A 72,089-nucleotide genomic window follows, 5' to 3' on the forward strand; every position below is an offset into this window, starting at 1 on the left:
CCACAATCTGCATCTGCAAGCTGGAAATCCAGGAAAGGTGGTGGTATAATTCAGTCCGAGTCCAAAGGCCAAAGATTCAGGCTGCTGTTCTAAGCCCTGGGCTGAGTCTGAATGCCCAAGGGAGTCCAAGGGCAGGAGAAGATGGATGTCTCAGTTCAAGCACAGAAAGAAGTTGCCCTTCCCCTGCCTTTTTGTTCTGTTCAGGCCCTCAACAGATTGGATGATGACCACCTGTAATCTTCTTTTCTCCTCCTATCAGAAATGTCTTCTGGAGAAATCCTCAAAAACACAGGCAGAAATAATATTGTGCTAGTGTCTGGACATCCTTTAGCCTTGTCATGATGACACATAAAATGAACCATCACACATACTGAAGGGATCTTCCTAAGCAAACTCTATTTTATGACAGAAAATAATTATTTGCCAAAACTTCTATGAAAAATGTAAAAGATAATAGATTGGGAAAAGTATTTATTCTGAATGAATATGACCAACAAAAAGGTAGTACTTTTTAAAGATTATATGTATTTATTTTAGATATGAGGAGGGGCAGAGAGAGATGGAGAGAAAGAATCTCAAACAGACTCACCACTGAACTGTGTGCCCCACAATGGGCTTGATCCCACAACCATGACATCATGACATGGCACTTAACTGAAGGAGCCATCTAGTTGCCCCCCAAAATAATATTTTTAATATATACAAGTTCTTCTAATTAATAAGAGTAAACTAAAAAATAAAAAGCAATAGAAAATTTAGTGAAGGATATTAACAGACAAGCCACAAAGGACATATAATGGTCCTTATAATTACATTATATAGTTTTATAATTCAACATATAAGCATATGTTTAAACAGAAAAAGATTTTCAGCATCACTAGACATCCAAATTATGCATCATGAGGGCACCTGGGTGCCTTAATTGTTAAGTGTCTGCCTTTGGCTCAAGTCATGATTCCAGAGTCCTGGGATCAAGCCCTGCCTGAGGGTCATAGCTTGGTGGGGAGCCTGATTCTCCCCCTTCCTCTACCCCTGCTTGTGTTCCCTCTCTCACTGTGTCACTCTCTGTCAAATAAATAAATAAAATCTTTTAAAATTTTTGCATCATAAATGACATACAGTTTTTCACTCAACAGATTAGCCAAAGTTTAAAAACTTTATGGTATCCCGTGATTTTGAGGAGAAAAGGCATGTCCACCATTGATTTGCAAGTATGAATTGCAAAACTGTTTTGAAAAATAATCAACCTCTGTAAATTTAAAAGGCACCTCTTATTTAAACAAGTTATCCTATACTTTGGATGTCAATTCCCTCCTCTGTCACTCATGAATAAACAAAATCGTTTTTAAAAAGTCTAAAAAAATAAAAATGAAAGAATAAAAAATAGAAAAAAGAAAAACATGTGAGGACAAAGAAAAGAATACTTGCATATTCCTCAAATTATCAAGAGACCTGGGGGAGGGTAAGGGAATACTGCAAAGGTGATTATTACATTTATTTTTAAACACTTCTACTTTTTTCTCTAAGCATTTCTATTTACAACTATGAATTTGTACTTTTTTCTTTGTGATAAAAAAGTATTATATATATAAACCTAAACATAAGTATATCTTGTATAAATCATATATATCACTATATCATATAAATATATTGTATATACCATGCATATTATACATGAACTTTGTGCTAAATCTCTGTCATTCATTTATTAATTATAGTTCTTAATCACTGAAATAAACAGTCACAAAAAACTTACAATAAAATGTTCCTTGGACTCAACTAAAGATTTGGGAAGTATGAAGATGCCTTGATGTATCCTTTCTTGACTGCTGACAAGGCAACTTCCCACTCTGTCCCATGCGAGATGAGACATAACGAAACTGCCTCTTCTAGTGATCTGCCTCTTGATCTTGATTTAAAACAGTTTCCCCAAAATTATACTATCTAAGCGAGGATCGTTTGGATTATTTCTACAACCCAAAGATCAACTGTTTTAAAAGGACCCAGAATTTACATAATGCACTTTACCAGGAATAATACAGTTAATAATAAGGCATGTGCTTGCAATTTGTTTAAAGGAGCATAGATAGTAAAGGAACCAGGATTTATGGTCAGACCTGAATCTGGGTCAGGTTGGGCCCCTAAAGTAAGTGACAGCACCTCTGTCAACTGCCAAACTTAGAGAATAACAGTAATTCCCCTGTTGGTTGCACAAATGCTTCACATTGTTGGTTTCATGTACACATTAGGGGAAAAAAATCTAAGTAAAATCCCTAGTCCAGGATTTTGTGGTTGCTCAATGACTCAATACATGGTGGTTACTTGATTATTATTAGGTCGTGACTGTACAGCTATGGGGTGATACCTAATAATGTCATCTCATCGAGGTAAAAACTGATTATATTTTATTTCAGTTTTATGGTATTTTCACTTTTATTTAAAGAAATGTTGGGCAGAAGGAAGATTAGACATGTCCTATGATGGCTATGTTGGGTAGAATTAGGAATCTTGCTGACAGTCACCAACCTGATTTCTAACTCAGTAAAAAGAAAACTTGGATTCACCTAAGAATGTAATGAGTGATTCTAGAACTCAAGGATTTTCTTTAATGGAAGGTACAGAACCAGATGAGGTACTAGTGTCTTTCTCTTCCTGAGATTCTGATTCTATGTCTTACTCTCTCCCAGCATCTAGTCAGGGAGGCAGCTCAGACAGAAGGTATAACATAAAGGCAAGACTGGTATAACACAATGTTCCTAAACGAAAAGATTATAGTCTCAGAGAAAATGTGAACGACAATTAAATATAGCTGGCTACTAGTTACCATATATTGGTGTTTGGATCTCATTAAATCTCATAGTCCCATTTGAAACTTAATCTTTTATAGACTTCTGTTTACACTTTCTTCAGCACTTTTAGCACTTTCAATAGGATTTCCTTTTTAAAAAAATTATTTTTATTTATTTGACAGAGAGAGAGAGAGAAAGATCACAAGTAGTCAGAAAGGCAGGCAGAGAGAAAGAGGGGGAAGTGGGCTTTCTGTAGCCAGCCCAGTGAAGGGCTCGATCCCAGGACCCTGAGATCATGACTTGAGCTGAAGGCAGAGGCTTAACCCTCTGAGCCACCCAGGAACCCCTCAATGGGATTTCCTAAAAGCAGCTCACTCATTTGTTTCTCTAAATCCCTTTGTGTTAGTCTAGACTTTTGTGAACATTCATAACACAACCATAAAAGCTAAAGTTATGGTTTATTCCCCATCTCAAGAAATGAATTTACCTACATTTTTAAAATTTCTTTTCAGAGTAACAGAATTCATTGTTTTTGCACCACACACAGTGCTCCATGCAATACCTGCCCTCCCCAATACCCACCACCTGGTTCCCCTAACCTCCCAACCCCCACCCCTTCAAAACCATCAGGTGGTTTTTCAGAGTCCATAGTCTCTCATGGTTCACCTCCCCTTCCAATTTCCCTGACCTCCCTTCTCCTCTCCATCTCCCCATGTCCTCCATGTTATTTGTTATGCTCCACAAATAAGTGAAACCATATGATACTTGACTCTCTCTGCTTGACTTATTTCAGTCAGCATAATCTCTTCCAGTCCCGTCCATGTTGCTACAAAAGTTGGGTATTCATCCTTTCTGATGGAGGCATAATGCTCCATAGTATCTTTTCTTTCACATTTTCAAAAATTCCAAGTCTGCTTTGTTGATTCTTCCCACAAGACACAAGACACTTGTGTTTTAATAGAAAATACAAACAGCAAGAATGAGAATGGAATGCTCATTGTTCTTCATAATGAGTTTCATTATCATAAAGCTTGTTCATGCTGTGTCCTCTCAGTAAAGGCAAGTCAAGGCTATCATCTTTTCTTAACTCACGCTGTGTCAGAACTGAGTATCATGAGACTCTAGTAACTAGACGCTAAGAAATGGGAAATCAGAATAATCATAATGACTTGTTAACTTAGAAATTTTCTATGTGGGGACACCTGGGTAGCTCAGTCTATTAAGCATATGACTCTTGATTTCAGCATCTGACTCATAATTTCAGCGTTCTGAGATTGAGCCCCATGCCAGACTCCACAGTAGACCTGCTTATATTCTCTCTCCCTCTCCCCTCATCTTACACTCTCCCTCTCATTGATTAATTAATTAATTAATTAAAACACAATAAAATAAAATACATAAAAGTTCTCTATGTGAAGTAGCAAACTGAATGGGACATGGATACAGTATAATCAATAAACTAGAACAAAATTAGGACTTCTAATTCAAGGAAGCAAGTCTACTATCAAAATCGCTCCTTAACTTCTTTGAAGTTAGAATAATTCTTAATTTCAATACTAAGAAGCCAAAAACTCCTTACTGAGACCTTTATCTTGGTTCTAAATTTTATAGGAAATGTTCATCTAGGACCTAAAGGTATTGGAGAACAATTAACACTCCTGACAATATCTTCAATGGCAGATCTATAAAAAACATTTAAATTTTTAAAATTTATTTATTTATTTTTTCAGGGTAACAATATTCATTGTTTTTGCACAGCACCCAGTGCTCCATGCAATATGTGCCCTCCCTATTACCCACCGCCTGGTTCCCCCAACTTCCCACCCCCACGCCTTCAAAGCCCTCAGGTTGTTTTTCAGAGTCCATAGTCTCTTATGGTTCACCTCCCCTTCCAATTTCCCTCAACTTCCTTCTCCTCTCCATCTCCCAATGTCCTCCATGTCATTTATTATGCTCCACAAATAAGTGAAACCATATGATACTTGACTCTCTCTGCTTGACTTATTTCACTCAGCATAATCTTTTCCAGTCCCGTCCATGTTGCTACAAAAGTTGGGTATTCATCCTTTCTTTTCTTTTTTTTTTTAATAAACATATAATGTATTTTTATCCCCACGGGTACAGGTCTGTGAATCACCAGGTTTGCACACTTCACAGCACTCATGATAGCACATACCTTCCCCAGTGTCCATAAACCACTCCCCCTCTCCCAACCCCACCTCCGCCCAGCAACCCTCAATTTGTTTTGTGAGATTAAGAGTCATTTATGGTTTGTGTCCCTCCCAATCCCATCTTATTTCATTTATTCTTCTCCTATCCCCCTAACCCCCCATGTTGCATCTCCATGTCCTCATATCAGGGAGATCATATGATAGTTGTCTTTCTCCGATTGACTTATTTCACTAAGCATGATACCCTCTAGTTCCATCCACGTTGTCGCAAATGGCAAGATTTCATTTCTTATGATGGCTGCATAGTATTCCATTATGTATATATACCACATCTTCTTTAGCCATTCATCTCTTGATGGACATCTAGGTTCTTTCCATAGTTTGGCTATTGTAGACATTGCTGCTATAAACATTCAGGTACACGTGCCCCTTCGGATCACTACGTTTGTATCTTTAGGGTAAATACCCAGTAGTGCAATTGCTGGGTCATAGGGTAGTTCTATTTTCAACATTTTGAGGAACCTCCATGCTGTTTTCCAGAGTGGTGCACCAGCTTGCATTCCCACCAACAGTGGAGGAGGGTTCCCCTTTCTCCGCATCCTCGTCAGCATCTGTCATTTCCTGACTTGTTAATTTTAGCCATTCTGACTGGTGTGAGGTGATATCTCATTGTGGTTTTGATTTGTATTTCCCTGATGCCGAGTGATGTGGAGCACTTTTTCATGTGTCTGTTGGCCATCTGGATGTCTTCTTTGCAGAAATGTCTGTTCATGTCCTCTGCCCATTTCTTGATTGGATTGTTTGTTCTTTGGGTGTTGAGTTTGCTAAGTTCCTTATAGATTTTGGATACTAGCCCTTTATCTGACATGTCGTTTGCAAATATCTTCTCCCATTCTGTCAGTTGTCTCTTGGTTTTGTTAACTGTTTCCTTTGCTGTGCAAAAGCTTTGATCTTGATGAAATCCCAATAGTTCATTTTTGCCCTTGCTTCCCTTGCCTTTGCCGATGTTCCTAGGAAGATGTTGCTGTGGCTGAGGTCGAAGAGGTTGCTGCCTGTGTTCTCCTCAAGGATTTGGATGGATTTCTTTCTCACATTGAGGTCCTTCATCCATTTTGAGTCTATTTTCGTGTGTGCTGTAAGGAAGTGGTCCAATTTCATTTTTCTGCATGTGGCTGTCCAATTTTCCCAGAACCATTTATTGAAGAGGCTGTCTTTTTTCCATTGGACATTCTTTCCTGCTTTGTCGAACATTAGTTGTCCATAGAGTTGAGGTTCAAAAACATTTAAATTTTAAAAATTATGTTTCTTTATTTTAACTTCTGTTCATTTACTTTTTATTTGAGTTCCAACAGTTTTGTTTCTCTGTCGGCTCAAAAAATCTATGAATATGCTTTAGTAGAGCCAGTTTTTCAACAACAGAACACACAGTATATAAAATGCAGTGATTATGCATCTATAACTTACAAGGAGGGAAAATCTCATTTGTGTTTTTGTTTATAACCTTATGCAAGAGTCATTACACTTTTTGCAAAAGTATCCTTTAGTAAGTATCAGAATGGAAGAATGAAACAGTGGCTTTTAAGGATCATTGGTCTCAAGGTTATAATTTATAATGAATCACATAAAACCCCACCATCACTAAAATAACAATCCTGTGATCAGGAAAAGGAGATAGGGGATTGCTATCATAATTGGAGCTTAGATTTTGAATTCCACTAGTTTCTCACTAATGATACAACAAATTCCAAACTCACTATATATAAAAAAAGCCTCATTCTATCATAGGCATATCTGTTCCTCCAAATACATTAATCTTGCTGTAGCCAACTTTATGTTACTGTGACATGCACAGAGAAACCTCCCATCATATCAATTATCTTTATTAAGAACTTATATGGATTTGTGCTTCTTTTACTCAATATCTGACTCACCAATAGGCAGTAATAGCTACATCTATTTTTTTGCCCATTGTAGTAGCCACAATACCTGATTTCTTGTAGGTACCTCGTGTATATTTAAAACAAATCAGTGAATTAATAAATCTTGTGTTTTCACCACCTTCTTTCAGTTACCATTTTTATTTCCTTCATAATTTTTCATGTTGCAAAAGCTCCAGTAATCTTTAGTTTCACATTCCTCAAATCGTCCTAAACTCTGCTGATGGACAGTTAAATTTACCCCAAACATAGCTTTATCACGTCACACTTAAAATCACATGTTTTCCACGGCTCCTCATTACCTAGAATCTAGACTAGACTTTCTCACTTGAGGTTCTCAGAAGGAATTAAATTAAATCCAACCACCCCAGGCACCCATTATATGTAATGAATTAACTTCTCTCCTATGCCTCTAAATTGATGGTAGCTATGCAGTAATTTTCAGAGAGTTGAGAAAATAATTGCTCAATTTAATTTATGTAAGGCTTTATTGTCTTGTGGAACCTCAGTTGAGAAGGACTTGCTCCAGGAAAACAATGTACACCTGCCTTAATTTTCTGATCTACTCTCCCATAACTACTCCTCACATTCCCTTGGCGTTATTCAAGTTGAACTCTTCCACAGTCATCAGGCATTTCTGTCTCCACCAGTTAGTGTTCTGCAGTCCTCACATATCCACTGTGCATCTCTTTGGATGAAATCTTGACCAGTCTTTAAGATTTCTCACCAACAGCCCATGGAGAGTTCTTTGGCCTTCCAGCATAGTGTTGCACGTATTACCTTTAATTTAACATTATTGATAGTTTTGCATTTTTTAAACGTCTCTTATGAGTTCCTTGGAAGCTGAACTTCTGCCCACAAAAGAGAACATCATGTCTTTTGCAGAGTGAATGCCAGATTTAGAGGGTAGACCATTATGCTGCTGAAGGAAAAGATCTAAGCAAAGCAGCCGAATCAGGAAAAAATATAAGATAAAGAGCAAGTGTCCTCTGATACAAAGTGTCAGTTTTCCACCACTGCCTGACATAAAGAACCAGTCCTGAGAATGAGCACCAGCATGACAAGGAATTAAACACCAGAAGAAAATATCCAAAAGTTATTACTCACTCTTTCTTTGCAAGTGTGTGTTCTTAAATTAAAATACCAGGATCCAGTCAGGATGGCAGAGAAGTAGCAGGCGGAGACTACATCAGGTAGCAGGAGATCAAACATTTCAAACAAGTAAAAATCCAACAGGAGATCGAAGAGAAGAAGAATAGCAATTCTAGAAACAGAAAATAAACCACTTTCTGAAAGGTAGGACTGGCGAAGTGAATCCAAAGCGACAGAAAGATAGACAGCGGGGTGAGGGTCTGGCTCCTGGCAAATGGCAGAGCAATGGAGCACAAAATTGGGACTTTTAAAAGTCTGTCCCACTGAGGGACATTGCTCCAGAGGCTAAATCAGGGTGAAGCCCACGCAGGGTCAGCGTGGTCTCAGGTCCCGCAGGGTCACAGAAGGATCAGGGGTGTCGGAGTGTTGCAGAGCTTGCAAGTATTAAAACAGGGAAGCCGGCTACAGAGACAGAGCTGAGGAGTGAGCTCTCAGCTCGGGGTTACCTTGAACTGGTCGCAGGTTGCTTGAGCATGGAGTGCGGCTGGAGGCTGGGGATATGGGAGTGATTAGGCACTGTTCTCTGGGGGCGCACTGAGGAGTGGGGCCCCAGGCTCTTGCCCCCTCCAGGCCGGAGATGGGAGACTGCCATTTTCAATCCCATCCTCTGGAACTCTACGGAAAGCGTTCAGGGAACAACAGCTCCCAAAGCGAACCCAAGCAGATTATTTAGCCCGGCCTCTGGTAAGTGCGGTTCAATTCCACCTTGGGCAAAGACACTTGAGAATCACTACAACAGGCCCCTCCCCCAGAAGATCAACAAGAAATCCAGCCAGGACCAAGTTCACCAAGGAGAGTAGGTGCAATACCAAGGACAGCAGCGGAATTCCAGAGGAGGAGAATGCAAAGCACGGAACTCATGGCTTTCTCCCCATGATTCTTTAGTCTTGTGGTTAATTTTTTTTTCAATTTTTTTCTTCTTCTACTAAATTTTTTTTAACTTTTACCCTTCTCTTTTTTAACGTTTTAATTAGTTTATCTAATATATCATATATATATATATATATATGTTTTCTTTTTTATATTTTTTATTCGTTTGTTTTCTTTTTTTAATTTTTCCTTTCTTTATTTCTGAACCTCTTTTTATCCCCTTTCTCCAGCCCACGATTTGGGATTGCTTCTGATTTGGTTAAAGTGCATTTTCCTGGGGTCTTTGCTACCCTTTTAGTATTTTACTTGCTCCTTCATATACTCTTATCTGGACAAAATGACAAGGTGGAAAAATTCACCACAAAAAAAAAAAAAGAACAAGAGGCAGTACCGAAGGCTTGGGACCTAATCAATACAGACATTGGTAATATGTCAGATCTAGAGTTCAGAATGACGTTTCTCAAGGTTCTAGCCAGGCTCAAAAAAGGCATGGAAGATATTAGAGAAACCCTCTGTGGAGATATAAAATGCCTTTCTGGAGAAATGAAAGAAGTAAAATCTAACCAAATTGAAATCAAAAAATTTATTAATGAGATGCAATAAAAAATGGAGGCTCTCACTGTTAGGATAAATGAGACAGAAGAAAGAATTAGTTATATAGAAGACCAAATGGCAGAGAATAAAGAAGCTGAGCAAAAGAGGGACAAACAGCAAATGGACCACGAGGGGAGAATTCAAGAGATAAGTGACACCATAAAACGAAACAACATTAGAATAATTGGGATTCCAGAAGAAGAAGAAAGAGAGAGGGGAGCAGAAAATCTATTGGAGAGAGTTATTGGAGAGAATTTCCCAAATATGGCAAAGGGAACAAGCATCAGAATCCAGGGGTACAGAGAACCCCCCTCAAAGTCAACAAGAATAGGCCCACACCCCGTCACCTAATAGTAAAATTTACAAGCCTTAGTGACAAAGAGAAAATTCTGAATGCAGCCTGGGAAAAGAAGTCTATAACATACAATGGTGAAAATATTAGATTGGCAGCAGACTTACCCACAGAGACCTGGCAGGCCAGAAAGAGCTGGCATGATATGTTCAGAGCACTAAATGAGAAAAACATACAGCCAAGAATACTCTATCCAGCTAGGCTATCATTGAAAATAGAAGGAGAGATAAAAAGCTTCCAGGACAAACAAAAACTGAAAGAATTTGCAAACACCAAACCAGCTCTACAGGAAATATTGAAAGGGGTGCTCTAAGCAAAGAGAGAGCCTAAAAGTAGTAGATCAGAAACAAACAGAGACGATATACAGTAATAGTCACCTTACAGGCAATACAATGGCACTAAATTCATATCTCTCAATAGTTACCCAGAATGTTAATGGGCTAAATGCCCCAATCAAAAGACACAGGATATCAGAATGGATAAAAAAAACAAAACCCATATATATGTTGCCTACAAGAAACTCATTTTAGACCCAAAGACACCTCCAGATTTAATGTGAGGGGGTGGAAATCAATTTACCATGCTAATGGACATCAGAAGAAAGCTGGGGTGGAAATCTTTATATCAGATCAATTAGATTTTAAGCCAAATCCTATAATAAGAGAAGAGGAAGGACACTATATGATACTCAAAGGGTCTGTCCAACAAGAAAATCTAACAATTATAAATATCTATGCCTCTCACATGGGAGCAGCCACCTCTATAAACCAATTAATAAGAAAATCAAAGAAACACATCAATAATAATACAATAATAGTAGGGGACTTGAACACTCCCCTCACTTAAATGGACAGATCATCCAAGCAAAAGACCAACAAGGAAATAAAGACTTTAAATGACACACTGGACCAGATGGACATCGCAGATATATTCAGAACATTTCATCCCAAAGTAACAGAATACACATTCTTCTCTAGTGCACATGGAACCTTTTCCAGAATAGATCACATCCTGGGTCATAAAAAAGGTCTCAACCAGTATCAAAAGATTGGGATCATTCCCTGCATATTTTCGAACCACAATGTTCTGAAGCTAGAACTCAATCACAAGAGGAAATTTGGAAAGAACACAAACACATGGAGACTAAAAAACATCCTTCTAAAGAATGAATGGGTCAACCAGGAAATTAAAGAAGAATTGAAAAAATTCATGGAAACAAATGATATTGAAAACACAATGGTTCAAAATCTGCGGGACACAGCAAAGGGAGTCCTGAGAGGAAAATATATAGTGGAAAGGTCCCAAATACACAACCTAACCCTCCAGCTAAAGGAGCTGGAGAAAGAACAAGAAAGAAACCCTAACCCAGCAGGAGAAGAGAAGTCATAAAGATCAGAGCAGAAACCAATGAAATAGAAATGAAAAAAAAAAAAAAAAATAGAACAAATCAACAAAACTAGAAGCTGGTTCTTTGAAAGAATAAGATTGAAAAACCCCTGGCCAGACTTATCCAAAAGAAAAGAGAAAGGACCCAAATAAATAAATTCATGAATGATAGAGGAGAGATCACAACTAACACCAAAAAATACAGACAATTATAAGAACATATTATGAGCAACTCTACGCCAACAAATTTGACAATCTGGAAGAAAGGGATGTATTCCTAGAGACATGTAAACTACCACAACTGAACCAGGAAGAAATAGAAAACCTGAACAGACTCATAACCAGTAAGGAGACTGAAAGAGTCATCGAAAATCTCCAAACAAACAAAAGCCCAGGGCCAGATGGCTTTCCAGGGGAATTATACCAAACAGTTAAAGAAAAACTAATTCCTATTCTCCTGAAACTGTCCCCAAAAAATAGAAATGGAAGGAAAACTTCCAAACTCATTTTATGAGGTCAGCATCACCTTGATCCCAAAACCAGACAAGGATCCCACCAAAAAAGAGAACTACAGATCAATATCCTTGATGAACACAGATGCAAAAATTCTCACCAAAATACTAGCCAATAGAATTCAACAGTATATTAAGGCCTGGTGAGAGAGTATGTATAACTGCATGTCTCAATCCAGACACTGTAAATAATCTTCCTTCACTCTAAATGAATCATATCTTTCCCTGAGAGGCATGAAGCTCCCTCCTCTGTCCTAGGCTCCCCTGCCTGTTCTTAATTCTCCCAGGGAATCTGTTCAATGTTCACTCCTCAAGACTCAGCCCACAACCCAACTCTGTGTCCTCTTCTGGTCAGTCCACAAACCCCTGAGCACTGACTCCTTCACCTGTTGGCATTTTAGCAAAGATTGCCATAGTCTCCAATCCCACTTATTAGTTCCTTGTCACATAATTCTGTTGGTTTGCTTTGCATGCTTTATGTCCTGAAAGCAGTGATACCTCATGTTTTTAGTGGTTGGTCTAGGAAGGTATGAGCATACATAGTAGATCATTTGTTACACAATTGACAATTTTCTTAGGAAAAGTAAAGATAAATTTAAGTGTAACTTAAACCATAATTCACACAAGTATTGCAATGAAATACATAGGTGGTAGGGCTCACCTTGGATTCATGCCATGAACTTAAAAATACACTTATTTCTCCTTAAGGTGAAAATTGAGGCAATTCTTCAATTTTCCTTCATTGTATCTTGACAAGATCCCCTTCTCACCAGTATCCTTCCTTAGAAAACAGATTGAGAGCTCATTGTCAAGGTATAGCAATATTTTCTAGCAACATCTAGTTAACATCACAACCCTCAATAACTATTAGCAACATAAGCTCCCCAATGTACCTTAAATGTGAAAGAAAACACAACAGCAGAGCTTTTTTGTAAATTTAATTTATTTAATTTCAAATATAACGTATTATTACTTTCAGAGGTAGAATTCAGTGAATCAAAATTTGCAAATAACACCCAGTGCTCATTATGTCAAGCTCCCTCCTTAATGCCCATCACACAGTTACCTTTTCCCCAATGACCTCTCCCTCCAGCAACCCTCCGTTTCTTCCCTAATGTTAAGAGTCTCTTATGGTTTGCCTTCCTCTGTGACTTCCTTTTGTATTATTTTTTCCTTTCCTTCCCCTAGATTTCCTTCCCCCCTTTTTTTTCCTAAATAGTGTTTTGAAATACCATATGAGTGAAATAATCAGATATTTCACTTTCCCTTATGGACTTATTTCACCTAACAACACCTCTATTTTCATCCATGTTGTTGCTAATGGCAATGTGTCATTCTTTTTATGGTATAGTAATATTCTATTGTGTATGAACAAATGGCCAACAGACATATGAGAAAATGTTCAACATCACTCAGCATCACGGAAATACAGATCAAACCTCAATGAAATAGCACCTTACACTGGTCAGACTGGCTAAAATTAGTAAGATTGGAAACAACACATGATGGTGAGGATTAAGAGAAAGGAGAACCTTCTTACAGTGTTGGTCTGAATGCCAGTTGGTACAGACACTCTGGAAATGGTATGGAGATTCCTCTAAATGTCAAAAATAGAACTACTCAGGGCTCCCAAGAAGTAATCCTAACAAGTACTCAGTGACTCAGTTAGTTAAAAAACCTCCCTTTGGCTCAGGTCATGATCCCAGATTGAACAATGCCATGGATTTCATGCTCAGCAGTGACTATGCTTCATCCTCTTCCCGCTCATGGTGTCTTTATCAAATAAATAAAGTAAAAGATAAAAAATATAACTACCCTATGGCCCATCAACTGCTCTAATATGTATTTATCCAAAGGATAGAAGGATAGTGATTCAAAGGGGCACTTGTTTCCCCAATGTTTATAGGAGAAATGTCCACAATTATCTAAGTATGTAAAGAACTCTGATGTCCATAATCACATGAATGGAGAACAATGATGTTGTATATACATTTAATAGCGTTTTAAGCTCATCTTTTCTACTTATAAATTACATTCCACTTAGTACAGCAGAATCCAATCCATTTGGATGCCACAGAGATCTTTCCACTTTCAACCCTTTCTCCTGATTATAGGGTTCCAGGAGGACCAAGTGAAGTTTGCATTTTTAGCATCTGGTGAAGGGTCCAAAGTATTCATAGTCTCTATTACCAAGACCCAGGAACAGACTCCAATCACTACCCCCTGTTTGCCACTTTACCCTTTTTTTAAGTTAAGATCGGGATCTAGAGAACACCAGCAGATGCCCCGCTCCACTTATTTCAGATAAGGACTGAAACTGGAGCTTGTCCCCAGCACTTTCTACAATAGCTCCAACCAGAAGATAGTGGCAAACCTATCGGCGACCAAACAACTCTGAAGTATGAGTCCTGCGCATGGAAGTGGCTCTGTCTCCTCCACTCACCAGACTGACTGCATCTGGTTATGACAGGCAGTATTCTCAGCAGTAATAATGACAAGACCTTCGATTTATTCATTTTTTCACCTGAAGTTATATATAGAATTATAATGTCTTCAAGTCGATAAAGGCATAGATGAGGGAAAGCACATTCCATGAACTTTAATCAGTGACTAGGGGCTGTAAAAGGTAGAGGACAACCCTAAGATAGTTCTCCCACCACTAGAAAATGCTTGCACCAATCAGACAGGTAACTGTGGTGCTGGCCCAGGTGTACTGAGTTGCTTTCTCTTCTTGCTCATCCCATCTCCATAGAGGACAGGATTTGATGTTTTTGCTAGTGCATCCCTGGTGCAGATTCTGGTGTGGGGTGTGAGTTATTTTAAGCCCTCAGTTACTAGGGAAATCCACTTTCCCTTTGAGCATTTCCTCTGATCAGGTTTGGGCACTGATGAGAACTTGGGGGTTGGATCATGGAGAAACTGGTGGGTGGGATAATGAATTGCTCCTGGGAGTAGGTCGGATCCCTGTCCTGCTGTGCATGAAGTTTGTCTCCATGGGGAGAAGAGGAAGATGGGAGATACCTGCCCTGATATGAAACAAATCCAAATGTCCACTGCAAGCCATTCTTTCCTGAGGTTCATTTGAGACCCCCCAGAGTTCCTACCTGATCCCTGACCTGTACCTGGGATGACAGGACTCCTATCAGCAGGGGACACCCACCATACCTAAGGAGACAACAATTTGGGCAGCAAAGGCATAGTGAACCTGGTGCACCAGTAGGAAAGAGAGAGAAGGAATGGGTGATGACCCCATTCCCACCATCCCCTTGCCCTGGGGGCCCCTTAAGGCTATGTCCAGAACCCTTGTCCAGCAGTGTCCCAGTCTCTGACATCATTCGTGAATGCTTAGTCCAGTGCACATTCATGTCACCAGCCACGTTGTCCTCCTCACTCCAGCCAAGCCACTCAAGGCCACAGGCCTAGCAGTGTGAGACCTGGCCACGGCAGCTCAGAGGCCCATCCTGGGGAGCCACTGGCCATGGTCCTTGCTGGGGGGCTTAGGGTCTCCTATAATGGGTTCTCAGGAGCCTCCATGACTCTCCCAGGGCTCGTGTCCCTGTGGCACCTGCTGCTCTCCTCCCGCCCCAGAGCTCTTGCTCAGCTGGACTTACTTTGCTACTTGCCAGCAGGACTGTTGAGCTTGCATATGGGAGGGACATCGCTGTTGCTCTTTTTCTAAGTGATCGCTCTCTTTATTTGTTCTATGGGAAGGAATCCCAGGAGTCTTGTCAGCTTCCTGCCAGACCCTTTCCCACTCCCACACTGCTGTCCGAGCTGAGGGGCGACCTTCCAACTGCTTTTCTCTCTCTGCACTCCTCTCTGTCCTGCTTCCTTCTGGTTCTGCAACCCCCCTGTGGTGACCTTTTCTGGCTCTTGACTTTGCTCCTTGCACATCTTTGGGGACAAGTTCAAAATAAAGAAAAATAAATACATAAAATACATATATATGATGCATACACATCCTTTCCCAGCTGGGAGAACTAGTATCTACTGACCTGCTCTACATACTGGAGATTGATTGGGAAGCAGCAGCCGTTGAGCTCCTGCTCTCCTGAATCTCCCAGGCTTCCTGATTCATGCTCGACTTTCACAAAACTTGGTTCCCACATTACAGAACCACTTATGAAGTCACTTACTTTGGTTTACAATTACAAATAGCTGGTAATTGAAGGCAATATATTTTATTTTTTAAATAATATTAATTTCTTGGAGGTGGCTTTTGTATAAACTCAAGTCTGCAAAGAATACCTGGAAGGTACAAAATATCAATGTGCTGTTTCCAGGAAGAAATTCAGTAATTAAACATGGTTAGCAATTATCACTTCCAAAATGATCTTTTTGGTTTGCTATTGAATAACATAAACTAGGAAATGACTTAGTTTTGTTTATTAGGTTACACTGTTTCTTTGGTAGAAACTTATTTTGATGTTACCCTCTGAGTGAGAAATACAAAACACTTTGTTAAAGCAGTTTTTCAGTTAGGTTCCATGACCACACGAAAATATAAAACCAGCACAAACACAATCTGTGTCAGATGCTCCAATCAGATAGGAACAGTGATATGGGGCGAAGGGAAAAAGGAAGGGAAGCAAGAGGCATCTGCATAGAGGAGACATTAAAACACATCTAAGGAAAAGGTGCACTTAGTACCATCCCCTTTTCACATGTTTATGCTCAAAACTTTACAGCCTTGTGGTGTGTTTCTGTGACAACAGCACATTCAAGGGACCCCTTGGCATACCTGTCCATCCCAAATGTAGGAAACTCAAGTGGGACCCAGTGGGTGGATGAGAACTCCCATTTCTGTTCTTCTCTGAGTACAGGCTGCATTTCTGGTGAAGAGCAAGTGCTTCAGTTACTGCCCTGTAACCCCAGTCTTTCCTACTGGTGATCATCATGAAAACTTCTCATTCTCAGGGATCTAAATTTTAAAAGTGTTCTCAGCATGGAAAGAGTGAAGGGCATTTCTGGTTTCAGCGGGTCCTTAGAAAAATCACTCTTAATAAGACTCTAACTCAAATTTCTGGGCTGAAAGCCATATAGAGTAATTTATATGACCTTTTCATCCTTTTCTATATGAAATTATTATAATATTTTTATTGAATATATTTGGCTTACATTTATGAAAATGGGAACAGTGTTTTCCTGGGCTAGGTCTAAATAAAGGAGAAGATGTTCCAATAAAACCGGTGACCAGGCTGGGTAACCTCATCCTGAATTACTGAAATGGACATCTATGGCTTGCTAGCACTGAAAACAACATAGGGTTATATGCAAAGCTGGCATCCCTTTAAAATGATACAGGTTTTTTTTTTTTTTTTTTTTACTATATAAAGAATATAAAAATATGTACACATGTTAGTTTTTATTTATTTATTTATTTACTTTTAGGGGACTAGGGAGAAGGGAAGAGGGAGAGGGAGTGAGTATCTTAATCTCATACCACACAAAACTTGGAGCTCAATATTGCAGTCACATCTCACAAGACCTGAGATGAAATCAAGAGTTGGATGCTTTACCCACTGAGTCACCCAGGGAAACCAATCATTGGTAGACTTATATTAAAAAAATGTTGGAAATGCTGTTGTACTAAATCCCTTTTATGTGTATGGCTGCAGATTACAATGACTTAGCCACATTGGTGAGTATCATAAGGTGACCATTGGTATATTAAGAGCAATGGGCTTTAGAATTCTGATGGCTACTAGTTATTTTCTATTTATAATTCTACTGAATTAACAAACTCTAAGCAGCAATGTTGATGTTGTCCAGACAAATAAGGATGGTTATTATTAGGATAGGAACCACTGGTGGCATGAAGAACAGAGAATAACCCCTTTCTGAAGGTCATCAAAATAGAACAGAACCACCACAGTTCTATAACATGTCCGTCTACTGTAGGTGGAAATGGAAACTCACAAAACCATAGCTATGATAGGGATTAGCTATAATCCAGGAATGCTCCACTTTTAAGAGTGCTAAATTAATCCTTTCAATATGATTCAGTGTTTTGTATTTTATGTTCATATGTTTTATGTTTGTGTGTGTGTGTGTGATTTTTATGGCTATATATGTTCATTTTTCAAAGGAAAGTTAAGCTATATTTCTTTATTAATTGATCAATAGTAGGATTGGTCATTGATCTAGAACTTTTTTCTTAAACCCCTGTTTCCAAGCATAAACAGTGAGAACCAATTGCAACAATTAAATGCAAAATGAACTGCATTATACACTTCAGTGTCATTGAAGGGGGTTATTTTGGAAACATTCTATGCTTGCTAAACAAATTGTCCATTGTAGCTAAAGTTTTGTCATTAGTCACCACTTAACATGTTTTTTTTTAATTTGTTTATTTTCAACATACCAGTGTTCATAGTTTTTGCATCACACCCAGTGCTCCATGCAGTACATGCCCTCCCTATTACCCACCACCTGACATGTTTTTAAGATTTTATTTTAATTCCACTTAGATAATACACAACATAATGCTAGTTGAAGATATATAATATGGTGATTCAACACTTCCATACAACACCTGGTACTCATCACAAGTGTACTTGTTAATCCCTATCCCCTATTTAATACCTTCCCAACACCCTCCCCTAGGTGATCATCTCTTCCTTCGTTGGAGTTATGGGTCTGTTTATCGGTTTGCCTCTCTCTCTTTTTTCCCCTTTGCTCCTTTCTTTTTTGAATTCACATACGAGTAAAAACTTAATGGTATTTGTCTTTCTGTGCTTTATTTCACTTGTCATAATACTCTCTAGATTCATTCATGTCACTGCAAATGGCAAGAATTCATTGTATTTATGGCTTAGTAATATTATATTATATACCTATATCTGATGTCTAATATGTATTACATATCTATATATCTATACATATCTCTATATATGACATATATTATATATCTATAGATTGTTTATCTATATAAATATCTATACACATGTATAGATATAATTTATATACCTATTTATACATATATATATATATATATTTATACATCTGTATAGATTTATATAATGGTATAAACACCTTTTCTTCTTTAGTCATTTATCTGTTGATGGACAACTGGACTCCTTCCATATTTTGGGTACTGTGGTCAAATATACAGTATTGCTTATGTATGCAAACTATTGAGAATGTCTGTGGCTTTTAGACATCAACTTACATTTTATAAGTTACTTATAAGAAAAAAAGAAAAATTACCACAAAAATAGAGTGACTGGTACTATATAATTATTTTGTCAAATCCCTATTATTTATTTTTCTGAATTAATGGAACCTTTGTCTTAAATCCTGAAATAGGATGGAATGGCATTGTTCTTAAAGAGTTCACAAGGTGAAATTAATGGACTCCTAAGAAGCAGGACTAGTGGGAACTTTGTTACATTTCTACAGAGCAGATCCTCTGAATTACTCTTATTATGGTCCCCATCATCTTGTTTCTCAGGCTGTAAATGATGGGGTTGACTACTGGGATCAGGATAGTGCAGGAGACAGCAAGGACCTTAACCTCTCTGGAGTTTGGAAGGATCTTGGGCATAAGTAGGTGTAAACAAAGATCCATGCAGGCCAGAGTCAACATGACTGGAACATCACAAAAGAAATGGTTGATGGTTTTGGATCTATTCTAAGGGATTTGGAAGTCATATGCAGTGTGGGCATAGGAGTTGATTGAGCACAGGATCAAAGATCCTCTTATGGTCACCACACAAACTCTTTTGCTCATACAAACAGCATAGTGGGGAGGAAAGCAAATTTGCTGCATAATGATCATAGGCCACAGACGTCAATAAAAATCCATCTGCATCAGATAAATTAATGAAAAAGAAACTCTGAGTTGCACATTTGTTTCCAGAGAGATAATCAGAAACCATCTTGGGGACATTCCTGGAGATATAGTTCAGGTCCATGAGGGAGTTGACTAAGTAGAAAATACATGGGTGTGTGGAGGTGGGTGTCCAGGATGATCATGGACAGGTTACCAAACAGAGCGACCATTAGGAAAAGGAGAAAACTGAGAATGAAGAAAAACAGGACAATTCTTCATGGTGAGAATAACCCCAATAAGAATAAATCAGTTGATGTTTGGTTAATGTTTTCTGTGTGTCATTAATTTAGTTTCCCCTAAAGGGAGACACATAATAAGTACAGAAAAAACAATCTCTTATTAATTCATTATTTTAGTTCCACTCTGACTTATTCAGGACACATTGCCTCTCTTAAAAAAATTAGCACATATCTTGAAAAAAATCTCCTCATAGTTAAAAATCTTGATGTCATACGAATATCAAACTCCAAAATAGTTCATAGAAATGTGTAAATTTGTAAGGGTAATATATTTCTGTGACTTTATTAAGATACCCATATTTTATTTTTCTGTATAAGTTTAGTTATTATCAATGGCAGTCTTAGTACTTGTTATATATGCATTGTAAGGCAGTGTAAATGCATAAATTATAGACCCGTACATAAATATATTTATGACACACAGGCAGTGATTTTTTTTTCTCTAATTAAGCCCTAAGATTTCTGAAATTATAGTAGTCTATCAGGACACGGTGTAGATATATATCCTTTTGGTTTGTTCATTTGTTTGTTTTGGTGCCAAGACATATTATCTACTTCATTTTCCCCCAGAAATCTACAATGAAGAGTTATTGACAACTATAAGTTATAAGAAGCCGATTTGGTCCTCCTCACTCTATATTCAAATGCTTTAAAGAAACTCCTTTCCTGACAGTTTTCTCTAAAATTTTATTTTAGCTCCTTGGTTCTGCTTACGCTCTCTGAAAATATCTGTATTATTCTTCTGCTTCTCAATAATTATATAACAGTTAGCATTGCTTTATGGCACCTCTTCTTATTCTGTTTGACCTTTTGATTTTGTGTATTTAAAACACTTTCAATTTTTTGATAAGTGTGAGTTTAGCTCCTATATGTATCAATCTCTGTCATAAAAATCAACTAACATAATACAGAAGTAAATCTACATAACTTTAAATGAAGTGGGAAACAGAGTAGAGGGTGGAATCAGAGATAGAAAGGTTACGGACATATTGGGTGAAGAGGTTTTAAGGAACAGACACTTAAAAAGAGTAGGGGAAACGGCATTTTGAGAATATTCTAAGTAGGAAGGAGTGGAGAGAATCTTCTCCAGAAGGAATACCATCAGTGAGTAAAGCCCAGCATGCTGTGCCTACAAAGGATTGTAGTGCTTCACACTCTCATACTTTTCTAGGATCAAAGCCATCAGAATATTGAGGAATTCTTTGTATGAAAGATAGACACACACCCATATAGTTATACTGAATTAAAAATGACCTACATAAATGCCTGGTTGTGGATATTAAGGAGGTACGTATTGCATGGAGCACTTGGTGTGGTGCATAAACAATGAAACTTGGAACACAGAAAAAATAAAATTAAATTTAAAAAAAGATAAAGGCAAGACCCTTTTACAACAAAAATGAGAGAATTTGTTAAATCCATACTAAAAATGTCATGAGTTATTTAAAATGAAGGGTCAAATAATAACCTTTTTTAAAATAAATGATAATAATTAATGTAATAAATGTAATGAAAGTTTGAAAATATAAATTGGTGAAAATCGACCAGAAAGCACAGTAAAACACAAAATTTGACACTTAGGACAGAAAATAGAGTGAGAGGAATAATAAAAGATGACCCAACATATACTTATGGGCATTTCTGTAAATGTGTATGACATTCATTTTTTTTGACACAATATTTATTTATTTTTAATTTAATATTACAAAAAGACCTTTTTTCTTTCTTTTTTTGTATCTATGAAAGAATCATGTTTATTTAAAATTAACACAATTTAACAATTGTCAAATGGGAAGAAAGAAATTACAGAAAAAAAAATATAATCATCTATATATGCCTGGTTTGCTTATTTCTTTCAAAGTGAATGGGAGTCTTAAAATTGGGCTAAAGGTCACTTTACATGTTATTTTCTGTATCTTTTGAAGTACACCATCTATAATCTAATCATTTCTGGAAAGTTTTGTTATTTTTCAGGAAACATTAGAAATATAGTTTCATGAACAATAAAGATATACATCAGGCTCCCTATTCTGTTATTTGGTGTTGTTTTTGTTTTTTTGCGGGTTTTTTTTTTATTTTTTCAAATTTTTAAAATTTTTTTTCAACATAACAGTATTTAGTGTTTTTGCACCACACCCAGTGTTCCATGCAATATGTGCCCTCCCTATTACCCACCACCTGGTTCCCCCAACAACCCAACCCCGACCCCTTCAAAACCCTCAGGTTGTTTTTCAGAGTCCATAGTCTCTCATGGTTCATCTCCCCTTCCAATTTCCCTCAACTTCCTTCTCCTCTCCATCTCCCCATGTCCTTCATGTTTTTTGTTATGCTCCACAAATAAGTGAAACCATATGATACTTGACTCTCTCTGCTTGATTTATTTCACTCAGCATAATCTCTTCCAGTCCTGTCCATGTTGCTACAAAAGTTGGGTATTCATCCTTTCTGATGGAGGCATAGTACTCCATCATGTATATGGACCACATCTTCCTTATCCATTCATCTGTTGAAGGGCATCTTGGTTCTTTCCACAGTTTGACGACCGTGGCCATTGCTGCTATAAACATTGGGGTACAGATGGCGCTTCTTTTCACTACATCTGTACAAAAGAACTTTTTTCTAAACCAATATATGATTTACAATATTGAATGATGATATAAAGAACACAGAAAATTAGCATAAATAATCATTAAATGGTATTTTCTTGAAAATACTCAATATTGGGGTGCTTGGGTGGTTCAGTGGATTAAGCCTCAGCCTTCAGCTCAGGTCATGGTCTCAGGGTCCTCGGATGGAGCCCAGCATCAGGCTCTCTGCTCAGCAGGGAGCCTGCTTCCTCCTCTCTCTCTGCCTGTCTCTGCCTACTTGTGATCTCTGTCAAATAAATACATTAAAAATCTTAAAAAAAAAGAAAATACTCAATATTGTCTTGAAAACAATTTCTTGATAATCCTCAAAATGAGGTAGACTGGTATTCTAAATTCACCTTGAGAGAAATTATGATAATATGAGAAGAAATCTAGACAGCCATGCATATAAAATAACATCACGTTTCAAATACTGTTATATATTTTATATGTGAACAATAAATTCTAGGAGATGGAATAAAGCTCTAGATGCATATCCTCAAACATAACATGGTATGTAGCCACGTTGACAGAATGGGAAGGGGAGGCAAAAACGATGATGTAGGAATGGGATGACTCATCATTCACAGTGGCCTGAGTTACAAATCATGGCCTGGTATTTTGGATATTTAGAAATCAAGTATTAGAGATGAGCATATTGTTTTAAAAACTGAGAAAGTATTGGGAATAATTGTAAATGAATTTGAAGTATTTTCCCTGGGTGTCAAGAGGCACAGGTTATGGGATCATAATTTTATCCTGTCGTTTGCTGATGCCATTCCATACATTCTTGGGATAATACACTAAAGTGATAAAAAAGTTATTTCAGTTAGTAATTTCCACGTACTCAAATTATTGCAGATGTTCATTTCCTAAACTACCTTGAAATACCTACATCATGGTTCTGGGTCTATGTGAAGCAACTGATTTTCAGTTATTGGGTGGTCATGGTCAACTTGTAGAGGAAAAACTGGGAGAGCTGGTTGTGTTCATAAGTTAAATAGATATTGCATTTGACACAGAAGCCGCATTAGATATTGAATATCTGTTTATAAAGTCTGTTCTGTAGAATTATATTTTTATATTAAAATACTTAGATTATTTCCCCATTACTTTAATTTTACTCAACGATGTAAAAAAAACCATTCTATTTACTTTGCAAAAGATTTGCACCTGCTTCAATCTTTTAAATTTCACTAGAACTTTTGGGTCTAGCATTGGCATTACTGACAATAGACAGTGGAGAAAAAGGGAAAGAGATGGTTTCTTAATGCGTTGGAGAACTAAGGCTTGAACCTGAAGGAGGTTCATACATGGCAGAGAAAATAGGACTATACGCTTCCATTGACCATGTCAAGATTGGTGCCAGGAGTTAATTTTATTTAATCCTGACCAAAGTCTCTTGAGGTTGAGACTACATCAATATGAGTGCAGATAGTCGCTGTTGATAAATCAAGTTTCAGAGATTTAAAGGGAATTCTTTGGATTTCTTGTATTAACATAGGTGGTAAATAGATGCAGATATTTATATGTGAAATTTCTATTTAAAAAGAATACTATCATAACACTAAATATTTTAGGCAACAATTAGGAAATAACAAATGCTTATTTTTAACTACTCAGTACTTAATAGAAATTAAAAGAAAATTTAAAAGCTATTAATTAAAAATGCACTATTGATGAAACAGCATGAAGAATACATACACGTTATTTAAGCCTAAGTAGCTTGGTTTAGTGCTTCTATATTGTCATTTCAAGAAATTTCTTGTTTCCTCTCATTTTCAGTCTGAATCACATTTTCTCTTGTTCTTGGCAACCATAAAACTTTAATCAACAGTGTAGAAAATACACACATCACTTCCAGATCCTCTCAGTGAACTCTGACCCATGTCCTGCTCCCATACCAAAGTTGCCCTAGGTGGGTTTGCTTACAAAGATCAATCTTCTCTTTATTACCTCCTCTGTAAATTGCTTTGTAAATGTATATATTCAGTTTATTCCTCCATCATAATGAGAAAGTTCCTCTAAATAATGGTATTTATAAATAATTTGGGTATTACCATTTTTTATTTTAGTTTAAGAATATTTAATAAGCATTATCTATATTACATATGTTATTTTCCTTGTTTTCCATGTTTGTGTTCAATTGCAAATAAAATTTGAAAAACCTCTCACTTTATTGATGCACATATTTACAGAATAAAGCGATTTTTCAAATATAAGATCATTATGATAAAGATTAAATGTGGATTCCAGGTGATGAGACGTAATTTAGTTAAAACTGTATAGTGATCCAGTGTCAGATCTGGAAATGTGTCCTCTAGATACCAGACAATGAGGAATTTTCTTCTGAAGCAGACAAATCTCAAAGAAGGATCATTGGGATCTCTAAATAAGTGTGGTCGCAATCATTTTTGTCGATTGCATAGTTGGAAAAAGAATGTGCATTTAACAAAGAAATTTCTAGTTTTTGCCTAAAATGTTTTAAGAATTCTCAGACTAATCTTTTATAATCATCTGAATGTAAAAAAAAAAAATCGCCAGCAGTTTTCATATAAATTTGGATTGCTTCTTCTCATTTCAAGAACCCTGTCATACTTTTATGTGAACTTTACCAAATTAAGGTTCTTTATGGACCTATAGGGGAAGAGTTCTATAAAAGACCCATCAGATCTTTTTCCCCAGGACTTCCTTAAAAGTACTGGCTGCATGAAGTCCACCTTGGTTCTTTGGAAAATGTGTTCATACTTGTATCTGTATGTCCATAGATAATTATTTTGCATTGCTATTAGTTATCCAGATTTTACAGTATCGTGAAATGACTTTCCTAGAATGAATCAGATTACTGAGAGGAGAATCCACTGGAATCTAGCCCAGCACAGGTCCCTACAGTATCTCTGCAATTTCATATATGGACTTTTTCATGCCTTCTAATATTTTCACAACAGTTTCTATTAAAATGGACAAACAGTACAGAGTTCAAAATGCTTTAGTGACTTAGGAATTAATGTGCTTCTTAAATATTTAAGTAATGTGTATTTTCATTTGTTTAGATAGATATAGAGCTTGTAATCTTAAGAATTTTATTGTACACAGAGATCTAATATGCACAGTATTTGTATGTGCATACATCTGTGTGCTTCTATATATACCTTCATGAAATATCACAATAGCAAATCAGCACTGAAAAATAGGTAGGTAGGTAGACAGATGTATGGAGTTATATCTGATTCACCAGAATATACTTTGACTTTGGATTCAGATCGAAAAGAAGTTTATTTTGCTTTATTGCAAAACAAGCTGCAGATTTTTGGAGCCAAAGCTAAATCTAATGCTAGCTGTCACTTACTAGAAATGTAAACACGGATTAGTGAATCCAACTCTCTGACCTTTACCTCATAAGTATAGCAGATCAAAATCATGAGATATGATCTCACACTTCCTAGAATGCCTGTAATTAATAATTGAAAAAATAATGAGTTTTGGAGAGAATGTGGCGAAAACACAACACTTGAGCACTATTGATTGGACTATATATTACTACAGCCTTTATGGAAATTTGTATAGAAGTTCTTCAAAAAGTTAAAAGTAAAACTCCCATAGTCCCACCTCTGGCTATATACCCAAAGGAAGTAAAATGATATGAAATCAAATTTGAAGCTATACTTTACTCTTGTAATCATTATTGCGGTGTGACTCATAATGGATAAAATATGGAAATTAATTTTACATGTTCATTGACAAATAAATGGAAAAATGAAATAAGAGCAACATTTATGAACCTGGAGGACATTAAAAGGAGTGAAATAAGCCAAACACAGAAAGACAGACACTTACAATAATTACAATTGTATATGAAATCTAGTAGTCCATCTTTAAAAGCAAAGAGTAGAATGGCAATTGTCAGTGACTGAAGGCAGGGAGAAATGGGAAGATGTGGGTGAAATGCTAAGTTTCCAGTGTACATGTTGAATAAGTTCTATTTAGAGCAATTTATATGTAGTTAACAAAATTGTATATTGGAAATTTTCTGTTACTATGGATCTCACCAGTTGGTAGTATTCATACACATACACACACACACACACACAGAAGCTAAGTGAATTTGTGGATATGTGCTTTGTAGTGATTATTGGAAAGTGTAAGTATCTTAAATAAAGCTGTGCACCGTATATATGTGTGTGTGTGTGTGTGTATTATATATATATCTATATATATATATCTATATATATATATATTTGTCTATTATTCCTAAACAAATCTGAAGGAAAAAAAAACAAAAAAAATGACAAGACTGAATTATATAATTTATACTGGATACGTCAAATCTGAGTGGCATGAGGACCCATGCACACTAATTGTGACATTTTTTACTATCTTCACTATTGCCACTAAAATCAACATTGTTACCATCATACATTTTTATCCATACACATATCATCTTTGGATTTCTCAGGGACATTGTTCCCAAAAAGTTTCAAAACACTCATTGATTTTCACAAAGCATCCTACTTTGCTATCACAGATGTAATTATTACTCCACTGGAGACTTAGTGATAGGCAAATAAATTTTTATTTTATGTCTTTATTATTACTTATTTTTTAAGTTAACTTTAAAAAAAGATTGTATTTATTTATTTGACAGAAAGCACAAGCAAAGGGAGCAGGAGAGGGATAAGCAGGCACCCCTCCAACCAGGGAGCCAGATGCAGGGCTCACTCTCAGGGGCCTGGGATCATGAGCAGAGCCTAAGGCAGAAGTTTAACTCACTTAGCCACCCAGGCGCCCCAAAGACAATTTTTTTAATACCATAGTTAAATACAGAAAGCAGTAAAATCGGGCAAAATTTGTGTTAAAAAAATAATCCTATCCCTTTGGGCCCACCCATTTCCTTCATATATGGACCTGCACATAGAAAAAGTTTACATTTTTGAATAAAGATGCAAAGTATGTAAAAAACTTTAAACTGATGCAAACAAAAACAAAAACAAAGGAAAACCAAGGCAGAGGAAGGTGTTTAAACTTTCCTTGACTTGTTGGAATGGTGGTAACAGAGAGCTTTATGAGGGAATCTGTAGGGAAGGAGGGCAAACAAATTCTCCACTTAATAAAAAGTAAAAAAAAACAAACCAAACCAAACCAAAACAAAACAAAGCTTTAAAATCGATCCCTGGTTGTAGACAAGTTCTCCAAAACCAGTAGCTGGCACCCCTGCAACAAACAAAGAGGGAGAAAATTTCCTGGGTTATCTCAACAATCAGGTCCTTTTCCTCTGCTGAGGGTACTGGGGGTTTCCGGACTGTACTCAGTTGGGTCGCCAGTGCAGGGGCTGGGCAGGCTGACCAAGCTGACCAGTCTGCTCCCTTCCTGATGTTGGGCTCCAGTGGGTTGCCCCAGCTGCCCCCTCCTACCCCGCTGCCCCCTCCCGCCTGGCCTGCCACCTGCTCCACCCAGAGGCCAGCCCCATCTCTGTGGCAGCTGAAGCTGTGCCCCTGCCCCTGGAGGCCTGGTCCATCTGGCCTTCAGTGGAGGGTCTCCTGGCCCCCGAGGCCTCTCCCGCTCTCCTGTGGCCTCGCTGCTCTTCCTGAAGGAGAAGCCCCTCCACCAGAAAGACTTCTGAAAGGAAAAGTGCTTCTTCCTATTTCTAGGGCTCTCTCGCTACTGGGTTAGTGCAGGGCTGGTCCCTGGCCTTTGGGGGAGACATCCAGCAGGGGACCAAGGCGGCCTCCCTGTCAAAGGGCGCAGCCTAGCATGTCTTGGCGGCCTCCCCACTCCCAGGGCTCCTCCTTCTCGGCGAGGTAGCCTGACTTCAGGGGTAACCATGGAGGCTCCTACTTCTGGGCCACGGGTGGGACGCCGCCCTGCTCCCAGCAGCCATGGGCTCCTCCAGGTCTGGACTCCAGCACTGCCCTTGGCCCGCAGCTCATCCTTTGGAGCCTGGCTAGGCCGGGATTGGGAGAGGTGGCGCCTTTACCTGCAGGTGATGGGACTGGTGGGGAAATGGAAGGGGTGCATGACAGCGCCAGGAATAATGGGACACTGGAAATAACAGGGGGAGGCTTAGTGTTTTTTGTTGTTGTTGTTGTTGTTGTTGTTTTGTTTTGTTTTGTTTTTGTTTTTGTTTTTTTAATAAACATTCTTAGGATGTATTTTGTGAGGCAGATTTACAACACTACTGTCTTGATTAAGAAGGAAAGGGGAAAAAACACACAGAAAAAAACAATACCCACATTTTCTAAAAGATCATAGTCTTAGGAGTTAATTTAAACCACAGGAACTTTTCACTTATCTCATCTTAGCTGTACCAGTCAGTGATAATATGCCTCTTTCAAATTCAATTATTTTACTAAAAATACCTTGGTTTGGACAAATTCTCACATTTGCAGGTCCATTACCATTCATACATGTGCTGTGTATTTTGTCAGAGAATTATAATTATTTAGTGACCGTATTTATGTGAATATAGTATTAAGTGTAGACCTTAGTTTAATTTACCATAGAGAAAAGAAGTGCATTGATGAATGTAGATGTCAGCCATTGATTAAAATATCAATTCCACTATATTTACTACCATTTTACAGTAGAATACAAGGTACAACAACAATTCTTTCAAGAATTCTATAATGTTTTGTCTAAGGCTTAAAGAGAGTTTCATTTTTTTTAAACACACAAGTATGTAAAAATTTATTTACATTTTTTTTTAAAGATTTTATTTATTTATTTGACAGAGAGAGATCACAAATAGGCAGAGAGGCAGGCAGAGAGAGTGAGAGGGAAGCAGGCTCCCTGCTGAGCAGAGAGCCCGATGCGGGACTCGATCCCAGGACCCTGAGATCATGACCTGAGCCGAAGGCAGCGGCTTAAACCATTGAGCCACCCAGGCGCCCGGCCATTGTTAATTAAATGCTTAAATCTATCCATTGTTGGGGTCGCTGGGTGGCTCAGTGGGTTAGGCCTCTGCCTTCAGCTTGGGTCATAATCTCAGGGTCCTGAGATAGAGCCCTGAATTGGGCTCTCTGCTCAGCGGAGAGCCTGCTTCTCCCTCTCTCTATGCCTGTCTCTCTGTCTATTTGTGATCGCTCTCTGTCAAATAAGAAAAGTTCTTTAAAAAAAATCTATCAATTGTTAATTCTAATATTTTATTAAATAGTTTCTTTATTGATTCTAATCAAAATTATCTTAAGCATTTAAATGATAAGTAACAATAAAAATACCCATAAGACATGTACCCTTTGTTATCATGCATAGTTACAAACATACTGGTTTCTCAAGCTGATATTGGTCCTCCCATCATCCTATCAATGAAGTCATTTTTCTGAATAGAGTATTTTTCAAACCACTGTGTATACTTTGCTCTCATCCCTGCTCTTGCCATTTTAGATAACTCCATAAAGACTCATGATCTGGGGACATCTTTGGAGATTAAGGAGAATACTTGATGTTTTATGAGTGTATTCACTCATAAACTCACGCAGTGTGAGAAGTGAATACAATTCTCATGTCTCATTCACTGAGATATGAGTAACATTAAAATAGCAATTGCTCATCATATCTCTAGGACAAAATTTAGAAACAAGTTCTGATAATTTGTGTAGCTGTTTTAATAGTTGAGTTCAAGTTTATTCAGTGGGTAAACAAATATATTTATTCAGATCTTGAATATTATGTCTCTCATGTATAACTTCTTTCTTTATTGTGGCTATTAATTCCTTATTGAATATATCATTTGCAAATATCTTCTCCCAATCAGAAGTTATGTTGATTGTTCGCTTGGCTGTGCAGAAGCTTTTTATCTTGAGAAACAGTAGTTCATTTTTCTTTTGATTCCCTTGCCTTTAGAGACCTGTGTTGCAGGAAGTTACTGTGGCTGAGGTTGAAGAGGTTGCTGCCTGGGGTTCTCCTCTAGGATTTTGAAGGATTCCTCTCTCCCACTGGGGTTTTTCATCCATTTTGGATTTTTTGTTACATGTGGTAGAAGAGAATGGGCCAGTGTCGTCCTTCTGCATGTGACTGTCCAATTTTCCCAACATCATTTATCAAAGACATTGCCTTTTTTTCCATTGGATATTCTTCCCTGCTTTATTAAAGATCAGTTGGCCTTAGAGTCAAGGGGTTTTTTTCTGGGCTCTCTGTTCTATTCCATTGAGTGATACGTCTGTTTTTGTGTCACTAACATGCTGTCTCGATGATCACAGCTTTGTAAACTTGCTTGCAAACAGAAATTGTGATGCCCCAAGCTTTGGTATTCTTTTTCAACAATCCCCTGGCAATTAGGGGTTTTTCTGGCTACATGCAAATTTTAGGATTGCTTGTTTTAGCTCTGGGAAGAATATCAAGTTTATTTTGATAGGGATTGCATTGAATGTGTAGATTGGTCCGGGCAGCTTAGACTTTTCACAATGTTTTTCTTCCAATCTATGAGCATAGAAGTTGTTCCACCTCTTTGTGTCTTCCTCAGTTTCCTTCGTAAATCTTCTGTAGTTTCTATGGTACAGATCCTTGACCTCTTAGATTAGGTTTATTCATAGGTATCTTATGGTTTTGAATGCTATAGTAAATGGAATTGAAACCTTACTCTTTCTCCATTCAGATTGTTAGTATATAGAAAAGCAACTGATTTCTGTGCATTCGTTTTGAGTCCTTCATGTTGCTGAATTGCTGTTATTTCATGTAATTTAGGGGTGGAGTCTTTTGGGATTTTCTCATAAAGTATATTGTCATATGCAAAGAGAGAGTTTGACTTCTTTGCCAGTTTGAATCCATTATCTTTTTGTTGTACAAATGCTGAGGCTAAGACTTCTAATACTCTGTTGAACAAAAGTGGTGAGAATGGGAATCCCTGTCATGTTCCTGACCCAAAGGGAAAAGCTCTCAGATTTTTCCCATTGAGAATGACATTTGCTGTGCGTTGTTCAGAGATGGCTTTGATGAAACATGTGCCTTCTAACCCTATATTTTGAGGAGTTTTCATCTGGAAAGGATGTTGTATTTTGCCAAATGATTTTTCTGCATCAGTTGAGAGGATGATATAGTTCTTGTCATTCTTTTGTTAATATGATCTATCACATCGATGCACTTGTCTATGTTGAACCTTCCTTGCATCTCAGGAATTGATCTCCCTTCATCATGAATAGCTCTTTTAACATTCCATGGGATCTTGCTGGCTAGTATCTTGCTGAGTATTCTGGCATTCTTGTTCATCAAGACAATTGGTCTGTAATTCTCCTTTCCAGTGGGGTGTCTGCTTTTGGATCAAGCTAATGGTCGCCTCATAAAATGAGTTTGGACACTATCCATCCCTTCCTTCCTTGCTTGCTTTCTTTCTTTTTTTTGAAACAGCTTCAGTAGAAGAGGTATGATTTATTCTTTCAATGTTTGGTAGAATTTCCCTGGGAAGCTATCTCGCCCTGGAATCTAGATTTTTTGGGAGCTTTGTGATCACTGCTTCAATTTCCATGCTGGTTATGGGTCGGCTCAGATTATCTATTCTTTCCTGTTTTGGACTTGGTAGATTACAAGTTTCCATGAATGCATCTATTTCTTCCAGATGGCCTAATTTGTTGCTGTATAGTTGCTGATGATATGTTCTAAGAATTCTCTGTTTCTCTTACATTGGTCATGATCTCTCCCTTTTATTATTACTATGAATCAAACATAATGCCTGTTATTTTCTACACTTATATTTAAGCCGTGATGGATGAGTTGAGAGTAGCATATGCTCTATTGCCACGTGGTCTGAGTTACCCGCAACTGTGACCTTCATGGGGTCTAATGGCCAATGTCTTCATTAATATCCATGTAAGTGTTTTAATTAATGGTGCCTCTAAGTGGCACATTTAGCTTTGCGTTGGTTGAGACTTTCAGCCTCACCATGACCTTCAGTATAAATACAGCTCAAATATTATCTTTTCATCTTGTAAGACAGTTTACTTGTTTTCCTTTAAAACATGGTTTCCAGGTGATAATATCAGTCAGGGGTGAAACTGAGAAAGCCAACAATAACTGATCAGCTGACCTGTGTGTTGCTTGGTCACCAGAATGAGGCTAATCTGAGAAATCCCCAATGATTGGCCAGGGCATAGTGATTACTTTGCATGGTGGTGACATCACAGGAAGAAGGCATTGTGATGTCCTGGGGCAGTTATAAAAGCTTGGCAACAGCACAGGCTGCAGTGTGGAGAGAGATGGCAGTTCAGTCACTGCTCTTCCTGCTCTTCCTTGACTTCTCTGTCCTGTTCCCTGCCCCTGCCCATAGCAAGCCCCTGCTCATTCCTCCTGTCCTGGGCCTCTCTCCGATACTCTACACACCACCTTCATATCAGCACCTATGTCTGTGCCCCTCTGTGGTCCTGAGAGGCCTCAAATCTGTGCATTGTGTTTCCTAGACACATTTATCTTGGCATTGGTTGAGTTATAAATCATGGCATGGTATTTCGGATTTAGGAATCAAGATGAGAGATGAGTGTATTATTTTAAAAAAACTGAGGAAGGGGGCGCTGGGTGGCTCAGTGGTTTAAAGCCTCTGCCTTTGGCTCAGGTCATGATCTCAGGGTCCTGGGATCGAGCCCAACATTGGGCTCTCCGCTCAGTGGGAGCCTGCTTCTCCCTCTTCCTCTGCCTGCCTCTCTGGCTACTTGTGATCTCCGTCTGTCAAATAAATAAATAAAATCTTTAAAAAATGAGGAAGTACTGGTAAAAATTGTAAGTGGGTTTGAAGTATCTGCCTTGGGTGTCAAGAGGCATAGGTTGTGGGACCATCAATTTATCCTATGGTCTGTTGATGCAATGTCCATGCATTCTTGGAATAATATCCTAAAGTCATAAAAAAGTTATTTCACTTAGTAATTTACATGTTCTCAAATTATTGCAGATGTTCATCTCCTAATCTACTGGGAAATACCTACATCAGGGTTCTGGGTTTATGTGAAGGAGTTTATTTTCAATTATTGGGTGGTCACTGTCAACTCGCAGAGGAAAAACTGGGAAAGCTGGTTGTGTTTATAGTTAAAGAGCTACTGCATCTGACACGGAAGTCACTTTAGATATTGAATATCTGGTTCCAAACCCTAATATGAAGAATTATATTTTCATGTAAAAATAATTAGATTATTTCTCCATTATTTTAATTTTACCCAATGGCATTATGGAAGCCAGTCTACTTACTTTGCAAAAGATTTGCATCTGTTTCAAGCATTGAAACTTCACTCGAAGTTCTGGGTCTGGCCTCAGCATTACTGTCAATAGGGAGTGGAGTAAAAGGGAAAGAGATGGTTTCTTAGTCAGGTGGAGAATGAAGGCTTGAACCTGAAGAAGGTCCATACATGGCAGAGAGGATAGGACTATACACTTCTATTGACCATCTCCTCAGGGTGGAACCTACCATATGTGAGATTGATGCCAGGAATTTATTTTATTTATTCCTGACCAAAGTCTCTTCAGTTTGATACAACCATCAATATGAATACAGAGAGTTGCTGATGATAAATCAAGTTTCAGAAATTTAAGGGAATTCATTGGATTTCCTGTCTTAACACAGATAGTAAATAGATGCAGGTATTTATATATTAAATTTGTATTTAAAAAGAATCCTATCTTAGCACTAAATATTTTAGGCAACAATTATGAAATAAAATTGGTCGTTTTTAACTGCTCAAAAGTAAATAGAAATTAAAAGAAAAGTATTAAACCTATTAATTAAACACGTTCCAGAGATGAAACAGAGTCAAGAATTTATACAAGTTATCTATGCCTCAATAAATTGCTTTGTTTCTTCTATATTGTCATTTCAAGATATTTCTTGTTTCCTATCTATTTCAGTCTTAATCTTATTTTCTCTTGTTCCCTGCAATAATACAGCTTTGATCAATAGTGTAGAGAATACACACATCACTTCCAGATCCTCTCAATGAACTCTGATCCATGTCCTGCCCCAATACCAAAGTTGCCCTACGTGGTTGTGCTTACAAAGATCAAACTCCTCTTTATTATCTCCCCTGTAAATTGCTTTGTAAATGTATATATTCAGTTTATTCCTACTTCACAATGAGAAAAGTCCTCGAAATAATGTAACTTATACATAATTTGCATATTACCATTTTGAATTTAGTTCAATATAATTTAATAAGCATTATCAATATTACAGATATTCTTTTTCCTAGGTTTCAAATGTTCCTATTCAATTGCAAATAAGACTTGAAAAACCTCTCACTTTATTGATTCACATATTTACAGAATAAAGTGATTTTTCAAATATAGGATCATTATAAAGATTAAATGTGGATCCCATGTGATGAGAATTAATTTGTTTCAAACTATATATGATCCGTTGGCAAATCTAGAAATGTGTTCTCTAGATACCGGACAATGTAGAATTTTATTCAGAAGCAAACGAATCTCAAAAAAAGATCATTCAGATCACTAAATAAGTCTGGTCACAATCCATTTTGTCTGATTATTGCATAGTTGCAACCAGAATGCGCCTTTAACAAAGAAATTTCTATCATTTTCCCTAAAATTTTATAAGAAATATCAGACTAAATTTTAATAAGCATCTGAATTTAAAAAACAAAAATCAATTTTCATATAAATTTGGGTTATTTCTTCTCTTTTCAAGAACTCTGTCATACTTTTGTGTGAACTTTATCAAAATAAACTTCTTTACCCACCTATGGGGGAAGAGTTCTCTAAAAGACCTAGCAGACTTTTTCCACAGGACTTCCATGAACCTACTGGCTGCTCAAAGCATACCTCCGTTCTTTGAAAACTTTGTTCATACTTGTATCTGCATGCCCATAGATATTAATTATTTTGCATTGCTATCCGTTACCTAGATTTCATGGTATTATGAAATGACTTCCCTAGAATGTATCAGGTTGCCGAGAGGGCAATCCTCTGGAGTCCAGCCAAGCACAGTTCCCTGCAGTATCTCTGCAATGAGTCATACATGAAATTTTTCATGCCTTCTAATGTTTCCACAACAGTTTCTGTTAAAAAGAAAACAACTTATTTGTGAAGCATAACAAATAACATGGAGGACATGGGGAGATGGAGAGAAGGGAGTTGAGGGAAACTGGAAGGGGAGATGAACCATGAGAGACTATGGACTCTGAAAAACAACCTGAGGGCGGGGGGGGGGGTGGGAGGTTTGGGAACCAGGTGGTGGGTAATAGGGAGGGCACATATTGCATGGAGCACTGGGTGTGGTGCAAGAACAATGAATACTGTTACGCTGAAAGGAAATTTTAAAAAAAGTAAAAAAAAAAAAAGCAAGAAGACAAACAGCAGAGTTCAGAAAGCTTTCATGACTTAGGGATTAAGACTCATTTAAAATAGTTAACCAATGTGTATTTTTCATTTGTTTAGATGGTTATAAAGCTTGTGATCGTAAGGATTTCATTGCACACAGAGATCTAAAATGTATAGTATTCGTATGTGCCTATATCTGTGTGTTTCTGTATATATATCGTCATGAAATATCACATCAGAGAAGCAGTACTGATAAATAGGTAAGTAGGTAGAGAGATATATGGAGAGATATCTGATTTATCAGCATATACTTTGTCTTTAGATTCAGACTGAAGAGAAGTTTATTTTGCTTTATTGTAAAACATGCTGCAGATTTTTGGAGCCAATGTTAGATCTAATGCTAGCTGTCACTTACTAGAAATGTAAACATGGATTAATGAATTCAACTCTTTGAGCCTTTAACTCATCAGAAGAGCAGATCAGAATCATGAGATATGATCTCACATTTCTTGGAATGATTGTTATCAATAATTGAACAAAATGATGTCTGTTGGAGTGGATGCAGATAAAAAACAACACTTGAGAACTATTGATGGGAATATAAATTAGTACAGCCATTATGGAAAATAGTATGGAAGTTTTTCAAACAGTTGAAAGTAAAACTATCCTAAGTTCCAACAATCCCACTTCTGGATATCTATGCAAAGGACATAAAATGATACGAAATCAAATTTGAAGCTATACTTTACTCGTGTAATCATTATTGCAGTGTGACTCACAATAGCTAAAATGTGGAAATTAATTTGACATATTCATTGACAAATGAATGGAAAAATGAAATAAAAGTATCATGGATGAACCTGGAGGTCATTGAGAGAAGTGAAATAAGCCAAACATAGAAAGACAAACACTTTATAATTACAATTGTAAATGAAATCTAAAAGTCAATCTTTAGAAGAGTTGAATGGCAATTGTCAGTGACTAAAGGCAGGGAAAATTGGGAAGATGTGGGTCAAATGCTAAGTTTCCAGTATACATGTTGAATAAGTTATATTTACAGCAATTTATATATAGTTAACAACATGGTATATTGGAAATTTCCTGTTACTGGAGATCTCCCCAGTTGGTGGTATTCTTACACACACACACACACACACACACACACACACACACACACACACACACCACATACACAAGCTAAGTGAATTGGTGGATATGCACTTTGTAGTTATTAGGAAGCGTAATTCTTTTTTTTAATATTTTATTTATTTGACAGAGAGAAATCACAACTAGGCAGAGAGGCAGGCAGAGAGAGAGGAGGAAGCAGGCTCCCTGCGGAGTAGAGAGCCTGATGTGAGCCTCGATCCCAGGACTCTGGGATCATGACCTGAGACGAGGGCAGAGGCTTTAACCCACTGAGCCACCCAGGTGCCCCAGGAAGTGTAATTCTTAAATGAAACTGTGGACCTTATATATATGGAATATTTGTCAATTATACCTAAATAAATCTGAAGAAAAGGCAAAAAAAAAATGACAAGACTAAATGGGATAGTTTATACTGGATGTGTCAAATCTGAGTGGCATGAGTGACCCATGCACAGTAGCTGTGATATTTTTTTTACCATCTTCACCATTGCCACTAAAATCAGCATAGTAACCATCATACATTTTTTATCCATACACGTCATCCTTGCATTTCTCAGGGACTTTGTTCCCGAAAAATTTCAGTACACTCATTGGTTTTAATGAAGTATCCAACTTTGCTCTATTATTATTGCTGTCACTATGACTGCACTGGAAAATTAGTGACAGGCAAAGAAAATTATATTTCATTTTCTTATTTTTGCTTATTCTTAAAATTAACTTAAAAAAAGAAAAAGATTGTCTTTGTTTCACAGAAAGCACAAGCAAAGGGAGCAGGAGAGGAGTAAGCAGGCACCGCACCAACCAGGAAGCCAGATGCAGGGCTCATTATCAGGACACTGGCATCATGAGCTGAGCCTAAGGCAGAAGTTTAACCAACTTAGCCAACCAGGGCCCCAAGGACATTTTTTTAAATATTCTAGCTAAGTACAGAAAGTAGTACAACTAGGTAAATTTTATAAGAAATCATCCTATCACTTTGGGCACACCCATCTCCTTCATATATAGGCATGTCCATAGATTGACAAAGTTTATATTTTAGAACAAAGATGCAAAATATGCAAAAAAATTAATAATGATTCAAAATTTAAAAACAAAAAAGAATCACAGCAGAGGAAGTTGTTTAAGTTCTCCCGGACCTGTTGGAATGGGGTAACAGTGTGATTTAGGATGGGATCTGTGGGGAAGGAGGGGGAACCAAATCTGTCACTTAAAAAAGAAAAAAGAAAAAAAAAAGACATCCTTGAAATCAATCCCTGATTGTAGACAAGTTCTCCAAAACCGGTATCTGGCACCCCTGCAACAAACTTGAGAAAAGTTCTTGGATTATCTCAACAATTGGGCCCTTTTCCTTGCTGCATCCACCATGGGGCTTCTGGACTGCAGTTGGCTGGGCCTCCTGTGTGGGGGGCTGTGAAGGCTGACCAGAATCACCTGACTCTCCCCGCCTTTTGGGGCTGGAACTCCTGTGGGTCACCCCTGCAGCCCTCATTCTGCACAGCCCACCCCATGCCCAGCACCAATGCCAGCTCCCCCAGGCCAGACCCATCTCTGAAGCAGATGCAGCAGTGCCTCTGGAAGTCAAGTCCACACCACGCCCTCCCAGATCTGCCGCCACCTGCTCCCAGAGGCAGTGCCCATCTCTGTGGAGGCTGGAGTGGTGCCCCTGGAGGTCTGGTCCTCAGAGACTCTGGCCTCACCGGTGGCTCCCCCTCCCCAGCCGCTTTCCCGCAGTCTTCCTGCTCTGCCTGAAGGAGAAGCTGCTCCCCTGGAAAGACTCCTGGAAGGAAAAGCACTTCTTCCAATTTCTCGGGGTCTTATTGCTGGGTGAGCCCCAATCCATTCCACAGCCTTGTGGGGAGACTTCGAGGAGGCGGCTCAGGTGGTCACCCCATCAGCGGCACAGCCTAGCCTGTCTTGCTGGCCTCACCCTAGGGCATCACAATGCCTTCTTGTGATGTCACCACCATGCCCTGGTGAATCACCCAGGCACTCACAAATTGGTCTCATTCAGGTGGCCAGTCACCACGTAGCTCAGCTGGCCAATGACCAAGGGCTTTTTCAGTGACCCTTCTGACATCATCGAATGGAAAACAGGTTAACTTTCTTTCAGGATGAAAAATTCATCTTTGGGATGTATTTATAGTGAAATTCATGGTGAGGCCGAAAGACTCAACCAGTATAAAGCAAAATGTGTCAGTCAGCGTCACCATTCCCTGAAATGCTATCGCCAGTATTCATGAAGACATGGACCATTAAACCCCATGAACTGTCACACTTCATGGGTAAGTTCATAATATGATGCTACTTTCCACTCCTCCATTAAAGCTTAAATATAAATGTAGAAAATGATAGCTATTATGTTTGCTACGTCTTCCCAAAATAAACTTAAACCAAGAAAGGATGATGCTGTGTCCCAAGTCATTACCTTCTGCCAAAACAATATTTAGCTCTCATAGACGGGGGAGAACAAAATCCAGCCTGTCAGCAGGTTCACTGTCTTCATGTCTAGCTTCCAACACAAAGCAGTGGGAGGAGGACTTAAGTTTGTCTCCTCCCTCAAATACAAGTCAATATTTATCAGGTCATTCAGAACACACAATAAATGAATCAGAGATCTGAGAAAAAAAAATGCTGCAGGTCTGTAAGTAGAAAAGGGCCCACCATTCGGAAGGGAGGTGGTGTTCAGATTTGAATCTGGTGTTATATAGCTTAGGGGTGGGAACCTGCCTGGGGAAGCTACCACAAAGTCTTCTTAGCAGCAGATCAGAAAATGGTAACATTTAGAAGTCTGCTGCTGTGGGGGTGTCCCTGGCTTAAAAATGCTCAGGTAAGGAAGCCAGGTGGAATCCTGAGTGTGACAAGATTGGTCTCAGGATCCCTGGGGTGACATGAAAATGGGTGCTGCCTGAGTATGGCAGAGTTCCCAGACTTAAAAAAGTTAAAAACAAACAAACAAACAAAAAAAAAAAACAAAACAGAAAAACAAAACAAAACAAAACAAAAAACAAAACAAAACTAAACAACAGCAACAAAAAAAAAACCCTACCTTACCACCAAGCTTTAGGAGCAGGAAACCTGCCTGAGAAGAGAGTGTCTAGATGCCAGTTTTCTGCTCTGTGTTGACATAAACTGCTTGCTACTGCATGGTTGTAGGATTGTTTTCCAGGGATAGGGAGGCAAAAGGCAGAAGCATAGGAGATCTGCTATGAGAGGAACCACACATTTCCATGCTAAACATTTGGACATCGGTGGTGAGAGTGGACAAACCTGGTGTGTTCCCGAACGTAGGGGAAAATCAGTCTTTCTCTGTTGAGGATTATATCTATTGTGGGTCTTTCATATATAGTCTTTATGATGTTGAGTTATATTCCCTCTCTTTCTACGTGGTAGCGAGTTTTTTCAAAGAAGATGCAGTATTTTGTGAAATGCTTTTTCTGCATCTATGGAGAATGTCATATGGTTCTTGCGTTTGTTTTTTATTTTATTTTTTGTCCATTTTTTAATGTGGTCTATCCCATTGATTGACTTGCTGAGGTTGAGTCACTTTTCAGTACAGGAATAAATCCCTCATGGTCATGTTGAATAATCCTTTAAATGTACCATTGGATCCTGTTGGCTAGTATCTTGGTGAGACTATATGCATCCTTGTTCATCAGGGATACTGGTCTGTAATTCTTTTTAGGGGGCATTCTTCTGTGGTTTTGGCCTCAAGGCAATGCTGGTCTCATAGAAGGAGTTTGCTGTTTTCCTTTTTTCTATTTTTTTTTATACTTTCAGAAATATGGGCATTAATTCTTATTTTATTACTTGGCAGAATTCCCCTGGGAAGCCATTTGTCTCTGGATACTTTTTGGGAAACTTGGTAACTAATTCAGTTTTTTCCCCTTTTTGCTGGTTTTGGGTCTGCTTAGGTTTTCTGTTTCTTCCTCATTGAATTTTGGTAGATTATGTTTCAAGGACTGTATCCATTTATTTCAGCTTGCCCAGCTTTTTGGCATGTATTCGCTCATAATATTTCCATATGATTGTTGCATTTCTTGGGTTTTGCTGTGTTTTCTCCTCTCTTGTTTATGCTTTTATTTATCTGCGTCCTTTCTCTTTTATTTTTGGTAAACCTGATTAGAGGATTAACAATCTTATTAATTCTTTCAAAGAACCAGTTCCTAGTCACATTTCTCTGTTCTTTTCTTTAATTTCTGTTTCTTTGCTTTCTGCTCAGATCTTTTTTTTAAGGTTTTATTTATTTATTTGACAGAGATCACAAGTAGGCAGAGAGGCAGGCAGAGAGAAAGGAAGGGAAGCAGACTCCCTGTTGAGCAGAAAGCCCGATGTAGAACTCAGTACCAGGACCCTCGGATCATGATCCGAGCTGAAGGCAGAGGCTTTAATCCACTGAGCCATCCAGGTGCCCCTTTGCTCTAATCTTTATTATTTCTTATCTCCCACTGGATTTATGGTTTATGTCCTTTTTATCTCCAGTATCTTTAAGCATAAGATTAGGTTGTGCATTTGATACTTTTCTTGTCTCTTGGTGGGGGGGAGGGGCTTGTATTGCTATATACTTACCTCTTAGAACTGCCATTGCTGCTTCCCAATGGTTCACAACTGTCATGTATTCAATTTCATTTGCTTCCATGAATTTTTAAAGTTCTTCTTTAATTTTCTGGTTGACCCATTCATTCTGAAATAGGATTCCTTTTAACCTCCATGAATTTTTGGTCCTTCTATGTTTTCATATGTTAGATTTCAAGTTTCATAGCATTGTGGTCTGAAAATATGTATGACATGATCTCAATCTTTTTCAAAAAGTTGAGGTCTGATTTATGATCCAGTATGTAATCCGTTCTGGAAAACTTTCCATGTGCACAGAAGAAGAATGTATTTCTGAATGCTTTAGGATGAAATGCTCTGACTATCTGTTAAGTCCAGCTGGTCCAGTGTGTCAAAGCCCTTGTTTCCTTGGTTATCTTCCGCTTAGACGATTTGTCCATTGCTATGATTAGGGTGTTAAAGCCCACCATTACTGTAGTATTTTCAATGAAATCCTTTAAGTTTATTATTAATTAATTTATACATTTGACTACTCCTATATTATGGGCATAAATATTTACATTTGTTAGATCTTCCTTTTATATAGACCCCTTTATAATCATATACTGTCCTTCTTCATCTCTTATTGTCATCTTTGGTCTAATACTTATTTTCTCTGGCAAAAGGATGGTTCCTCTGACTTTCTTTTGATGTCCATTAGTATGATAAATCATTCTCTACACCTTCATTTGAAATCTGGAGGTGTCTTTCTGTCTGAAATGAATCTCCTGTAGGCAGTGTACATGAGTCTTTTTTAAAATTTTTTAATCAATTATGTTATCCTTTGTCTTTTAATTGGAACATTTTATCCATTTATATTTAGAGAATTATTAAAATATAAATTTAGTGTCATTTTATTACATGTAAGGTTGCCATATCTGTGGATTATCTCTGTTCCTTTATGGATTTTTTTACTTTTGGGATCTCTTTTTGCTTTATGTGTCCCTTTAATATTTCTTGCAAGGCTGGGTTAGTGTTCATGAATTCCTTTATTTATTTATTTGGTCTGAATGACAGCCTAGCTGGATATAGTGTTCTTGGCTACATATTTTTCCAACTTAGCATATTGAATATGCCAGTCTTTTCTGGCCTGCTAGGTCTCTGTGGACAGGTCAGCTGCCAGCCTTATGTGCCTCCATGTGTAGGTAAGTACATCTTGTCTCAGGGTGATTTTAGGATGTTCTCTTTATCTTTGAAATTTCACTTTGAATTTTCACTCTAGTATGTCGTGGTGTTGACTTATTTCTGTTGATTTGGGGGGAGTTCTCTGTGCCTCTTGTACCTGAATACCTGTTTCCTTTTTTGGTTTAGGTAAGTTCTCAACTATAATTTCTTCAACTAAACCTGCTGCTTCTTTTCTACTCTTCTTCTGAGACTCCTACAATACAGATATTCTTTCACTAATGGAATGCTGAATTCCCTAAGTCTACCTTCATTATCTAAGAGTCGTCTATCTTTCCTCTGATCAGCTTCATTAGTTTCCATAACTTTGTCTTCTATATCACTAAATTCCTCTTCTATTTCGTTCATCCTCACTTATATGGTCTCCACTTGGGACTGGACCTCAGTGATAGCATTTTTAATTTCAGCATGTCTATATTGTAGTCCTTGTATGTCTATAGTGATGGATTTTCTAGTACCTTCTATGTATTTGTTTTTCAAACAAAGCTAGTATGTTTATAATCTTTGCTTTAAATTCTAGTTCAGACTTCTTACTTGTAACTGTATGATTAAATCTGTGGCTATGAGAACCACTTCCTTACTCTTGTGATAAATTTCTCCATCTCATTATTTTTTTTCAAGATGAGAAAAGAATAAGGAAGAAAAAAACACAAGAAAAACAACAACCAAAACAAGAAACTAGATATCTTTGTGTCCTCATCTGCTTGTTTAGAGAAACTAAATCCCAACATGTTAAAAAAAATAAGAATTAAAATATAATAAAAGCAAAAAATAATAAAACATATATAAAAATTAAAATTAGAAAATTGTTCTGATTTTATGCTCCACTACTTCTAGTACTTTGCAATAGTATCTCTAGGAGGACTTCTTTCCATCCCCTGTATCTTTAGCTGTATCACAGCATTTTCAAGTCTCTGCACCTTCTACCTTCCAAAAGGAGGTCACTTTCCTACCTGTAGCCCTGCAGCATTTCTTTTCTCAGATCTCTACTTGATTTATGAGGTTTCAGAATGATTTGATAGGTATCTAACTCTATTCAAGAAATGAGAAAAACTTAGAATCCCTTCTCCTCTGCCCTCCTGTTTCCTATTTCTCCTTTTCTTGAAGAGAAAGTGTGTTCACTTTGGTTTCTAGTGAAGAAATTTTGAGAATTTGTGTTCTTAGCTGAATCTCAGAATGCAATTGCTGTAGTAAAACATTGCTCTATAATCACCTGATATTAATGATTTTATAAGGTGGGGCACCTTGGTGGCTTAGAGGGTTACGCTGCTGCCTTCGGTTCAGGTCAGGATCTGGGGTCCTGGGATCAAGTCCTGCATTGGGCTCTCTGCTCAGTGGGGAGCCTGCTTTCCTTTCTTTCTGCCTGATTCTCTGCTTACTTGTAATCTCTGACTGTCAAATAAATAAAAATAAACTTATATGGTCTTTATTGAGGTTTGTTCCCTCTAAACTTACTTTATTGAGGCTTTTTATCATAACTGGATGCTGTCTCTTTTCCAAATATATTGTTTTCATTTAATCAAATGATCATACAGTCCTTATCCTTTCTTTTATTATGTGGTGTATCAAATTGATTGATTTGTAAATACTAAACAATCATTACAACACAGGAATAAATCCCACTTTCGTATGGTAAATGTTTTAAGGACTTTATTTATTTATTTGATAGAAAGACTGTGAGAGAAATCATGAGTAGCTGAAGAGGCAGATGGAGAGGGAGATGCAGACTTCCCTGTTAAGCAGGGAGCCCAAAGCAGGGCTTGATCCCAGGTCCCCGAGATCATGACCTAAGCTGAAGGCAGAGGCTTTACCCACTGAGCCACCCAGTGCCCCTAAATCAACAATTTTAAGGATACTAGCTGGGCTTAAATAATGCTAATAAGATCTAAACAATGCCTTACTGAAGAGACCAATGAACTAAGTACCAGTCATGCTAAAATGAAAAAGAATTTTATAATTAAGTCACAAAACCAACTGTATGTAATGACACTGAGGATGGATGAAACAGGAATGAATCGTTGACATGAAGATAACATTATGGAAAATAAGGAAGCTGAAAAGAAGAGGGAAAGTAAAGTATTGGCTCACCAATGTGGACTTAGGAAACTCAGGCAATTCACAAAACACAGTAACATTCATTTCAAAGGAATCCAAGAATATGAAGAAAGGGACAGAAGGCTTATTTGATCAAAGGGTAGCTGGAAACATTCTCAAATTTAGGAAGACATAAACATCAAAATCCAAGTGGCACAAATAAGGAAGGAATCCTGAAAGTAGCAAGTGGAAACAAACAAACAAAAATTCTACAAGGACAACCAAACCAGGTCTATAGAAGAGATGTCCACAGAAATATGATAGGCCAGAAGAAAGTGACATGATATATTCAAAATGCAGAATAGCAACACTATTCATCCAAGAATACTTTATCTGGCAACGCTGTCATGTAAAATAGGACTGACAAAAAAGTCCCAGAAAACAAAATTAAAGAAGTTCATGACTACTGCAGTCCTGTAAGAAATAATATGGGGGACTCTTTGAGAGGGGAAGACCAAGAACATCAAAGACTAGAAAAGGAACAGAGAAAATCCCCAGAAACACTAAATTAGAGGCAATGAAATGGCACTAATTTCTTTTATTTTTAAATTTTATTAATTTATTTGAGACAGAGAGAGCAGGAAGAAGGGGAGGGGATAGAGAAAGGAAGAAGCAGACTCTGTGCAGAACAGAGAGTCCAACGTGGGGCTCAATCTCAGGACCCTGAAATCATGACCTGAACTAAAGTCAGACACTTAACGGACTGAGCCACCCAGGGGCTCTTTGGTGACATGAAATTCTTATCAAATATTCCTCTGAATGTAAATGGAATAAATGTTATAATAAAAAGGCACTGGTATCAGAATGGATTTAAAAAAAAGATCTATATACTTCTTACAAGAGACTCATTTTAGATATAAAGATAGCACCAGATTGAAAGTGACTGGATAGAGAAAATCTACCATGATAATGAATGTGAAAAGAAAATCAGAGTAACCATATTTATATCAGAATAACTAGATTTTAAACCCAGGATTGTAATGAAAGATGAATGAGGACACTATTTCCTGATTAAGGAGCCTCTCCAACAAGAAGATCTGACAAATGTACATATTTTTGCTACAAACATGTAAACATCCAGATATATAAGCAATAAGTCACATAAAGAAACTGATTGAAACCAATATGATAAGAGTGAGTGTCTTAGAAGAGCGAGGTGTGAGGTGACTGGATGATGGACAGTGTGGAAGGTGTATGCTATGGAGAGTGCTGTGAATTGTGTAAGACTGATGAATCAAAGACCTATACTCCTGAAACAAATAATACATTATCATTAATAAAAATATAAATTAAATAAAAACCCCTCAACAACATTGTTATAGAAAGAATATAAACCAACATGATAAAAGTCATATGTAAAGACCCACAGTCAATATAATCTTCAAAGCAGAAAAACTGCTTCACCGTTACAGTTAGGAATAAGACTCTGTCATAAATGTTATTTAACATAGTACTGCAAGTATCAGACTTAGCAGTCAGGTAACAAAAAGAAAAGAAAAAGCACAAAATAAAACATCCAAATTGACAAGGACCAAGTCCAAACTTCAGTGTATGCAGATGACATGATACTCTATGGAGAAAACATAAAAGACTCAGTGTTGCAGGATATAAAATCTGCATAGAGACATCTGTTGCATTTCCAACAATGAAGCAGCAGAAAGGGAAATCAAGGAGTCAGTCTCATTCACAATGGAACCAGACACAAGATACCTAAGAATAAACCTGATGAAAGAGGTAAATGTCTCTACATTGAAAACTATAGAACACGTAAAGAAATTGTAGAGTATACACAAAGAAATGGAAAAACACTCCATGCTAATGGATGGGAAGAATAAATATTGTTAAAATGTCTATGCTACCAAAACCAATCTACCCATTTAATGCAGTCCATATAAAAAACCACCAGCACTTTGAGCAGAACTAGATCCTAAACTTTTTAAAGAACTACAAAAGACTCTGATAGTCAAAATAATTCTCAAATTCCATAAAGAATGAATCAAACTCAGCATGCCAAAATTTAATATTCCATTTAAGAAATGGGCAGAAGATATGAACACACATTTGTTTGTTTGTTTGTTTTTCCCAAGGAAGACATACAGAAGACTAACAGCCAGAGGAAAATATTCTCAACATCATTCAGCATCATGTAAATGCAAATAAACACCAGGATAAGATACCACCTCACAACTATCAAAATGCTAAAATTAACAAAACAGAAAATGATGAATTTCAGTGATGATGTGGAGCTACAAGAAGCCTCTGTCATGTTTTGTGGTTATGCAAACTTGTACAGTCACTCTGGAAAAGTGTATGGAGGTTTGACCGCAGTTAAAAATTGAACTACCCAATGACACAGCAATCACAGTGCTAGGTATTTACCTGAAGGACAGAAAATTACTGGTTCATAGGGGTACATACATCTCAATGTTTATAGTAGCATTATCAACAGTAGTGAAATTATAGAAAAAGACATATGTATGTGTAATATAAACACACACACACACACTACACACCCACCCAAAAGAATGAAATCTTGTCATTTCCCATGACATTGACACAGCAAGTGTTTGTTATGATAATGAAATGTTGTAGTCACAGAAAAGCAAATACCATATGATGTCACTCATATATGGAATTTAAAAACAAGACAGATAAAAATAGGGATATTAAACACCACCAACAACAACAAAAGGGAAGCAAGCCATAAGGAAATCCAAAATGTAGAAAAAGAGACTGAGGGTTGATGGAGGAAGTTTGAGGAGGATGTGTTATGTGGGTAATGTGTATTAAGGAATATATGTGCTGCGATGAGCTCTGGGTGATATGTGTAAGTGATAAATCATTAAATTCTACACCTGAAATCAATTTCACCATATATATTACCTAACTAGAATTTAAATAAATATTTGGAAAAATAATTTTAAAAATCTGCATAATGAACATGTATAGACATATTCCAATATCATCAACTCATATATTATTTCATACTTATATGGATTATACACCAAAATAGGTCACATTCTGAGCTGTGAAATACACCTTTACAAATGTTAATAGAAGTCATATAATGTCTGTTCTCAGAATATAGTGCAATGCAACTAGAAAGGGAGTACTGGGTGTGGTGCATAAACAATGAATTTACTGAAAAGAAATAAAAAAAAATGAAAAGGTAAAAAAAGAAATCAATGTTGAAACCTAAAGTAAACATTTCAACATGTAAGGATTAAACAACATACATTTAAATAACACAGGCAAACACATAAATCTCAAGAAAATTGTATTTTTTAAAGTTTATTACTTATAATCTATACAACCAGATGAGGGATTGAACTCATGACCCCAATGTCAAAAGCCACATGTTCTTCTAAGTGAGCCACCCAGTTTCACCTCAACTGTTGCAACACATAAAAAAGAAAAAAAAAAACTTAGTGAATTTTATTGAATGCGGAGACATACAACTTACATGTAAATATGTTGTGTTGAACGCATATATTAAGAAAGAAAAGTCTAATATCAATAATTTACATTCATTTCTAAGGAATTATAAATACTAGATCAATAAATACAATGCAACAAAAACTAAATTAATGACAATGTAACAAAAGATAAAGAAATGATAGGAATAATAAATACTAGAGCAAAATCAGTTAAATCAATAGAGAAAAATCAAGAAAAGGAAAAAAATAATTCAAAATTAAGTGATTTGATTAAAAAATGCACTTTTTTGGTGATGAGCACTAGGTGATGTATAAAAGTATTGAATCACTGTATTATACACCTGAAACTAATATTATGCTGTATCTTAACTAAGTGGAATTTAAATAAATCCTTATAAAATGATTAATGAAATTGATAAAACTCTAATCAGGCTAATGAAATAATAAGAGAGGGAGAAGACACAATTGATTAATATCACAAATGAAAGAGGGGAACATGAATACTGATCCCACTGAAATTAAATGAATAGAAAAGGAATACTATAAATAACTCAAAGGTGACAGGTTTGATAACTTAGTGGAAATCGAGAAATTTTTGAAAGACACAGTTTGCTAAAGCTCATTAAGAAGAAAGAGACAAAATGAATAGGACTTTATCTATTGAATAAATTGAATAATCATTAATAAACTTCCAAAACAGAAACTACAGGCCCAGGTGGGTTCACTGGTGAATTTAATTAAACATTGAAAGAACAGATTAAATTAATTACCTACAATTACTTTCAGGGCATAAAAGCAATTGGAATACTTCTGATTCCTTCGATGGTATCATCATTACCCTATTATAATTAAAACAATGCTATAAAAAAGACACATCAGATTCTCTTATGAACATAGTTACAAACATCCTCAAAAATGCTACAAATTGATTACATAATGTATAAAAGAATTATGTATCACAATTAAGTAGATATATTGCAATTATGTGAGATTGAACATTCAAAATCACTTAATGCAGTTCATTATATCAAAAGAATAAATAAGAAAATAATCACCTCCCATATAAATACATACTTAAAGAGCATTGTACAATATATGACACCCACTCACAATTAAACCTCTTAATATACTAGAAATAGAGGTAACAGTTCATCGTGACAAAAAATATCTACAAGAAACCTACTGTGAAATTTATAGTTAATAGTGGGAAACTAGAAACTTTCACACTAAGATCGGGAACAATACAAGTATGTTCCCTCTCATTAGTCCTTTTCAACATTGTGCAGAAAGTGTTAGGAAATTCAATTAGAAAAGCAAAAGAAATGGAATATATATAAATTGAGAAGGAAAAATTAAAAACACTTTTGTTCATACATGATCTATTTATTGGGTAGAAAATCTAAGAGTAGACAAAAGCTCTCATGAAATAATAAGAAATTTAGCAAATTTGCAAGGCAAAATTTTAATATAGAAACTGCAACCTTGCCCTATGCCATATGGCATCAATGAACAAGTGTAATAGGAAATATTAAAAACAATATCATTTACTTTAGCACCAGGAAAGAAAGAAGAATGAAAGAGAAGAAAAGAGGGAAAGAAAGAGAAAAACATTGTTAGGAACAAATAAAATAAAATAAAATATGTATCATACCTCTAAGGAATATGCCACAAAATTCTGATGAATGCAGTTAGAACTAAATAAATGTTTAGATGATCCAGTTTCATGGATAGGAAGATTTAAAGTTGTGAACGTACTAATTTTGCTAATTTAGATTTATAGATTTAATGAAATCCAAATCAAAATTATATCAAGTTATTTGTGGACATTGACAAATTGATTATAAACTTTATGTGAGAGGAAAAAATAAGCCTAGAATAGCCAACATTATATTGAAAAGGAAGAAAGTAGAAAGACGGATGATGTCCAAATTGAAGAATTTATACAAAGTTGGAGAAATCATGACTGGTAGTTTGGTGTGAGACTAGATGAAGATATCAACGGAAAAAAAGAAGACTAGAAGAAACCCAACATAAGTATAGTTAACTGAATTTTGTCAAAAACAAAGACAACATGATGAAGCAAATACTGTCTTTTAAAAATGATGCTGGAACAACAGTGTCCTGTTGCAAATAAAAAATCTAGAAAAACACATAAACTAAAAAGCATTGTAGAACTAACTGTAAAACTACAATGTTTGTAGACAATAACACAGGAGAAACCTAGATGATGTCGAGTGTGAAAATGATCATTAGATACAATGCCAACACATAACTTATTTTTTTCAAGAAATCTCTACACCCAAAATGGGGCTCAAACTTAAAACCCTGAAATCAAGTGCCATGTACTACACTGATTGAGATAGCATAGATCACAAGGCATAATTTATTTAAAAAAAATCAATATACTGCATTTACTAAAAATAAATAAAAAATAAAATAAAAAAAAATAAAGATTTACTAAAAATAAATCTTTTGTTCTATGAAAGAAAGAATTAAAAACAAACAGGAAACCCCAGATTCAGAGAATTTTGAAAGAATCACTTCCTAAAACATATATGTGATAATTTTTTTTGTAAATATACAGAAAACTCTTGGAATCAGCAATGGAGAAAATAACTTGATTAAGAAAACAGAGGGGGTACCTGGGTGGCTCAGCAGGTTAAGCCTCTGCCTTCAGCTCAGGTCATGATCTCAGGGTCCTGGGATCGAGTCCTGCATCGGGCTCTCTACTCAGCAGGGAGCCTGCTTCCCCTTCTCTCTCTGCCTGCCTCTCTGCCTACTTGTGATCTCTCTCTCTCTCTCTCTGTCAAATAAATAAATAAAATCTTAAAAAAAGAGAAAACAGAGGAGTCCCAAAGACCCATCACTAAAGAAGATAGATGGCAAATAAGCATAGCATACAATGTTTCACATTACATGTCATCTGTTTTATGCAAATTAAAACATAAATAAGATATTACTACATATCTCTTGAGTGGTCAAAGTCCAGGCAACAACAAGACTAAATGCTGATGATGATGTGGCAAAGCAGAAGTGATATTTTTACTGACAGGATTGCAAAATGACACAACCACTTTGGAAGATAGTTTGACAGTTTTTTAATAAAATAAACTTATCTTAACCATGCAATCCAGCAGTCCACAACACATGAAAACATATCCACGTAAAAACTACACTTCAGGATGCCTGGGTGGCTCAGAAGTTAGGTATCTGACTTTTGATCCAGTAATGGTCCCAGAATCCTGGAATCCAATCCAGCTTCTTGCACAATGGAGAACCTGCTTCTCCCTCCAACAGCATCTCTCCCTGCTTGTGCTCTCCCTCTCTCTGACAAATAAAATATTTTTAAAAAAATCATTACATAGATATTTATCATAGTTTTATTTATAATTGCAAAACTTGGAAGCTAACAAGATGTTAGCTTATCAGTCCATGTTAAGGCATGGAGGAATTTCATACACATATTTTTAAGTGAAGGAAGCCAATCTGAAAACCCTATATACTGTCTAATTCCAGCTACAACATATTCTGGAATGAGCAGACTATGAAGACACTGGAAGTTCAGTAGCTCTCAGGATCATGTGTTGGGGAGAAATAAATTGGCAGAGCACAGAGGAGTTTGAAGGCAGTAAAACTACTTGCATGGCTCTTTGATAATGGACATAAGTCTGCAAAAAATGGGAGAGAAGGCAATTTTTTTTTTATTTCCAATGCCTATTTTTTGGCCAGTAGCAACAACAACAACAAAATCACAAGGATCACAAAGAAGTAGGAAAACCTAGTCCTTATGTTGATATAAGGACTATATTGATAAAAACTGTCCTTTAGGAAACACAAAGATGAGAATTGCTAGATCAAAAAAAAAAAAAAATGAATACAATCAAATGAGTAAATAAAAAAAACAGTAAAATACCTAAAGGAATTTTGTTTCAAATATCAGGTAAATAAAATGAGAATATCACCAAAGAGCTATGAATTCTAAAACAAAACAACAACAACAAAAAGAAAGCAATCAGAAATTCTAAAGTTGAAAACTAAAAAACCTACAGTAAAAAAGTTACTAGGGGGATTCAATGGGACATTTGAACAGTCAGAAAAAAAAATCACTAATGAAAATGAAGGCAGGCCCATATTTGTAGATTCTGATGAGCAAAAACAAAAAAGCAAAAGAGCAAAAAGACAAAAAGACAAAGGAGATGTGAAGATAGCCAATGGTATAACTGGATCATCATGAAGTAGAACAATATATGTGTTATAGGAATCCCAGAAGAATATTAAAGTGAAAGAGGCAGAGAGATCATCTATATGAAAAAACTGGCTAAATTTCAAAATTGATGATAGATATAATTATACAATTCAAAAAAACTTAACAAAATCCAAGTTGGATACCCTTAGAAAGATCCACAAAAAGACACAAAGTATCAAAATATGAAATAAGATATTGCAAGCAGCAAGAAAAATGCAACTTGTCATGTAAAAGAGAACATCAGTAAAATTATCTTCTGAGTTCTCAGCAGAAATTGAGAACTGAGCACAGGGAAAAATACATTCAAAGTGATGGCAGAATAAAAACTGTTAACTGAAAATATTGTGACTGTAAAGTTATCCTTCAAAAGAAAAGAAAAGAAAAGAAAAGAAACTAAGACATACATACAATCAGTGAAAGGTTTTTATTACGAGGCCTTTCTTACAGGAAGTGTGAAAGGAACACTTTATTTCAGGTTGAAATAAAATGAAGTAATATGGATTTGTAAACTTAATTTAAATTTCCTAAAGAGATTAGAAGACATACATATGAGATTATTATTAGTCTGTACATGAAAAATGAGGAATTAGTGTGTGAGGAAGAAATTAATACCTAAAGTGAGGAGAAATTTGGTATACTAATAGAGTTTATAGATGTGATTAAATTTAAGAAACAAACCAGATGCATATAGGGGAAGCTAAGAAAGAGAGAGATGGAAGCAAAGCATAAAAGATTCTTAAATATAGTTAATCAACTGAGGGTTAATGGAGAAGTGGGTTGGGGTTGGGCTCAATGAGTGACAGGAATTAAGAAGGGCACTTGTGATCAGCATTAGCTGTTATATATAAGAGATGAATCAGTAAATTTACTCCTGAAACCAAAATTGCCCAATATGTTAACGAACTAGAATTCAAATAAATAATTGAAACAAAATTTAAGTATCAATTAAAATTCAATTTTTTTTTATACTTTATTTATTTGACAGAGAGAAATCACAAGTAGGCAAGCAGAGAGAGAGGAGGAAGCAGGCTTCCCGTGGAGCAGAGAGCCTGATGTGGGGCTCGATCCCAGGACTCTGGGATCATGACCTGAGCCGAAGGCAGAGGCTTTAACCCACTGAGCCACCCAGGCGCCCCTAAAATTCAAATTTTAAATCTGTAGTATGTTATATGTAATCCCCATTATAACTTTAAAGAACATATCTTTTCTTAATTCTTATTTTGTTATTATCATGTTCAATTAGCCAACGTTTGGTACCTCATTAGTTTTTGATGTAGTGTTCCAAGATTCATCAGTTGAGTATATCACCCTGTGCTCATCACATCACGCACCCTCTTTAAGGTCCATCACCCAGTTACCCCATCTCTACTATGTATTTTATAAAACACTACCTCTGAAACAAATATTACACTATATCTTAATTAAATTTAATTTAAATTAAAAATGCAATATATTATAAATATAATGATTACCAATATGGTATATATTTTGTTCACCATTTTAAGATTTTATTTATTTGGCAGAGAGACCCTGAGAGAGGGACACAAGCAGGGGGAGTGGGATAGGGAGAAGCAGGCTTCCCACTGAGCAGGGAGCATTATGAGGGGCTCAATCCCAGGACTATGGGATCATGACCTGAGCTGAAGGCAGACGCTTAGTGACTGAGCCACCCAGGTGCTGCTGTTTTATTCATTCTCTGTGCTTTACTTAATAAGACCATTTCTACTTCAAGGTCATAAACACATTTCCCTTTTATATAAGAAGGAAAAGAAAGGGAATTTGACCATGCCATTACAAAATAAAATCAACTACACACACACACACACACACACAAAATACTGGGGAAGTTAAGAAACAAATTATATGACGTACAGAAAACAAATGGCAAAATAGCAAAATATATTCCATATTTATCAGAAATTACCTTAAGTGTAAGTTGGCTAAATATCCTAGTTACATCATACGTTGTCAGAATGGAATAGGTATAGATGATATAGATATAGATATATATACACACACTATAAGACATTCAGTGTACATGGATGAAGTTTCAATACTGTGAAAAATAAAAGGATATGAATAAAAGATAATCCATGCAAAGGATAGTCAGAAAATATGAAGTTGTAGTAATATGAGAGAAAGTGGACTACAAGTCAAAAATTATTCATAAGAGTTGAGTATTCCAATTTTCCGATAAAGATGTAGGAGTCCATTATACATAGGGACCATATCTTCTTTATCCATGCATCTGTTGAAGGGCCTCTTGGATCTTTCCACAGTTTCGTGATTGTGACCATTGCTGTTATGAACATCTTATTTTATTCTTATGTATTTTTAAGTTAACTTTTTTTAAAATATCATATTTATGTATTTGGCAGAAAGCACAAGCAAAGGGAGCAGGAGAGGGGTAAGCAGGCACCGCACCAACCAGGAAGCCAGATGCAGGGCTATCAGGACCCTGGGATCATGAGCTGAGCCTAGGGCAGAAATTTAACCAACTTAGCCACCCAGGAGTCCCAAAGACATTTTTTTTAATACTATAGTGAAATACAGAAAGCAGTACAACTAGGTAAAACTTGTGTTAAGAAATAATCTCACAAAACAAACTGGGGGTTGCTGGGGGGAGGTGGGATTGGGAGAGGGGGAGCGGGCTATGGACATTGGGGAGGGGAGGCGAACCATAAGAGACTATGGACTCTGAAAAACAACCTGAGGGTTTTGAAGGGTCAGGGGTGGGAGGTTGGGGGAACAGGTGGTGGGTGATGGGGAGGGCACGTTTTGCATGGAGCACTGGGTGTTGTGCAAAAAGAATGAATACTGTTACGCTGAAAAAAAAATAAATAAATAAAAAGGGAAAAAAAAAAAAAAAAAAAAAGAAATAATCCTATCACTTTGGGCCCACCCAACTCCTTCATATATGGGTATGTCCATAAGTTGACAAAGTTTATATTTTTGAATAAAGATGCAAAGTATGCAAAAACCATTAATACTGATGAAAAAAAATAAAAACAAAAGAGAACTACAGGCGAGGAAGGTGTTTAAGCTCCACTGGACCGGTTGGAATGGGGTAACAGTGATTTAGGACGGGATCTGTGGGGAAGGAAGGGGAACCAAATTTGTTGCTTACAAAAGAGGAAAAAAAAAGAAAAAAAAAAAAAACATCTTTGAAATCAATCCCTGGATCCCTGGTTGTAGACAAGTTTTCCAAAACCAGTATCTGGCACCCCTGCAACAAACTTGGAGAAAACTCTTGGATTATCTCAACAATTGGGCCCTTTTCCTTGCTGCCTCCGCCAGGGGCTTCCGGACTGCACTTGGCCTGGCCCCCGCGTGGGGGCTGTGCAGGCTGACCAGGCTGACCTGGAGCTGGGCCTCCTGTGGGTCGCCCCCGCAGCCCCTCCTCCCGCGCCACCCCTTCCTCCCACGAGGCCTCCTCCCCGCCCAGCCCAATGCCTGCTCCCTCGAGGCAGCGCCCATCTCTGCAGAGGCTGGAGTGGCGCCCCCGGAGGCCCGGTCATCCCGGCCTTCAGGGGAGGCTCCAGGCTCGCCCGCGGCCTCCCGTCGCTCTCCCGCGGCCTCAGCCTCCCCGCTCTTGCTGAAGGAGAAGCCGCTCCCCAGGAAAGACTTCGGAAGGAAAAGCGCTTCTTCCTGTTTCTCCTGGTCTCGCTGCTGGGCCAGCACATGGCCGGGTCCCGTCCGCGGCCTTCTGGGGAGATGGGGAGGAGGCCTCCGAGGCGGCCTACCCTTCAGGGGTCAGGGCCCAGCCCGTCTTGGCGGCCTCGCTGCCCTGGGGGCCTCTGTCTCTGCGGGGCGCCAGGCCTCCAGGAGGGCAGCAGCGGCTCTTCCTTCTGGGCCCCAGCGGGTGGAGCGGTTCGACGCCCAGCTCCAGGCAGCTGCGGGCTCCTCTGGTCCCCGCCAGGGCGCTGCCCTTGGCCTCCAGCTCCTCATTGGAGCCAGGCTGGGAGGCCTCCGGAGAGGGGGTGCCTTTACCTGCTGGTGATGAGACCTGTGGGGAAAGCAAGGGGTGCGTGACCGCTCCAAGAATAATGCACCAGGGGAGGCTTAGTCTTTTTTATTTTATTTTATTTTTAAGAAAAGTTATTATGATGTATTTTGTGAGGGAGATTTACAACAGTACGGGTCTTAATTAAGAAGGAAAGAGGGGGAAAATGCGTATCACCAAACCCAATTTTTAAAAAGATCATGATCTCAGGAGTTAATTTAACTTATAGGAAATTGTCACTTGCCTCCTATTAGCTGTACCAGTCAGGGATAATCTGTCTGTTTTGAAATGAATTGTTTTTCTAATTATCTCTGGGTTCAGACAAATTCTCATATTTGCAGTTTCATTTGATTTATTTACTACCTATTTTATCAGAGATAATTATTGGTATTTTAAAGTGATCATATTTACATGAATATAGTATCATTTAGTGTAGACCTTAGTTTGATTTACCATAAATTAAGAAAATAAGTACATTGATGCTTGTAGATATCACCGTTGATCAAGAAACCACTTTCAGCACATTTACTACCATTTCATAAGAGATAAGAAGGTACAACACGAATTCTTTCAAGAATTCTATCATGATTTGTTTTAAATTTAGAGAGCTTCGTGTTTTTTTTTTTTTTTTAAAGCACACAGGTATGTAAGTAATTGACTTACTTTTTAACATTTGATTATGTATCTATATGAAAGTTGAAATATATAAAATATACCCTTAAATTGACTTTGACAAATAAGAGTTTCCTTCGGACTTCTGTAGTTAATTAAATACTGGAATGTACCAATGGTTAATTCTAATACTTCATTAGAACAATTTTTTATTAGTACTAGTTAAAATCATCTTAAGGATTTGGAGAAATATATCAACCTTAAACAATAAATAAAACTAAAAATACCACAAGACATATACCATTTATAATCTTGCATATTAACAAACGTATTGGTTTGGAGAGCTGACATTGGTGCTCCTACCATCCTATGAACTCATTTTTCTGAATAGGCTTCTTTGAATATTTTTCTGCCAGTGCATATACTTTTCTCTCATCCCTGACCTTTTTAGATAACTCCATAAAAACCTAACAGCCGTCATGAATTCAAGACATCTTTGTGGATTAAGGAGAATACCTGTTGTTTTATGTGTGTACTCACTTGAGAATGTCCACAGAGACATGAATAACGTGAAAATACCAATTGCTCAGCATGTCCCTAGGACAAAGTTTAGAAATGAGTTCTGATACTTTGTGGAGCTGTCTTCATAGTGGAGTTAAAGGTTAATTCATTGGGCAAAGAGATATATTTATTCAGACTTTTTGAATATTATGTCTCTTGTATATAAGCTGTTTCTATATCTTGGACATTAATCCCTTATTGGATATATCATTTGCAAACATCTTCTCCCAAACAGAAGTTCTATTGATTGGCCCCAGTGCTGTGCAGATGATTTTTATCTTGAGAAAGAGTAGTTCATTTTTGCTTTTGTTTCCCTTGCCTTTAGAGACACGTGTTGCAAGAAGTTGCTGTGGCTGAGGTTGAAGAGGTTGCTGCCAGGGTTCTCTAGGACTTTGAAGGATTCCTGTCTCACACTGAGGGACTTAATCCATTTTGAATGCACCATTGCAGATGGTGTAAGAGAAGGTCCAGTGTCATCCTTCCGTATGTGATTCCAATTTTCCCAGCACCACTTATTGAAGACACTGTCCTTTTTTCCATTGCATATTCTTTCCTGCTTTGTCAAAGAATAGTTCTCCATAGACATGAGGGTCCATTTATGGGGTCTCTAATTTGTTGCATTGAGCGATGGGTGTGTTTTTATGCCAGAACCATGCCTTCCTGATGATCACAGCTTTATTAACTGGCTTGAAGTCAGGCATTGTGATGTCCCCAGCTTTGGATTTCTTATGCAACAATGCCCTGGCTATTTGGGATCCTTTATGGCTACATGCAGATTTTAGGATTGTTTGTTTTAGGGCTGTGAATAATTTTGAGGGTATTTTGATAGGGATTGCATTGAATGTGTAGATTGCTCTGGACAGCATATGCATTTTTACAATGTTAATTCTTCCAATCCAGGAGCATTGAATGACTTTCCATCTTTTTGCGTCTTCCTCAATGTTTTGTAGTTTATACTGTGGAGATCATTTACCTCTTTGATTAAGTTTATTCCTAGGTATCTTATGGGTTTGGGTGCTATGGTTAAGGGGATTGACACCTGAATTTCTCTTTCTCCATTCCCATTATTAGAGGATAGAAAAGCAAGAGAATCTTGTGCTTTGATTTTGGAATCCTGCACATTGCTGAATTCATGTATGAGTTCAAACAGTTTAGGGGTGGAGTCTTTTGTGTTTTCATATAAAGTATATTGTCATATGCAAAGAGAGATGATTTAACGACTTCTATGACAACTTGAATGCCTTTTACATGTTATTGTCCAAATGCTGAGGCTAAGACTTCTAATGCTGTGTTCAATAAAGTGGCAAGAGTGGGCTTCCCTGTCATGTTCCTGACCTTAAGGGAAGAGCTGTCAGTTTTTCCCCATTGAGAATGAAATTTGCTGTGGGCTCTTCATAGATGGGTTTTATAATATGAGATATGGTCCCTCTATCCCTCTATTTTGAGGAGTTTTAATAATTAATAATATTAATAATAATAATAATAATAATAATAATAATAATAATAATAATGAGAGGAGTGTTGTATTTTGCCAAATGCTTTTTATGCATCAAATGAGAGGATGTTATGGTCCTTGTCTTTCTTTTGTTTATATGACTAATCACATCACTTGATTTGGGAATATTGAACCTCCCTTACATCCCAGAAATGAAACTCACCTGGTGGTGGTGAATAACCCTTTTAATGTACCTTGGAATCCTACCGGCTTTTATCTTGTTGAATATTTTTGTATTAGGGCTCACTAGGGTTATTCATCTATAATTCTTTTTCACAGGGTCTTTGTCTGCTTATGCATCAATGTAATGCTCTGCCTCAGAAAATGAGTGTGGAAGCTTTCCATTTATTTCCATTTTTTGGAAGAAGCTTCTATAGAATAGGTAGGACTTATTCTTAAAATCTTTGGTAGAATTCGAATGGGAAGGTATCTGGTCCTGGACTCTTGTTTTTCTGGGGGAGGTTTTTGATTCCTGATTCAATTTCCTTGCTGGTTATTAGTCTCTTCAGATTGTTTATTTCTTCCTGTTTCAGACTTGGTACATTACAAGTTTCCAGGAATGCATCTATTTCTTCCAGATGGCCGAATTTTTTGGCATATAGTTGTTGATAATATGTTCTAACATGTCCCTGTTTATTTTGCATTGGTCATGATCTCTCCCCTTTCTTTCCTGGTTTTGTTAACTTAAGTCTTTTATCTTTACTTTTGGCTAAATCTAGCCAGAGGTTTATTGATCTCATTAATTTGTTCTGAGAAACAGCTTCTAGTTTGTTGGTGGGTTCTGCTATTCTACTAGTTTCTGTTTCATTGATTTCTGCTCTCATCTTTATTCCTTCTTCTCTCCTGCTTGGTTTCAGCTCTATGTGCTGTTCTTTTTTCCAGGTGTAAGGTTAGCATGTGCATTTGGATTTTTCTAATTTTTTGAGACAGTCTTGGATGGCTAAGCAATTCCCTCTAAAGACCAAATTTCAGTATCACATAGATTCTGAACCAATGTGTTTTCATTTTCATTAGTTGCATTGAATTGTTTAAGTTCTTTAATTTCCTGGTTGTCCCAACCATTTCTTGGCAGGATGCTCTTTGACCTACAAATGTTTGAATTCCTTCCAAAATTCCTCTTCTGATTCAGTTCCACTTTCAAAGCACTATTGTCTGAAAAAATGCAGGGGAAAATCTCAGAAATTTGGTATTGTTTGAGATCTGATTGGTGACCCAGTATGTAATCCTTTTTTTTTTTTTAATTTTTGAGTATGTAATGTTAGTCACCCTAACTATGAAATATGTTCATAACTACTAACTATGAACTATGAGTTCATAGACTCATGGTTTAAGTATAACAACCAGTGTTTCATTCAGTACATGTCCTCCTTAATAACCACCACCAGCCTCACCAATCTCCCTAACCTCTTTGCCTCTAAAACCCTCTGTTTCTTTGAGTTTACATTCTCTTGTGGTTCATCTCTCCCTCCAATTCCCCCAGCTTCACTTTTCCCTTCCTTCCCCTAATGTGGTCTCTGTTATTCTTTATTTTCCCAAGTAAGTGAAACCGTGTGATAATTGACTTTCTCTGCTTGACACCTTATAATCATTATAATTTCCAGCAATCCCTTCCATATTGATGCAAAAGTGGGGTATTCCTCCTTTCTGATGGCTGAGTATTATTCCATTGTATATATGGACCACATCTTCTTTATCCATTCGTCTGTTGATGGGCACTTGACTCTTTCCACAGTTTGGCTTTTGTGGCCATAGCTGCTATGGACACTGAGGTTCATATGACCCTTCATTTCAATATATCTGTAGCTTTGTTGTAAATAACCAGTAGTGCAATTGCAGGGTCAGAGGGTAGCTCTATTTTTAATATTTGGAGGACTCTCCACACTGTTTTCCAAGGTGACTACACCAACTGGCATTCCCACCAACAGTGTAAGAGGGTTCCCCTTCCTCCACATCCTCTCCGGTACTTAGGGTTTCTGGCCTTATAATTGTCATTCTAACTGGTAAAATGTGGTTTTGATTGGAATTTCCGTGATGGCTAATGATGATGAACATGTTCTCATGTGTCTGTTAGCCATTTCTATGTCTTCTTTGGAGAAGTCTCTGTTCATGTCTTCTTCCCATTTTGTGACTTGATTATCTGCTTTCTTGGTGTGGAGTTTGAGAAGTTCTTTATAGATCTTGGATACCAGCCTTTTGTCTGTAGTGTCATTTGGGAATATCTTCACCCAATCCATGGGTTGTCTCTTTGTTCTGTTGACAGTTTCCTTTGCAGTGTAGAAGCTTTTTGTCTTAATGATGACCCAAATGTTCATATTTTACTTTTCTTACTTTCCTTTCCCTTGCCTATGGAGATGTGCCTTGAGAGAAGTTGCTATGGCTGATGTCGAAGTGCTTACTGCCTATGTTCTCCTCCAAGATCTTGATGGATTCCTGTCTCACACTGAGGTCATTTATCAATTTACAGTTTATATTTGTGTCTGATGAAAGAGATTGGTGGACTTTCATTCTTCTGAACATAGCTGCCCAGTTTTCCCATCAGCATTAATTGAGGAGACAGTTTTTTCCACTGGATATTTTTTTCCTGCTTTGTTAAATTTTAGTTGACTGTAGATTTGACCATCTATATCTGGGCTCTCCACACTCTTCCATTGGTATATGTGTCCGTTTTCATGCCAGTACCATGCTGTCTTAGTGATCACAGTTTGTTATACCTTGGAAGAAACCTAACCAAAGAGGTAAAGGATACATACTTGTGGAAGCACCTAACACTCAAGAAAGAAAATAAAGAAGACACACAAAATGGAAAAACCATCCATGCTCTTGGATCAGAAGAATAAACATTGATAAAATCTCTATGCTGCCCAGAGAAATCTGTACTTTCACCCCCATCCTGATCAAAATATCATCAGCATTTTCCAAAGTGTTGAAACAAGCAATCCTAAAATGCACATGGAACAAGAAAAGACCCTGAATCACCAACAAAATGTGGAAAAAGAAAACAAAGCTCAGGGCATTTCATTGCCTGATTTCAAGGTTTATGGCAAAGCTCTGATCAAGCAGTATGTAATCTATTTTGAAGAAAGTTATATTTGTACTTGACAGCAATGACAGTCTCTGTTTTTAGGACTGAATGTTCTGTTTTTATCTTTGAAGTCCAGCTGTTCCAGTGTGTCCTTCAAAGCTCTTGTTTCTTTTTGAACAGTCTTCTACTTAGGTGATCTATTTCTGTGTGTGGGAAGTTGTGATCTCTGCCTATTCATGTATTATTATGAATAGGATTCTTTATTTTGTTTAATAGTTGGGTGATGTAGTTAGCTACTCCCATGTAGGGGGCAGAGATATTTATAGTTGCTAGATTTTCATGTTGGATAGACTCTTGAGGTATGATACTGTATCCCTCTACAACTCTTACTACAGTTTTTTAAAATATTTTAGATTTTAGATTTTAAAATTTTAGATTGTAAATTTTAGATTTTAAAAATCTAACGTCTGATATGAGAATTGCTACTCCAGCTTTCCCTTGATTCTTTGGGATGAAGAATAGGTTTCAGTCCCCTTTCTTTCAGTCTGGAGGTATCTTTAGGTTCAAAATGAGTGTTTTATATACAACATGTGGACGTGTCCTGTCTTTTTCTTCAAATCGGAAACCCTACTATGTTTCATGGGACCATGTAGCCTGTTCACGTTTTCAGTAACTGTTGGGAGATAGGACTTTCTTGCCATCATGTTGCCTGTGAAGTCCCGGTTTCTATAGATTGCTTCTGTAAGTGTCTGATCCATATTACTCTTGGGGTCTTTCATCTTTTAAAGAAACCCCCTTAATCGTTCTGCAGCACTGGCTTGGTTTTCACGTATTCGTTCAGTGTCTAGGAGTCCTGGAAGTCCCTTGTCTCTCCATCCATTCTGAATGGCAGCCTTGATGGATAACATATTTTTAGTTAGCATGTCTCCTATAGTACCCTAAATATGCCTTGCCAGACCTTTCTGGCTTGTCAGGTCTCTGTGGATGGGTCTGATGTTATTCTAATGCTCCTCTCACTGTGTGGAATACATCTCTTCTCTGTAGCAACTTTCAAGGTAGCCTCTTTGGCTCTAAGATTCACAAGTTTCACTATTATATGCCAGGACTTTGGCCTATTTTTATTGATCTTTGGGTGGGTCCTCTCTGCTTTATGGAGAGGAAGGCTTGTTTCCTTCCACAACGTAAGGAAGTTCCCTGCTATGATTTACTCAAATATATCTTCTACTGTCTCCCTACATTCCCACATGGATCCCAATAATTCTGACACTGGGCCAAATTTATGGTGTCATTGTTCTCTCTATGTCTGTTCTCATGAGCTTCTAACTGTTTGTCACTCTCCTCCTCAGCTTCCTTTCTTTCTATTAGTTTACCTTTTAGCTCACTAATTCATTCTTCTGCCTCTTTTACCCTGGCTGTTTGAGTTTCCACTTTAGACTGCATCTCATTCATAGCACTTTAATGTCATCCCGATTAGATCTCATTCTGCCCTTGTAGATTTTATGTTGTCTCGAATGCTTTTCTCAAGCCTAGCTATGGACTTTGTGATTGCTCCTCTGAAGTCCATCTCTGATATCTTGCTTATAACCACAGCCATTAGATCTGTGGCAGGGACCAGTGTCTCTGGTTCTTTTCATGACTAGACGTTCTTTCCCCTTGTCATTCTGCTAAGGGCTGGTTGAGTGAATATACAGAGTCCAAAATATCAATCACAACCCAACGAAGTGCACCTATGAAAAAATCCAAAGTGGTCAATACTATGTTGAATAAAAGGGTGAGATTGAACATCCTTGTCTTCTTCCTCTTCTTAGAGTCTAAGCTCTTAGTTTTTCACCATTGAGTATAATGTTTCCTGTAGGTTTTTTATAGATAGACTTTATTATGTTGAGGTATGTTCCCTCTAAACCTACTTTGTTGAGGGATTTTGTCATGAGTTGATGCTGTACTTTGTCAAAAGCTTTTCCTGCACTATTGAAATGATCATATGGTTGATGTGATATATCATGTATAATATGTACTCTTGAAACACCCTTGCATTTCATGAATAAATCCCACTTGATTGTGGTGAATGATATTTAAAAAAATATACATTGTTAGATGCAGTTTGCTAACATTTTTCTTCAGGAGTTTCCATCTATGTTCGTCAGAGATATTGGCCTGTAATTCTCTCTATTTCTTTCTTACTTTCTTTCTTTCTTTCCTTTCCTCATAGTGTCTTTATCTGGGTGGGTTTTTGTTGTTATTGTTGTTGTTGTTTGTTTGTTTGTTTTGTATTTTTGTTTCTTTGCTTGTTTGTTTGCTTTTGGCATCTGCGTAATTTTGGCATCATGGAATAAATTTGGAATCTTTCCTTATACTATTTTTTGGAATAGTTTGAGAAGAATAGGTGTTCAGTCTTCTATAATATGTGGTAGAAATTGGCTATGTAGCCATTTGGTTCTGGTTTTCTGTTTGTTATGTGTTTTTTGATTATTGATTCAATTTCATTGCTGCTAATAGGTCTGTTCAAATTTTCTATTTCTTCTGGATTCGGTTTTGGGAAATGATATGTTTCTAGGAATTTATCCCTTGTTTTTAAAGTTGTCCAACTGGTTGGCATATAATTTTTCATGATAATCTTATAATCCTTTGCATTTCTCTGGTGTTAGTTGTTATTCTTCCTGTCTCATTTCTAATTTTGCTTGAGACTTCTGGCTCTCTCTTCCTCTTTCTCTCCCTTTTGCACTCTCTCTGGCTAAAGGTTTTTAGTCTGTGGCTGGCTAAAGGTTGATCATTTGTTTTTAAATCTTTTCAGAGAAACAGCTCCTGGTTTCATTGATGTTCTCAATTGGTTTTTATTTGTTTTGTTTTTTAGTTTCTGTTCCATTTATTTCTGCTCTAATCTTTTTTTAATATTTTATTTATTTATTTGACAGAGAGAGAGGTCACAAGTAGGCAGAGAGGCAGGCAGAGAGAGAGGGAGAAACAGGCTCCTCACTGAACAGAGAGCCTGTTGCGGGGCTCGATCCCAGGACTCTGAGACCATGACCTGAGCCGAAGGCAGAGGCTTAAACCACTGAGCCACCCGGGTGCCCCTATTTCTACTCTAATCTTTATTATTTCCTTCTTTCTACTGGTTTGGGGTCTTGTTTGTTCCTTCTCTAGCTCCTTTTGGTGTAAAGTTCGGTTGTTTAATTGAGATTTTTCTAGCATCTGAAGGTAGGTGTGTATAGCTATTAACTTCCCTTTTAGAATAACTTTTGTTGCATCTCTAAAATTTTGGAGCATTGTGTTTTCATTTTCATTTGTCTCTATGTCTTTATTGATTTTCTTCTTGATTTCTTGATCCATTTGTTGTTTAGTAGCATATTATTTAACCTCCTCATATTTCTGTTATTTCTAGATTTTTTTCTTTGTGGTTAATTTCTACTTTCACAGCTTTGTGGTAGGGAAAGATGCATAGTATGAGTTCAATCTTTTTGAATTTGTTGAGACTTGTTTTGTAGCCTAAAATGTGATCTAATCACTAGAAGGTTCCATGTGCACTTGAAATGGATGTGTATTTTGCTGATCCAGGATGGAATGTTCTGACTATATCTGCTAGTTCCATCTTGTCCAATGTGTTATTCAAAGCCACACTTTCCTTGTTGATCTACTGATTGGATGATCTATCCATTGATGTCAGTGTGGTGTTAAAATCTCCTACTATTATTGTATTATTTCTCTTATGTTTACTATTGGTTACTTTATGTATTTGAGTGCTCACAGATTCTGTGCATCAATATTTGCAATCATTTTATATCTTCTTTTTGAATTGTTACCTTTATGATTATATTGTGTCCTTCTTTGTCTCTTATTACAGTCTTTGTTTTAAAGTCTATTACTTCCAATATAAGTATTGCTGTCTCAGCCTTCTTTTAACTTCCATTTGTATGACAAATGAATTTCCATCCCTCATTTTCAATTCACATGTATTTTTAGATCTGAAGTGAATCACATGTAGGCAGCATGTTGATAGGTCTTGCTTTTTTATCCATTCCTTTTTACCTGTGTCTCTTGATTGGAGTATTTAGCTCATTTCCATTCAGGATAATTATTCTTTCTTTCTTTTTTTAAATTTGTTGATTTTCAGCGTAACACTGTTCATTGATTTTGCACCACACTCAGTGCTCCATGCAGTACGTGCCCTCCCTATTACCCACCACCTGGTTCCTCAACCTCCCACCCCCCAGCCCCTTCAAAACACTCTGGTTGTTTTCAGAGTCCATGGTCTCTCATGGTTCATCTCCCCTTCCAGTTTCCCTCAACTCCATCTCCTCCCCATCTCCTCATGTCTTCCATGTTCTTTGTTATGCTCCACAAATACGTGAGACCATATGATACTTGACTCTCTCTGCTTGACTTATTTTGCTCAGCATAATCTCTTCCAGTCTCATCCATGTTGCTACAAAAGTTGGGTATTCATCCTTTCTGATGGAGGCATAATACTCCATTGTGTATATGTACCACATCTTCCATATCCATTCATCCATTGAAGGGCATCTTGGTTCTTTCCACAGTTTGGCGACCGTGGCCATTGCTGCAATAAACATTGGGGTACAGATGGCTCTTCTTTTCACTACATCTGTATCGTTGGGGTAAATACCCAGCAGTGCAATTGCAGGTCATAGGGAAGCTCTATTCTTAATTTCTTGAGGAATCTCCACACTGTTCTTCAAAGTGGTTGCACCAATTTGCATTCCCACCAACAGTGGAAGAGGGTTCCCCTTTCTCCACATCCTCTCCAACACACGTTGTTTCCTGTCATGCTAATTTTGGCCATTCTAAATTGTATAAGGTGGTATCTCAATGTAGTTTTAATTTGAATCTCCCTGATGGCTAGTGATGATGAACATATTTTCATGTGTCTGATAGCCATTTGTATGTCCTCATTGGAGAAGTATCTGTTCATATCTTCTGCCCATTTTTTGATATGATTATCTGTTTTGTGTGTGTTGAGTTTGAGATGTCCTTTATAGATCGTGGATATCAACCTTTTGTCTGTACTGTCATTTGAAAATATCTTCTCCCATTCTGTGGGTTGCCTTTTTGTTTTGTTGACTGTTCCCTTTGCTGTGCTGAAGCTTTTGATTTTGATGAATTCCCAAAAGTTCATTTTTGCTTTTGTTTCCTTGGCCTTTGGAGACATATCTTGAAAGAAGTTGCTGTGGCTGATATCGAAGAGGTTACTGCCAATGTTCTCCTCTAGGATTCTGATAGATTCCTGTCCCACGTTGAGGTCTTTTATCCATTTCGAGTTTATCTTTGTGTATGGTGTAAGAGAATGGTCGAGTTTCATTCTTCTACATATTGATGTCCATTTTTCCCAGCGCCATTTATTGAAGAGACTGTCTTTTTTCCATTGTACATTTTTTCCTGTTTGTCAAAGATTATTTGATAATAAAGTTGAGGGTCCATATCTGGGCTCTCCACTCGGTTCCACTGATCAATGTCTGTTTTTATGCCAGTACCATGCTGTCTTGGTGATCACAGCTTTGTAGTAAAGCTTGAAATCGGATAATGTGATGCTGCCAGTCTTCTTTTTGTTTTTCAACATTTCCTTAGCAATTTGGGGTTTCTTCTCTTCTGATTCCATACAAATTTTAGAATTATTTGCTCTAGCTCCTTGAAAAATATCGGTGGAATTTTGATCAGAATGACATTAAAAGTATAGATTTCTCTAGACATTATAGACATTTTAACAATGTTTATTCTTCCAATCCAAGAGCATGGAACGGTCTTCCATCTTTTTGTGTCTTCAATGTCGTTCATGAGTGTTCTGTAGTTCCTCGAGCACAGGTCCTTTACTTCTTTGGTGAGGTTTATGCCCAGGTATCTTATGGTTCTTGGTGCTATAATAGTAAATGGAATTGATTCTCTCATTTCCCTTTCTGTATTTTCATTGTTAGTGTATAAGAAAGCCACTGATTTCTGTACATTGACTTTGTATCCTGCCACGTTACTGAATTGCTGTATGAGTTCTAGTAGTTTGGGGTGGAGTCTTTGGGGTTTTCCATATAAAGAATCATGTCATCTGCGAAGAGAGACAGTTTGACTTCTTCCTTGCCAATTTGGAAACCTTTTATTTCTCTTTGTTGTCTGATTGCCGTTGCTAGAACTTCTAATACTATGTTGAACAAGAGTGGTGAGAGTGGGCATCCTTGTCGTGTTCCTGATCTCAACAGGAAGGCTGCAAGCTTTTTCCCATTGAGGATGATATTTGCTGTGGGTTTTTTCATAGATAGATTTGATGAAGTTCAGGAATGTTCCCTCTATCCCTATACTTTGAAGCGTTTTCATCAGGAGTGGATGCTGGATTTTGTCAAATGCTTTTTCTGCATCAATTGAGAGGACCATGTGGTTCTTCTCTCTTCCCTTATTGATTTGTTCTATCACATTGATTGATTTGCAAATGTTGAACCAACCTTGTAACCCAGGAATGAATCCCACCAGGTCATGGTGGATAATCTTTTTAATGTGCTGCTGGATCCTGTTTGCTAGGATCTTGTGGAGAATCTTAGCATCCATATTCATCAGTGATATTGGTCTGAAATTCTCCTTTTTGGTAGGATCTTTGCTTGGTTTGGGGATCAGGGTAGTGCTGGCTGCATAAAATGAATCTGGATGTTTTCGTTCTGCTTCTATTTTGTGGAAAAGCTTCAGGAGAATTGGTGTTATTTCTTCTTTGAAAGTTTGGTAGAATTCCCCAGGAAATCCATCAGGTCCTGGCCTCTTGTTTTTTGGCAGGTTTTTGGTCACTGCTTCAATCTCATTACTAGATATTGATCTATTCAGGTTGTCAATTGTGTCCTGGTTCAATTTTGGGAGTGTATAGTTTTCCAGGAGTGCATCCACTTCATCTAGGTTGCTTAGCTTATTGGCATAAAACTGTTGGTAATAATTTCTGATGATTGTTTCTATTTCTTTGGTGTTAGTTGTGATCTCTCCCATTTCATTCATAATTTTATTAATTTGGGCTTTCTCTTTTTTCTTTTGGATTAGTGTGGCCAGTGGTTTATAGATCTTATTGATTCTTTCAAAAAGCCACCTTCTAGTTTCATTGATACGTTCTACTGTATCTTTGGTTTCTACCTCATTGATCTCTGCTCTATTCTTGATTATTTCCCTTCTTGCATGTGGAGTTGGTTTAATTTGTTGTTGATTCTCCAGTTCTTTAAGGTGTAGAGACAGCTGGTGTATTCTGGATTTTTCAATTTTTTTGAGGGAGGCTTGGATGGCTATGTATTTCCCCTTAGAACCGCCTTTGCTGTATCCCATATGTTTTGGAACAAAGTGTCTTCATTCTCATTGGTTTCCATGAATTGTTTAAGTTCATCTTTGATCTCCTGGTTGATCCAAGCATTCTTCAGCAAGGTGGTATTTAGCTACAGGTGTTTGAGTTCCTCCTGAACTTTTCCTTCTGATTGAGTTCCAGTTTCAAAGCATTGTGATCTGAGAATTTGCAGGGAATAATGTCAGTCTTTTGGTATTGGTTGAGTCCTGCTTTGTGACCCAGTATGTAGTCTATTCTGGAGAAGGTTCCATGTGCAATTGAGAAGAATGTGTATTCTGTTGTTTCAGGGTAGAATGTTCTGTATATGTCTAGAGGTCCATCTGGTCCAATGTTTCATTCAATGCTCTTATTTCTTATTAATTTTCTGCTTCGATGATCTGTCTATTTCTGAGAGAGGTGTATTAAGATCTCCTCCTATTATTGTATTCATATCAATATGACTCTTTATCTTGACTAATAGTTTTCTTATGTAATTGACTGCTCTCATATTGGGGCGTAGATATTTACAATTGTTAGATCATCTTGGTAGATAGTCCCTTTAAGAATGATGTAGCGTCCTTCTATATCTCTGACTACAGTCTTTAGTTTAAAATCTAATTTATCTGATATGAGAATCGCTACTCCGGCCTTCTTTTGAGGTCCATTGGCATGAAAGGTGCTTCTCCATCCCTTCACTTTTAGTCTGGGTGTATCCTTAGGTTCAAAATGGGTCTCTTGTAGACAACATATGGATGGGTCCTGTCGTTTTTTCCAATCTGCAATCCTATGTCATTTTATGGGTGCATTTAGGCCATTCACATTTTGAGAGATATTGAGAGATAGGTTTTTATTGACATCATGTTACCTTTGAAGTCTTTCTGTCTGTAGATTGTTTCTATATTTCTGTTCAATGATATTCTTAGGATTTTTTCTCTTTTAAAGGCCCCCCTTAGTATTTTCTTCAGTGTTGGCTTGGTGGTTGCATAGTCTTTTAAGCCTTGCCGGTCTTGGAAACTCTTTCTCTCTCCATCCATTTTGAATGTCAGTCTTGCTGGATAGAGTATTCTTGACTGTATGTTCTTCTCATTTAGTACTCTGAATATATTTTGCCAGCCCTTCCTGGCTAGCCAGGTCTCTGTGGACAGGTCTGATGTTATTCTAATGGGCTTTCCTCTGTATGTAAGGAGCTTCTTTGCCCTAGCTGCTTTTAAGAGGGTCTGTCTTGATACATAATTCCTCATATTAACTATTAGGTGTCGTGAGGACTTTGAGAATCTAAAATCTTGGGGGGAAATCTCTCTGCCTCTAGTACATGAATGTTGTTTCCATTTGTGAGATTGGGAAAATTTTCATAGACAACTTCTTCCACTATATCTTCTAGACTTCTTTCTTTTTCCTCCCTTCAGGGATTCCAATAATTCTGACGTTGGAATGTTTCATGGTATCATTTATTTCCCTGATTCTGTTTCCGTGGCTTCTGAACTGTTTGTTCCAGGCTTCCACCTGATCCTTTCTCTCTATCTGTTTGTCCTCCAGATCACTAATTCTATCTTCTGTCTCAGTTACCCTAGCTTTTAGAGAATTTAGATTAGATTGGAACACATTGAGACCATTTTGAACATCATCCCTGTTGGCTTTCAGTTCTGCCCTAATCAATTCTGTTTGGTCATCCATGGCTTTCTCCAACCTAGCTATTGCCTGGATAATTGTTAGTCTGAATTCCTTTTCTGACATATTGTCTTTGTCGATAGCCATTAGCTCTGTTGCAGAAGGTCCATCCTCTGTATTTTCCTTCTGTTGGGTATTCCTCCTCCTAGTCATTTTGGTAAGAGATGACTGAACAGATGCAGCTGGATGTATTGATTGTGGTGCAGTCAAGGTCCACTATGGAACACTTCTGTGCAATCAGGGTTCCACACCCAAATGAGAGAAAAAGGAAGTGAAAAAGAAATAGAGAAGAAAAAAGAAAAAAAAATGGAAAAGAGAAAAGGCAAAAAAAGAGAGAGAGAGAGACGGGGGGGCGGAAAGGGAAGATAAAAGAGAAGGCTCAGCCCAAATGGGCCCCAAGGTAAGATTTATGAATTATACAAACAAAAACAGACAAACAAAAGACTGATAAAAGTATATGACAAGAGAAAAAAATATATATATAAGCAAAAAAAGGGAAGAACCTCATCAGAAAGAACCCCAAGTATAAGATTTATATACTATCAGGACAAACACAAATTCACAGAAACACTGGCAGAAGGAAAAATTGGGAGAGTGGTTTTAAATTCTCATTGTGGGTGAGGAAGGTTATTTTGATTCTTCCTGGATGTATCTTGATGTTTTTGTTAAGGGACTCAACTTTCCTAAGTTACAGGGGGATTAGAAACTGGTTTGCCTATAGGGGTAACATTGATTGGGGAAAGGGGATTACCTTGATGTTTAAATCTATATGTGTATTAGAAAATAAAAATTAAAAGAGAAGAAACTAGACTAAACTGAGTTAAAATTAAAAAAAAAATAGAAAAGCAAAAGAAAAACACGGGTGTATGTATCAAAAAGTTCAGGTTAGAAGGTTATTAAGGAATTTGATGTACTGGACATCTCAGTGTGATGGTAAATAGGTTAAAAATTATCTGTATGTATTAAAAAAAAGAACCAGAATATTGGTAAAGAGTTAAAAATAAAAGTTGTATTTATGAAGTAGTGGTGGTTGTTCT

This window comes from Meles meles, unplaced genomic scaffold (genome assembly GCF_922984935.1).
Source record: "Meles meles unplaced genomic scaffold, mMelMel3.1 paternal haplotype, whole genome shotgun sequence".
Classification (NCBI taxonomy): domain Eukaryota; kingdom Metazoa; phylum Chordata; class Mammalia; order Carnivora; family Mustelidae; genus Meles; species Meles meles.